Source organism: Schistocerca serialis, chromosome 9 (genome assembly GCF_023864345.2).
Source record: "Schistocerca serialis cubense isolate TAMUIC-IGC-003099 chromosome 9, iqSchSeri2.2, whole genome shotgun sequence".
Lineage (NCBI taxonomy): Eukaryota > Metazoa > Arthropoda > Insecta > Orthoptera > Acrididae > Schistocerca > Schistocerca serialis.
The window spans coordinates 37,061,812-37,133,900 of record NC_064646.1 but is presented as its reverse complement, the minus strand read 5'-3'; positions in this window follow the sequence as shown (position 1 = coordinate 37,133,900).

Below are 72,089 nucleotides of genomic sequence, written 5' to 3'. Positions count from 1 at the left end.
ACAAGGGGCGCCCAGGCCGCGTCTCTTGGTCACCTCCAGCACGTCTTACGGATCCAAATCATAAGCTGAGTGACTATACCGGCACCGAAACGGAATAGTACACTGCTGACCACTCAAAGTGAAAACGCTGAAGGAAGCATCGAGCAGATACTGCACCGAGACAACTCTCTGCTGCGCGACAGATTCAGACAGGCAGCTCGTCTGTTCTACGAAAAGGCGGAACACTCCCGAACAGGCTCACTCAGGACTCGGGCCACCAAATGCATCGCAGGTCGACCACGCTACGCTGGAGATGGGCAAACTCACTCATCCTTGGGAACTAGTTCACTGCTGATCGTCTGGAACCGCAAGACCGCTACGGTCGCAGGTTCGAATCCTGCCTCGGGCATGGATGTTTGTGATGTCCTTAGCTTGGTTAGGTTTAACTAGTTCTTAGGGGACTAATGACCTCAGCAGTTGAGTCCTATAGTGCTCAGAGCCATTTGAACTGCTGATCGTTCTTTTTTGGGAACCGTTCATTTTTACTCGTTCACCGTTCATTTGTGCTTGGTATACGGTTCTTATGAAAGCTTGGTATACGGTTCTTATGAAAAACTAAAAACTAATAGTGTAGGTGACTGAAGGATGGAGGGCACCAAGAGGGGGCACTTGCCTCCCCCCTGGAGTACAGAGATTTTATTCATTACAGAATTCTTACACACTTTTAGAAGTAATTTCTGTGATTCTGCAGAACCTCTCGTTTAGCCAACTGTAGCCTTGTGTGGCTGGTTACAGGGAAATAATATAGAATGGCGCACGGAAAACCGGCCCCGAGTACAGATTGCTTGCGAATTACGGACGATGTGTTGCCCGCTACGAGCAGGCACAACAAACAGACAAACATGTAATAATTAGGCAGTGAAGAAATAACAAGCTAATGCAAGCAACAATTGCAAAACAATCGAAGACGATGTGTAGAGAGCTGGAGAAGAGAACATGAAAACCTCACGCGACACGCACTGGCTATATCTCATGTAGTCTTGTAAACCTTGGTGGTTGTTTCCCAACTTAATAGACCACAAGTGGCTTGTATAAAATTCTTCGTTTCGACTTCCACTCCATACCTACGCTACGTTGTAAACAATAATCGTTTACACCCTATATATACTTCACGTTGTCTCTGAGTTCGTAGGCGAAGTAGAGACTTTATGGAAGCATAAAATAAAAATGTGGTTTTCCCATACCTGCGTCACACGCCTAGTAAAAATGAGGTTTTTATGTTGCGTTATTAAAGTTAATGCAGCAATAATAATAATAATAATAATTAAGTTCGAAGTAACAAAGTTTTTGGCTTGAAAGCTCCTTCTGAACAAATGTTATTGAGATAATAAGTAAATACGATTTTATGTCAATCTATGTCTTTTCAAATGGAGGGGCACCGCTTTTCCTACTGAGCCAAAATGACCCAGAACCCACTTTTTTTTCCCAAAGAAACCAAACTAGCAGGTAATGCAAATTGGAAACAACCAAACTTAAAAATAATTAGAGCCTTCCTAGTTGTGATGTTTTGTATATGAAACATACACGAAAATCGTTTTATATGAATTTTATTACACTACAAATTAAGCAAATTATTGAAAGTTAGTTACTAAATCAAGTCGATGAAACCAAAAAATAGATGAATAACAAAAAAAAAAAAAACTTGCCTGTTATAAGTATGTCTTCTGCTGTTCATCGATATAATAAAGTGAGCTGATATGCCCTTTTGTTACCTGAAAAGACGTATCTATTACGTACAACGTAATTTTTATGTAATTTACGTAATTATAAAATACTTTTTGATTACCGGTCGTGGACGCTGAATAGCCAGACCCAAGTGGAAGAACAGTTTGGAACACATGTAAAATGGGCGAGCGCAGTGAACGAAACGAACAACTGGATACTGAACTAACTAGGAGCAGTCGGCAGTGGAACTGCGGCAGGTGGCCATGCGAAGAACGACGAGTGCGGCCGAGGGAGACCGAGACTGAGACGAGCACGCGACTGAGGCTGGAACGAGAACTGCCCAAGTGTCAGCCGCGACCGAAGCGAACTATGAACCGATCGTTCCTCGTTCCCGGGAACTATAAGTTGACCGCCGCGACCGGAGTGGAGTATGAACCGATCGTTCCCCGTTCCCGGGAACTATAAGTAGACCGCCGCGACCGAAGTGAACTATGAACCGATCGTTCCTTGGTATTAGTTCCTCGGTCCTTTCGTTCATCTTGGTGAACCGTTCCTTTGCACCCGTTCGTTCGCGAACCACCCATCTCAAGACCACGCGTGGCCCGACCTGTTGCGGGAGTAGACACCTCCTAACAAGAAGTGCCGCAGGAGTAGCGCACCAGACGGTTAGCTTGCGGCCAGGATAGGCTTGTCATTTTCAGCGACCACCCGAGTGGACGTACTGGAATCGTTCTTTCGTGCGGCTGTTTTGCGGAAGCAGCTTCAGTATGCCTCGCAGACGATAGCGAGCGCCTTCCGAGCGCATTTCGCTCTTCGACCGAGGAAGCATAGTTGCCTATAGGGATTGCCGGCTATCCTTCAGAGAAACCAGCGCTCAGCAGAGTCCGCGCGTACCATTCGACGTCGTCTGCAGCAGAGTGGACTGTCCGCAAGTCGTCCGTTGCTGCCTTTGCCACTGGGTCAAAAGCTACGCGTTTGCGCCGGCAGTGGTGCATTGGACGATGGACACCGACAACCGAATGGAAGGACACCGGTTTTACCGGCGAATCCCGATTCTGCCTGCACCAACACGACGATCAGATTTACGTCTGTAGACGCCATGATGACATACTGTTGTACTGTTGCCTTATGCATCAACATACTGGTCCCTGCACCCTGTATTGCGGTTTGAGGAGGTATTAGTCTCCACTCCGCTCCACCCCGTAGTACGCATTTCGGATACACTAACCAGGTAGCGTTTCATGTCTGAATTGTTGGAGCCTGTTGTCCTCCCACACCTTCGGAGCTTTCCGACGGCCACATTGGAAACGAGCGTCTGGGATCATTGGCCGGAGGGCCCGTGACGGGGCAGGTCCGGCCGCCTTGGTGCAGGCCTTACTACATTCGACGCCACAACGGGCGACCTGCACGCCGAATGGGGATGAAATGATGATGAAGACAGCACAACACCCTGAGCGGAGAAAATCCCCGACCCAGCCGGGAATCGAACCCGGGCCCGTCGGACGGCAATCAGTCACGCTGACCACTCAGCTATCGGGGGGGACGACGGCCACATTGCAACAGTGTAACGCGCGACCACACGTGGCATGCAGTGTTCGCCGCTCCTTCGTCGCCCTTCGTAAAGGATTGCTGCCTTGGCCTTCCTGTTCTCCCGATCTCTCGCGTATCGGAAACGTCTGGTGGTCGATGGTTGCGCAGCGACTGGCCTAGAATACACCACGCGATGGTACACCAGATCAACTTTGGCAATATGTGGAAGAAGCATGAGGTGCTGTACCCGAACAACACATCCATAAAATAGCCCCTTTCATGCAATGCCGAGACGTGTAGAGCGGTTATAGCCAGTAATAGCGGCGACGCTCGTACTGATTTCGTCATTGGCTGTGATATCTACAGTTCGTGTTGTATTTCGCGTGACCAGGAGTGTATTGGTTGACATTGTCAACGTTGACGAAAAGTGATCTGTCGTAATGTTTATACTACGGACGCTACGCCCAGTATCGACGGAAAGCATCGGTTTGATTCCCGTTGCAAATAAAATGATTTTTAAAGCGTAATTTTACCCGTCCTGATTAATCTAGTGCGATGTTGGTTTCATCGAAATGTGTTAACAGGGACAGTAAAAGGTGATAAAACCTGAATAACAACCAGCACACTCCGGCGGCTCGAATGCAGCGCTACTGAGCCGCTGCTGGATTGCACATCATTCGTTCTTCGTGTTTCACTGTCGCTATTAATACATATCGAGAACAGAAATATCGCACTACATTAATCTGGTTCCGCTCTATCGAATGGGCACGCAATGCAAAAGTGAAATTGCAATATCTGCCGAAACACTAGAGAATATGCGCATGACGGCGCCCGAAACGGAAGATGACAGAGAAAAGGCCAAAATATGGAATTCGGTCTTCCGAAAGTGGTTAATAGCGAAAGTGCGTTGTACGATTCCTGCTTCCAATTGTCTTACGAATCCCGAAGCGGTATTTATTGAGACAAGTTATACTGGAATAAAAAAATGAACAAAAATCGGTGAACAAAAAAATGGCTCTGAGCACTATGGGACTTAACATCTGTGGTCATCAGTCCCCTAGAACTTAGAACTACTTAAACCTAACTAACCTAAGGACATCACACACATCCATGCCCGAGGCAGGATTCGAACCTGCGACCGTAGCAGTCGCGCGGTTCCGGACTGAGCGCCTAGAACCGCTAGACCACCGCCGGCAATCGGTGAACATTGAAGGGCAGAATAAAGAAACCATTTGCAACACACGTGCGCAAGTACTGATAGTTCCGTACAACGCTTTCGCATAGAATACCGTAAACAATTGTCATCATTTCGGTACGAACCCAGGACCCGTGGTACGACTATCTAACGCTCTATGAACTTCCCCACGGAAGCTATAAATATTAGCAACTCACAGTTACGCTTTTATTGTGCTCCGTAAAACTGGCGTTACTTTTAATTTACGCTTACTCCTGTTCTGCAGGACGACAGCACACCATACGAAGTAAATTAGTGCCTTCGTTGATACTCTATTGACATATAACTTTCGGTACAGACATGAGAGGTCTGGGTGTCAGTGGCTTGGACTGGCCAAGTCCTCGGTAGGTTGCCGGCGTACGTGGCACCAGAGATCACGCAGTTCCACGCCAGTCCTCTATGGAAGATCAGATCGGGCAAATTTCGTGGCAAAGACGTCCCAACTTGAGTGACATCACGCTCCTCAAACCACTGTAACACAATTCTGGCCTCGTCACAAGGACATTTGTCCAATTGGAGATATCTTCGCCGACGGCACAGATATCCAGCATCTAGGAATGCAGGTGGTCCGCAGTAACGTTTACGTATTCCAAACGTGTCAACGTGCCTTCGATTGCTATCACGGGTCCCGTGAAGATCAAGCGACACCTTTCCACCGGTCCACGGCACAGTCTCGATGATCCTGTGTACACTACAATCGTAATTAACGGTGCCGTTCAATCGACAGGGGAAGCCTTAGGGATCGTCTCCTGTGGAGCCCAACGATCAACAGTGTGCGGTGAACGATGCGCTCCGAAACACTCGCGCTGCACCGGCGTTGTCAGATCTGCCATAGGTCGCCGTCTCTCCTCGTTTACAGAGCGAGCGAGCCTTCGACCACAACGCTCTGTGACGAGGAGTGGACATCAACACCTACCACCGTCTCCGACTGGTGATTTCACCGTCCACCAACCATTTTCCACAGGTGATGAAAACGGTGACACGCGACCCGTCTGTGTCTGTTCCGCTTATATACCTTCACAATCTCGTAACCTGACCACGACACCACCAGGCGTTGCCGAACCTCGCGGTGGGCCGGGATCCTAACTCTTTGGCCCATCTGTTGTATGGCCCATCAGTTTATCTAGACATCACAGCATATATTCCATATATTGTGTGTGTCCTTTGAGCGTTCATAGGTCCCCAGAAACTGCCAAAAATTATGGAAATGCAATCAGTATTGAAACATCACGAAAGTTATTAACAATGGAAGCGATCTTATTCTGTGCTCTTCACGAAGTTTTTCTTTGTGTCTCTTGCATGTTTTTTTGTCTTTGCACCGAACGTTCCCACGCGCCTACGCGTGTTGCCTTCGCCTCTGCATGTTACGGAAACGTTAAGGGCACTACGCTTAATGTGTACGTGCATTGTTATGCTTAATTAAGCGCACATTTTCACTGCTTACGGAGTTTTAATTAATGTCAAGTACGCCATGTCTCATCATTTCAGCTAGCGAGGAAGTTCTAGAGGTGCGATTCCCTTTTAAAATACTGCGTCGCAAACGGACCGCGGTTTGTTCTGCTGGCTAACTTCAGGTGTCCTCAGTCGGAAGGTTGGCTTGTACACCGGCCTGCTTTATTAGGCGCGGCCATCCTGCATGCGATACACCATTGCCTTCGTCCGACCTCTGGATTGACTTAACCCTGCCACTGATACGGCCAGCTACAGTTTATCGTGGCCTCCAAACCAGTCTGCAACAATATACAGTTAATCGTCAAAGGTGATACGCCTTAGTTGACGGGAGAAATTCTGGGACAGACGGAGGAGTGGATCCCCGACCGTAGGGTTTGTAGTCTGATACATACCACACTTCTTCTGAGTTCTCGCACAAAAAATTCTCTTGTCCTAAGCAATGTCGATTCAACCGTTAATTCCGAGGTTTCATTCAATTCCAAGAGTCGGAGCATGTAACAAGAAAGTAGTAGTCTCTACATTCAGCAATATGTGAAGGACAACGCGGACAAATTTGGAAACGAATTTAAATTACAGGGAAAGAAATAGAATCTTTACAGTTCGGCGATGGCGCTTTTTTTCTGTCAGGGACGGCAAAGTATTTGGCGCAGCAGTAGAACGGAATGGATGCTGTTTTGAAAAGAATTATAAGATGAACATCAACAAAAATAAAACGAGGGTAATAGAATAAAGTCGACTGAAATCAGGCAATGCTAACGGAATTAGAACGGGAGAACAAGTAGGTGAGTTTTGTTAATTGAGAAACAAAATAAGCGATGGTCGTCCAAGTAAAAAATGCAGACTGGTAATAGAAAAAAGTATTTAGGAAAAATGGGAACATTTTAACTTGTTATATAAATACAAATTTTGAAAGTCTACTCTGAAGGAGTATCAGAAGTGTAGCCTTTTATAGAAGTGAAATGTGGACAGTTCACAGAAGTAGATAACAAATGCATTCCAAATGTACTTCTACAGAAGAACGCTGGCTGAAAATTAGATGGATAATCGTGTAACTGATGAGGACCTACTAGTCAGAATCATCAGCACACATAAATGTACAGTAGAAATAACGAGACACAGGAATCTTGAGTGTCTCCTGTTGCATTTTTAGGAGATTATAATGCCACAGGCCGCCGGTTCTGGAGGCTTTTCCGTTCAGTCTGACATTACGTTCACAGAGCTAACGGATTATTGAGACGACATTAGCATATAAACTCTGTTTCGAGTGCTGTTACGAAATAATTATGGGGCCACAGGTGCATTATAGCCTGTTGAACGCTCCAGTGAACGCTCTACACTATTCCAGAACGCAACGCCGTAATGGTTTCCGTAATCGGCAGTAATTGCGCTTGTGTTGGCAGCTCATTCCGTTCCACGGACCTCCTATTATTGCCGATGCCGCCAGATCAATTGTTACACATATTGACTCGTCTAGTCATGAGTAGCAGCAAAATCAGCAATTAACATGGTCGCCTGCTCATATTTGTCGGCAAATGAAGCGCAGTGAAAAGACTTATTCATTGTCCTGACCAAGTGATACGTTTGTGCTCGAACTCATACATAAATTAGTATCTCAGCCGTTATGCTTAATGAAGTGATAGGACAAGACGTCTCGCTGTACGCATTTACGGAGTAACGAAGAGATAAAAAGTTTGTCATGTTTTCACAGTCGCAATTTCCTTAAAGCTGGCACGTTACCAACATTTCAGAAGTACTTTTTCTTCATTTTAACTCCGTATTTCTTTCCCGAAAATTATTCGTAAAACGCCACATTCCACAAGTCACCGTCAGAGGGTATACATACGGCTTGCGATTATGATTTACCCTTCCCAACTCATTCGCAGTTGAAACGCGTGAAGAAATACAGGGCTATTACAAATGATTGAAGCGATTTCATCAATTCACTGTAGCTCCATTCATTGACATATGGTCACGACACACTACAGATACGTAGAAAAACTCATAAAGTTTTGTTCGACTGAAGCCGCACTTCAGGTTTCTGCCGACAGAGCGCTCGAGAGCGCAGTGAGACAAAATGGCGACAGGAGCCGAGAAAGCGTATGTCGTGCTTGAAATGCACTCACATCAGTCAGTCATAACAGTGCAACGACACTTCAGGACGAAGTTCAACAAAGATCCACCAACTACTAACTCCATTCGGCGATGGTAAGTGCAGTTTAAAGCTTCTGGATGCCTCTGTAAGGGGAAATCAACGGGTCGGCCTGCAGTGAGCGAAGAAACGGTTGAACGCGTGCGGGCAAGTTTCACGCGTAGCCCGCGGAAGTCGACGAATAAAGCAAGCAGGGAGCTAAACGTACCACAGCCGACGGTCTGGAAAATCTTACGGAAAAGGCTAAAGCAGAAGCATTTCTTAAACAGGAGACTGGAAAACCGATGGATCGGTCGTGGTGGAGATCATGATCAACAATTCATGTCATGGCCTCCATGCTCTCCCGACTTAACCCCATGCGATTTCTTTCTGTGGGGTTATGTGAAAGATTCAGTGTTTAAACCTCCTCTACCAAGAAACGTGCCAGAACTGCGAGCTCGCATCAACGATGCTTTCGAACTCATTGATGGGGACATGCTGCGCCGAGTGTGGGAGGAACTTGATTATCGGCTTGATGTCTGCCGAATCACTGAAGGGGCACATATCGAACATTTGTGAATGCCTAAAACAACTTTCTGAGTTTCTGTATGTGTGTGCAAAGCATTGTGAAAATATCTCAAATAATAAAGTTATTGTAGAGCTGTGAAATCGCTTCAATCATTTGTAGTAACCCTGTATTTTGTGTAACTTTTGCATGAGCCCCAATTTAATTTTAGCGTCGTGGTCATTATGGGAGATTATTCGACGAAGTATGCGCTGTAGACTCATGTTGGAAATTCGACGCCGGAATGTTGTAAGTAGCGCAGCGTCGCATTTCCGTGCCACTCTCGAGTTACCGCGCTGCTCTTGGTCGGATCTTCTCCCTCTCCTCTCTTAACTCACCACGGTAAGTGACCCAAAACGACGAACAGTATTCCAGAACTGGTCGAAAGGAAATTTTTCAAGCTACTTCGTACTTGTGTGAATCACTATTCCTCAGGATTCTTGCAATAACTCTGAGGCTGGTGTCTGCTAAATTTATGTGGCCGTTCCACGCCGCACACCAGTTCCTAGAGACTTGAAGGTTCGGACTCATTTCGGTGACTGGTAGACGATCACGTGATCAAACGATACTGGACCATTTTGTCTACTTACGCAATTCAAAAAAATGGTTCAAATGGCTCTGAGCACTATGGGACTTAACTTCTGAGGTCATCAGTCCCCTAGAACTTAGAACTACTTAAACCTAACTAACGTAAGGACATCACAAACATCCATGATCGAGGCAGGATTCGAACCTGCGACCGTAGCGGTCGCGCGGTTCCAGACTGCAGCGCCTAGAACCGCTCGCCCACTCCGGCCTGGCACTTACGCAATTTACGTTACATTTATTTATTATGAGAATCATCTGCCAGACTTTGCACCAGTTCACAATCTGCAAGTATTTCCGAATTTCGTAACAGTTTCCTAACGGTGTCACCTCCCTGTCCAAAAATACGGCGTCTGCGAGCGTCCTCTTAGGGGTGCAGACGTCATCCTCCCGGTCGTTTGTACATGTTCCGAACACCAGCTACCCTGTCACACTGTTCTATCTCACGGGCAAAGTCTCGGAAACATAACATTCAAATGCACTATTTGATCAAAAGTATCCGGACACCTCACAAAACATACGTATTTCATATTAGGTGCATTATGCTGCCACCTACTGCAAGGTACTCCCTATCGGCGACCTCAGTAGTCATTAGACATCGTGAGAGAGCAGAATGGAGCGCTCCGCGGAACTCACGGACTTCGAACGTGGTCAGTAATTGGGTGTCACTTGTGCCATACTTTTGTACGCGAGATTTTCACACTGCTAAACATTCCTAGGTCCACTGTTTCCGATGTCATAGTCAAGTGGAAACGTGAAGGGACACTTACAGCACAAAAGCGTACAGGCCGATCTCGTCTGTTGACTGACAGAAAGCGCCGACAGTTGAAGAGTGTCGTAATGTGTAATAGGCAGACATCTATCCAGACCATCACACAGAAATTCCAAACTGCGTCAGAGTCCGCTGCAAGTACTACGACAGTTAGTGCGGGAGGTCAGAAAACTTGGATTTCATGGTGGAGCGTTTGTTCATAAGCTACAAAACACGCTGGTAAATGCCAAACGACCCCTCGCTTGGTGTAACGAGCGTAAAACACTGGACGACTGAACAGTGTAAAAACGTTGTGTGGAGTGACGGATCACGGTACACAATGTGGCGATCCGGTGGCAGGGGTGGGTATGGCGAATGCCCGGTGAACGTCATCTGCCAGCGCGTGTACAGCCAACAGTAAAATTCGGAGGCGGTGGTGTTATGGAGTGATCGTGTTTTTCATGGAGACGGCTTGCACCCCTTGGTGTTTTGCGTGGCACTATTACAGCTCAGATCTACACTGATGTTTTTAAGCACCTTCTCGCTTCCCGTTGTTGAAGACCAATTCGGTGATGACGATTGCATCTTTCAACACGATCGAGCCACCTTTTCATAATGCACGCCTGTGGCGGAGTGGTTACACGACAATAACATCCCTATAGTGGACTGGCCTGTCCAGAGTCCTGACCTGAATCCTACAGAACACCTTTGGGATGTTTTGGAATGCCGATTTCGTGCCAGGCCTCACCGACCGACATCGATACCTCTCCTCAGTGCAGCTCTCCGTGAAGAATGGGCTGCCATTCCCCAAGAAACCTTCCAGCTCCTGATTGAAAGTATGCCTGTCGGCAGAGTGGAAGCTGTCATCAAGGCTAAGGGTGGGCCAACACCATACTGAATTCCAACATTACCGATGGAGGGCGCCACCAACTTTACATTTTCAGCCAGGTGTCGGGATACTTTTGATCACACAGTGTAAGTAAATGGAAGAACACAGTGTGTACACAAGATCCCCTGCACCCTGAGGTGGACTGTAGGACTCCAGGATTTCGGTCAATCCGTCTTCCAGAGATGACCGTTTCCCATGTAGCGAAGTGGAAACGTCAGGAAAGCAATGAGCAGGGTCCCATTAAATTGGAATAACAGGAAACTCAAACTTTAGGAATCAATTGTCACACAGCCTTTTCAGTTTCTGCCATTCCTACACAGGTGTCAGACACAGAAGGATCCGTGTAGAGACGATAGGCCGATGTTTGCAATGTAATTCTGCTGCCTACGAGGTACATGCGCGGCGCCGCTTAGTGTGGTGCAAACAACGTTAACACGGCTTTGTTAAGGTGTTACCAGTGACGTGGCACAGCACAGAAGACCATGCGGCACTGTGCAACGTGGGTGGGTGGGCGGAGTTTACTGTGCAGCCCGCTGGGGCTGTTGTTCATCGTTTAGGCTCCAGCCGTTATTTTCTATTGACAACGAAACGAAGACAGGTGTTTGGGAAAATATAACGGTAGCATGCTTTCCACGGCTGTGTTACCACGCAGAAACTACTGGATCGTGATTTGAAGATTCTCAGGCCCTTTGCTCAACTGAACTCTTTTTGAACCTTGAGACTGGGTTACTACTTACAACACAAATCATAAATGCCCTGTGTTGGCCGGGGTGGCCGAGCGGTTGTAGGCGCTTCAGTCCGGAACCGCGCTGCTGCTACGGTCGCAGGTTCGAATCCTGCCTCGGGCATGGATGTGTCTGATGTTCTTAGGTTAGTTAGGTTTAAGTAGTTCTAAGTTCTGGGGGACTGATGGCCTCGGAAGTTAAGTCCCATAGTGCTCAGAGCCATTTGAACCATTTGTAAACGAGTGATCCGTCTCTGTACAAACACGAAATGGGCTCTAATTTTTCATTCCGCATATACATTTACACAGGGTTACTATTCCTGTCTTTACTCTGTTTCCTTGTGCTTCAGAAAGTTCTATACATTATACAGAGTATTAGAGTCTCTAGCAAAAACGTGCAGCTATATAAAAATTAAATAAATAAATACACGAAATATTTATGAGTTAAAGTAAAATCAATAAAGTATAATGTAAAGTTTCACAGACAGAAATGTGACACTTCTTAAAATATGCCCGGCTGTTATACCGTGTTGCGATGCGAGCCAACGCGTGTATGGACCTTCGAAAAAGATACAACTCCTCCTTTGAAGATGTTCCTCGCAGATGGGGCAGTGCGGCTTTCATTGCGAAAATCACCTCAAAATGGCATTGTAGTATTTTAATTGAGGGTGAAAAACGATTCTGAAGGCCAAGGAAAACATGGAAAGACTTACATCATCAATAAAAATCTTGAGGTTAGGACTTACTTTTTGCGTCCCTGTTTGCTTTCAGAATAATATCTTCAAAAGTGAAGATTTTAGGTTAGGCTTTGCTGAGACAGATATTGATATCAAAACCGAAAATTGACTTTCGCCCCTCCACACAACATCCCAATGACGCTGAGAGGATCAGATCGCGGAGTTTCTGTAGTTTCTTATTTACGTACTCTAATTAATCATTAACTTGCACAGGATAGAGTAGCATGGAGAGCTGCATCAAACCAGTCTCAGGACTGAAGACCACCACAACAACAACAACAATTAATCATTAATTCAAATAAAAATGTATTAGAAGGCGATTCGTCGCTGAGCAAACACAGTTTCATCCACAGAATTTTATTAATGAAGTTTCTGCATTATCAGATGATGGTGAAATTTCACTGAAACATCTATGTTAGTTCAAGGCAGAATCTTTTGCCAAAACAAAATTTACGTGTATAAGAACTTGAAGAGATAACGACCTTGTAAGGGATACACAACCCATTACTCGGAGTTACTCTGCAGTGTAGAGTAAGGAGTGCGAATGAGTGGGCGCCCAGTCCGCAGGTAAATCGGTACAATTATACCACGTAGTGAGAAAAATGTACCGCCTTTTATTAGAAGTAAACGTCAGAGCACAGATGCCACGTCAACGGCTCCAGTCAAAGAATTATAGTCACCATGTTACTCGGGCTCCCAAAACCGGATTTCGTAAACTAACTTCCCAGAACCACTTCTGTTTGGTCACGTAAACGCTCGCAAAATCGATTCTGGAAATCGGAGCCTTGCTGCGTGTTTTCCATCTTTGCAATCGATTTTCGCTCCCATGTAAATCCACAGCCGTTTTTGAAACGTGCTTGTGTTGTCAGATTATGTCTCATCTTTAAAAATTTTTGGCTAATATTGACATTGACTTTTTTACACTGAAGATGAACTAGAAATTTTGGACCGAGTACGAAGATAGCTACCTCTAATAATTCATTGAAGAGAAATAGCGACTGCGCTGAGTAAATCAGATGACGTCATATTTCACTGGGCTAGGAAATCCGCTTCAGGCCTTATCGTGGAAAACGATAGCGAAAAATGGATTCCTAAATTCCGTTTTCGTCCTCTGGAAGTTGTGTCGGATGTAAACGTGTTGGACTACGTGTGTGGATCAGGAGAACACCGTGTGACGATATTTCGACGTACTTGGTCTGTGTTGAGATTGGACGTGAGCAGCTGGAAGACGAAGGTGCGACTCTGTTCCATTGTGTTTAAAAATGATACATTGCTTTACGTAGTGCAGTTATGGGCTACCTCGACTATTACAGAACCATTAATTCTGTTGTAAACATCTTCCACACCAAAAAACCCATCATCCTTAACCATCAGGCCACGGTGACAAAAATCTAAAGTTAGGCTGCTAAATTATTCCAAAATGTTTAGCAAACAAATTAAACACGAACATTATAACATCAAGTTACCTTCCACTAGGAATGTGGGCTGCACTCAACGACCGTGATATGACTTTCAAAATGATGGAGCACAAAAGTCACTCCTGCTTTCTTTTCAGGCTTTAGTAAAGCAATTCTAGATTTGGGCCAGTAACTAGCCACAATCAATGCATTATTTCAGAGTTTTAGTACACGTCCTAGTACGTGAGTAGTCTTGTATGAACTGTGGCGCGAGCTCGAACAACACAGGCCTGAGGTACTAGGACATGTACTAAAACTCTGAAATACTGCATTGACTGTGGCTAGTTACTGGCCCAAATCTAGAATTGCTTTAATGAAGCCTGAAAAGAGAGGACGAGTGACTGGTGTGCTCCATCATTTTGAACGAACATTACAAGCTATGCAGCCCAACTCGTGTCGAAAGAAAGCGAAATCGGCGAACACGGTGAGACAGTGCACCACTTGGAACAGGGAACAGCACGATAGACTTATGACGTAACGGAAAGATCGAATGCTGCCGCATCGACCGGCGCGCCGTGCCGGACCCGTACCGTGACGCGTCACTTTTGTGCGTTCCCGGCAGTAATTACGGCAGGCAGCTGGCGGCGGCTGCCGGCGCAGTTTTCCGTGCCGGGGAAAGGAACAGCTGCCGCCGCGCCCACCCCCACCCCTCCTCCCCCGCCTCCTTTTATGTTTCAACAAAGTGCGAGGCGCGAGAGGAGCGCACGCAGCGGCGACTATCGATCCCTGGCTGGCGGCGCAGGCAGCGGCTGGGAAGGGGCGGGGAGTGGTGGGGGTAGAGGGGAGGGGTGGGTTCGTCCCTGGCCCCGGCCCCGGCTAAAACTCTGCGGACAGCTGTTGGTTAGCGGCCGCCGCGGCTGCGGCGTGAATTATTAATGGCGAGGCACAGGCGCGGGGGCAGTCCGCATGTGTGTGTGTGTGTGACCTCCCGGGTTACGAAGCGCCTAGCCCAACACGACAGGTCACCTACGGGCGCCAACTGGTAATTGTACAGATAGGGCGATGTAATGGGGTCCAGGCAATCAGAATGTCGTCAAGAAAATCACAGAAGGCTGTCCGCCAGGGAAAACAATCAACACGACACGGTATACACGCGGGAGTACCCAAGGGAAGCATCCTAGGGCCCCTACATAAACGATCTCCCAACCACACATAACACAACGATGGCAATCTACCCGGATGACACAGCCATCCTCGCGCAAGACTGGAAACCATCAAACATTACGTCACGCTTACAGACTGCGCTCAGAGTGGCTGAGCCTTGGTTGGAGAAATGGCGTGTTAAGAGTAAACGTCGACAAGTGCGAAGCCGTTCTGTTCACTAGAAGACCGAAGCAACTGCGCAAACACCGACACTGCAGACCAATAACTCTACATGCACGCCCAATACGTTTCCGTGAGAAAGTCAAATACCTCGGTGTCTGGCTGGGCCGGAAATTACTCTGGGGGGACCACATACAACACATGACCAACCGAGCAAGCGCGAGGCTCAAACAGCTCTACCCCATGCTCAACAGGCGTAGCACACTGAACAGAAGGGTGTCAAGGTCCGTGTACGCGACACTTATTCGACCCCTGATGACGTACTCAGCCCCTGTCTGGGGATACGCTGCGCCCACACGCCTGCGCCGTCTGCAGCTCATACAAAACAAAGTACTCAAAATCATAAGCAATGCTCCACGATACACACGCATCGCGGACCTTCACCGGGAATAGCGACTTGAGACTCTCACGGAGGTAATCCACAACCTCACCACAAGACTATACAGAAACCCCAGACATTCGCAGAACCCGTTTATTCTGAATCTGGGGAACTACGACCACAACCGTAGATGGAAACATAAAAGACCAAAAGACATACTTGTAAGGACCTAATATCTATGGCCAAGTACACGCAAACACAACGGTACAGGTGAGCCCCTGTTAATCAGACGCCATTACTGGATATCCAGCTGGAACACACTTGCCGAATAACTGGCACCACAGGGAAACCGTACCGTACACTGCATGCAGACAAGCTCCACACATCCCCCACACAGTGAGATGATCTATGGCCGATCTCCCACTACTATATAACGATCTTGATTGTTCCAGGTATGCAGCGGCTGCAGCAAACTGGGATACACCGCCATTGCCTGCCACGGTAATGATCCATAATACCCACACTAACAAATCCAATCTTGCATGAACTATCGCAGCTAGTAAACCACTACTGCTCTTACTACTCATCCCACTGTCGCAGAGGTTTTTTCCCACGGCATGAGCCTTGGCACTTTTTCCCCCTCTGCTCTTCAAATTGCTACCCTCACTCGCGTTTCGTCCACTATCTATCACCTGATGGACCGTGTTAATGCTTAGTCTCACCCAGACGCACGGATAACATCACAGCCCAGCATCCTGTGATCCACTTACTAGATAACTAACATGTTGACGGAGGTGACAGTAGAACGTTTGGTCTGGTCACCATGTTGGTGCGGGCGTGGAGGGGCCCCGTCTTTATCATAAGAATAAATCTGATGTAAACATTACACGATGTGCATTTTCAACTTTTTGCGACTTAATGAATAGTCCATTAAACTTCGGGCATGAGCCGCGCAAATGAAATTCCTTTCACTGATATTTCGGCCGCGTATCGTGTGGCCGTCCTATCAGAAATATCAGTGGAAGAAATTTCGTTTGTGCAGCTGCATGCCCGAAATTTAATGGATTATTACACGATGTATTCTCCCGCGTTTGCTTGAATCTCACTGGATTTGGTTTCACGTGGAGCGGAAGCCAAGCTGTGTCCAGTACAGTCAAGAACACTCATAAGGATACGTTTTATGCTGTGTTTACACGCACGTAGACTGCGGGACAATAGCCTTACCGGCGAATTTAGCTAGGACACCACTGGCCGGCCAGCTGGTCTACCTCACCAATATAGCTTCGAATGTCATTCAATTTTTAAATAGAATGAAATAATATTCGCCGAACTCCATCGCTACAGCACGCCTCTTAGGTGACCAGACGGAAAACATAAAATGCTTTCGTTCTCACCTGACATACAAGTCTAATTACAAACAAGAGTGATGAAAATTCCTAACTTAAACACAGGGTAATTTTTCTGAGCGACCTATGTGCGATGCAAAAGCATACTGTAGGGATTTCGCCTATCGTTGAATACTGAAGTCACTGAACGTAATAATTACAGTCAGTCGCCTGGTAATCTGGTAGCGTCCTCCTTATCCGAATCCGAGAAATTCATTTCTGTTCTAGGACTGTCATCTGCTACGTTGATAACGAGTCGATCAACAACAGAATCGACGAAGCCAACCAGGCGCCTCATTTTCTCCTCTCCTTTTATGACGAGCCGTTCTATATCCCGCCAGCGTTCGTCAGTGACATGTGAAAAGGCTGCGAAGCTTCGTGCGTTAGTTCCAGTATGTCTGGCAGCTTAAGTCTTGTTATTTCTCGCGACAAAGCTCGTAATTTGGCTCCAAATCAGTTCTGTTGGGATCAAAAAAATGGTTCAAATGACTCTGAGCACTATGGAACTTAACATCTGAGGTCATCAGTCCCGTAGAACTTCTTAAACCTATCTAAAGACGTCACACACATCCATGCTCGAGCCAGAATTCGAATCTGCGACCGTAGCGGTCGCGCGGTTCCAGACTGAAGCGCCTAGAACCGCTCAGCCGCTCCGGCCGGCTCTGTTGGGTTCATACTGTAATGGTAACAGTGGCCACTGTAAACATTTAGCATTTGTATGGTGTGCTCAATGCTGTGAAAATGAGTGTTCTACGACACTTGTCACTCTGGTTCGTGTGAAACAATGGACATAGTCCAAATAGATTAATTGCTTTTCCACTTTTATCCTAAAAAATGAAACTGCTATTCTTTCTTAAGTTAAGCATCCTTTATTAACAATCTTTCATAAAATATCGATGGTTAAGAATTTATATTTGAAATGAAAGCAGGGATTTCGCGTCTAGTATGTAATTAGAAACAAGAAGACGTGCATTACTCATAAAAAATGATGATGAATTTTACAATTACGAGATGTAGGTATTTCAAATGAACAAAAAAAAAGGGGGGGGTTACCGACGCGAGACTTTAAACACCGACGCCGGGCGGTGTGGCGGTGCGGTTCTAGGCGCTTCAGTCTGGAACCGTGCGACCGCTACTGTCGCTGGTTCGCATCCTGCCTCGGGCATGGATGTGTGTGATGTCCTTAGGTTAGTTAGGTTTAAGTAGTTCTAAGTTCTAGGGGACTGATGACCTCAGATGTTAAGTCCCATAGTGCTCAGAGCCATTTAAACTCCAATATAAGAACTGCAACAGAAAAATTGTTCAAATCGCTCTGAGCACTATGCGACTGAACTTCTGAGGTCATCAGTCGCCTAGAACTTAGAACTACTTAAACCTAACTAACCTAAGGACATCACACACATCCATGTTCGAGGCAGGATTCGAACCTGCGACCGTAGCGCCCAGAACCGCACGGCCACTCCGGCCGGCAACTGCAACAGATTGTCAGTCCTACGCTACCGATTTCGCTATACATCCGCGTGTATTTGTGTCTCAACTGTATCACATACAGACCATCGAAAAATTTCAAAGCCGAATTTTTCTGTAAATTTATGAAAAACATTGAGAACAACCTATTTCTCGGCACTTTCTAACCATGTTCCACACGTGTGTTCCGCTACGGAGCAGGAAGCTTCAGCCATTTTCATACTGCGTATTAACAGCGCGACAATCAGGCTGTGACTACACACGATTTTTGAAATAAAAACTACACAACTAAAGCGTGATTAAGAAACACGTTTATGGCTGTTAATACATTAGAATATCTTAAACTTTCATTTAACGAAATTTAGTAATACGATATCTAATATATAGGTAGGATCTATTTCCCAGAGCGTTTAACAAATGGCTCTGAGCACTATGGGACTTAACTTCTATGGTCATCAGTCCCCAGCGTTTAACACCACCAGTGCACGTGTCCTACGGCTTCTGACCAATCATCGCGTTTGTGTTTGTTTACATCAGGTTTATTCTTATGATGACCAGAGCATAGCGTCTGGGCTTACAGGCTACATCCGACAACATACAGGAACACCGTAAGGAAGGGGCAGAGAGCGCTCTGGTCAGGTTATCTCGGACCTTCGGAACTACGTCGAAAAAAATGGCTCTGAGCAATGGGACGTAACTTCTAAGGTCATCAGTCCCCTAGAACTTAGAACTAGTTAAACCTAACTAACCTAAGGACATCACACATCCATGCCCGAAGCAGGATTCGAACCTGCGACCGTACCGGTCTCGCGGTTCCAGACTGCAGCGCCTAGAACCGCTCGGCCACTCCGACCGGCTGCTACGTCGACGGAAGCGCTTTCCCGACTGACCTCACAATCAGACTACGGGCAGCCACGTACTGGTTAAAGGCAGGGAGACACGAGAACGTGACAGAGGTTACAGGACAGAATCTCAATGACAGACGACAACTCATCAAATGGAGGGTGAACTCGTGGCAGAGGGAATGGGACAAGGACGGCAAGGGCCGTAGGGTCTACCAGTTTTTCCCGGACGTCAGGTAACATCTGAATATGAACCGTATGAACCCCCGTCGAGACACAGTTTCTTTTCTGGCGGGCAACGGCCCATACCCCCCGCATCTACAACATCGCGTGGGATTCAGTCAATGCGACACCCGTACACGTGGGGAACACGGACCCCCCGAACATACAGTACTTCGGTGTCCATTAAACACTACTACAGTTACACGTGCACAACTGCAGCTACACACGCTGACAGACATAAATGCGGCAGTCAGGGCTGAAGACACGTGGGACGAAACAAACCGTGAGGCAAATGAAATATCCCGGACACTCCACAAAGCTTACAACCAAACAAGGCCATACTTCTGACTGCGACAACAGACACGAAACACTGGAGAGACGGAACCGTGAGAAACTAACAGCTCCGACACGGGAGATGACACGGACGCGATGCAAAAACAGACTCAGACATCAGCAACAATACGTCCCACAATCAACACAACGACGAAATCAACACCACAATAAAGACAATCACAGACATCCCGGACTGCACTCTGCTTTTCACACCGACGTGAGGATGGAACATGTTCAGTACCTGTAATGGCATAATGCAACGTAGCGGGCAGGGAATGGATGGCTCCAAGAACATTCTGAGCCCTCCAACCCTGCTGGTTAGATGGGGAGAACCATACCGTTTCCTAACCCAACATCCAAAATTCTATTAAATCCTTCAACCCAATAACCACCACCGTGTATCCAAGTCCTCATAAGAATAGTTTACAAGTAATCTAAATGCATGTTTCTTTTTTTTCTTTTTCTTATTTTATATTATTAGCATTAGTCTCTAAAAGCAAATTGAAAATGCATCCAACGTGCACGTTAATAATCTGAAAAATCAGTGTGAGACCAAGGTGATAATACCCGATGGCAAATAACAGCAGAGGGAGATACTGGTCCGCGTCCACGTGGCAGGGACGAGCGATATCGAGGGCGGCCGCTTAAAGAGACCAGCAAACCTTGTTGGGTATATTATAAAACTATTTTTTTGTGGTAAAAAACGACAAGCCCTATAACCACAGGCAGGTGGTCACCCGCATGATTTAATGAAAAAAAGCAAGATTCCCTCTAGAAAACAGACGCGGACGTCTGCGGGAGGAGTAAAGACCGGAAGAACTTACCTGAGAACACGTTTACCAACAATCTACCATCGCAACACATTCTCACCGTCTGCATCTACACCTTAAGCCTTAACGTATGTGGCGAAGAGTAACTCCATCGGCGCTATCTTTTCTCTCCTTGCCTGCTCCGTTGAAAAGAAACACAGCTTGCGCTTTTCTCGCACTGCGGACTACTGATGGAGGGAACAGCAAGAGTGTACGTTCCTACATTTCTGCAAAGCGTTTGATACGGTGTCCCTCTGCAGACTGTTAACTAAAGATCGAGCATATGGAGTAGATTCTCACATACGTGAGTGGCCTGAAGACTTCTCAAGTATTATAGAGACCCGTACGTTTTCCTGGACGACAAGTATTCATCAGAGACAAGGGTGTAGTCCAGAGTGTCCCAGGGAAGTGCGATAGAACCGGTCTTATTCTCTGTTCACATAAATGATCCGACGGACAGCAGCCTGCAGCCCAAGTTGCCGTCGCTGAGTGACTGTAGCAGGACTCAGAATAACTTGGACACAATTTTTATTTGGCATGATGTATGACAGCTGTAGCTAAATTTAGAAAAATTGAAGTTAATGGAGACGAGTACGAAAAAAAGCAATCCTGTACCGTTCGAATACAGCATTAGTACTGTGCTGCATCGATAAGATATCTACACGCAATGCTGCAAAAAAGTATGAAATGGAAGGGCCACGGCACGTAAGGTCAACAGCAGGGAGGATGAAAGACCGAAACCGAAACCGCAGCCCATCTGTACGGAGACCGCGTACAGAACACTTGTGCGATCCATTCTTGACAACTGATCGAGTGTTTTGGATCTCCACCACGTCCGGTAAAAGGAAAACATCAAATCACTTCAAATGGGCGCTGTTAGCTTTGTTACCGATAGGTCCGATCAACAAGCGAGTATTATTGGCAATGCTCCCTGAACTCAAATGGCAAACCCTGGAGGCAAGACGAAGTTCTTTTCGCGGAACAATGTTGAGAGAAGTTAGGGAACCACCATTTACGGCTGACTGCAGAACTATTCTGCTGCCGCCGACGTACATCTCGGGTAAGGGCCGCGAGAACAAGATAGGAGAAAGCATGGGCCGTACGGAGGCGCAGATAGTCGTTTCTCCCGCGCGCTGTTTACGAGCGGGAACAGGAAAGGGATTGACTCGTACTGATACAACGTACCCTCCGCCAGGCATCTTACGGTGGCCTGCGGATGGAAATGTCAAATACAGGCAGTCCGCGGACTTTTATACATAAATGTAGAATATGTGTCTGGTACTGAGATAGTTTAGCAGCAGCATGCGATACCCGCTGGAAAAAAAGGGAAATTATACGAGAAAAACTCCAGCACTCAACTCAGGTCATACAGAGGGGAACCATGCGACGTCTAAATGATGACAATTTTCGAATACGGATCGCGACGTTTAAATCAGGAAAGTTTTCGTGTATAGATCCACTCCCTTTACCTACTGGGCCATCTCTCCCTGTTTTTCGACGTTTGTTTGGCTTTAATGTACACGAAAAAAGAAAATTTCATTTTTCACAAAGTCACAGCCAGCATGTTATTTTGCATCGTTCAAGCTTTGTTTGAGACTAATTCTGAAGATTTGCTGCGTAGACCGGATAACTAATGAGGAGGTACTGAGCTGAAACAAACTAGAAAAGAGCTTTACGCACAACTTGAGTAACAGAAGGGGTGTGTTATGGGACACATACTGAGACATCAAGGAATAGTTAATTTGGTAACGGACAGAAGAGAGAGAATGTGTGAGTGTGTGTGTGTGTGTGTGTGTGTGTGGGAGAGGGGGGGGGGAGGGTTATTTATCCTCCTCTTCAAAATCTTAACTGCTTTATTGGGCACAACGGGTACATCGATAGGATTCTACGGAGGAGGTCACGTCTTGTAGTTCAGAGATTCAGGCAGCAAAGATATATGTGATAACGCTAGTCGTAAAAGACTGTGTGCGTCCTGCATTTAGCGTGGAATACGAAGTACTGAACTAATGGCCAACAACGTTCTATCAGCCCAGAGGGTCGGATCGAACGTTCACTATTTCCTGTGGCGTTTTCCATCTAATTGCATCAACGTTGTCCTCATTTGTCAAAATATTCACTGACGGCTTCAAAGTAACAGAGGGCACCGGGTTTGCTAACTTCTGCGCGGATCCGCTATCTTGCGCTATGTTTCAGCTTCCGACGGAACCCGGCACCTTCGCTGCCGAAGTCTTGCAATTAAGGAAGCCCTTTGATATGCGGCAAATCGGTTCGAAGACAGCTTTATTGTCACGAATACGAAGAGTACACTGGAAAACCTGGAAAAGCAGCAATGGAACTCAAACACTAAGCGCTATGCACTCGGTGCAACAAATTTAATCTATCAGTGTGAAAATCAGCAAAAACTTTGTCCGTTATCCAGTTATACGTCAGACACAAAGGATTCATCGCGAGGAGTTCTGATATAAGGACTGTGTTGAATGTGTGACTGTGTAAAGCGTACCATGTACTTTACCTCTAAATGTGATTTATACCGCCTAAGCTGTGTGTATGATAGCTGACGCCACCTCTGTTGTTACTCACTTTTCTGGTTAAATGGTTGATGCCAAAGGCCAACAAAATAAAAATCGCACTTATTCTGTATTCCATTACAAAAAAACTCGTTCTTTCTGACGTTGACAACTCGTCTATTCGCAGTAGAGTTGAAAGCCGGAATTAACGGCTGATTCTGAATGGACGGTACAGTACATTCACTCGCTGTTTAATGTTAGAGTACTTCAATTAAAGGTCGGCGAACAGGGTTAAATAAGTTGTTGGAAGGTATAAGCTACCGGTGTTATTGTTCCTTGCCGGAAAAAGTTCACACAGTATCCGACTGAAGCTGTCATTGACGGGCTTGTAAGCCCGTATAAGACGCTGCCTACCGGCCTACGGGAGCCCTAGCGGGCACCCTTTGTGGACCACTAAGCGACGGAAGCGGCCGAATGAATGAACAATTGGAGCCTCAATGGCGGCGTTGCACTTGCGTGCGCCGCTTCTCCACTCAACAGCTTCCAGCTCCAGCAGCGAGGCACTCGCTACGTGCAGCCTGAACGGGCGTGTCGTACAGGCATTTCTGTTCACAGTATATCCAAAGCACCAAGAGTACAGCGTCAGATGCTCCATTAGGACGTTCGAGAGCGATTCTGATGTATACAGAAGTCGCGACGTACATCGTTTATACACAGGCGAAAAGGCTGGTGACTGTACTGTAAACGAATCCCGAACAATCAAACGAATGCCGAGCAGTCATAGGAAGCAATCACACCCATAAATATCTCTTTGTACGGCGTAATTTAAACGGGCACGAGCACGTAAAACTAATGATAGGCAAGGCACAGGCCAGACTGAGATTCACTGGTAGAACCGTCAGGATCTGTGGCATTCATACGGAATAGGTAGCACAGAAAACCCACGTTCGACCGACACTTGCGTTCTGCTTGCCAGTCGGTGACCTGATAAGCGAAGTAGAGAAAATACAAAGAAGAGCAGGACGTTTCGTTACAGTTCCATTTTGTGACAGAGATGATCAGCCAATTGCAGTGGTAGGCGCTAACAGAGTAGCGTCATGCACCACGTTGTGGCTTACTTTTAAAATTCCGAGAGCTTACGTTCCTAGAAGAGTCAACTAACATTTTGTTTCCTCCTACGCATATGTGGCGAAAAGGTCACGATGATAAAATCAGAGAGACGCTGACTTAACAAGCATTCTTGCCACGGGCCATTCGCGGCTGGTACAGGAAAGCGGGCGGGGGCAGTGATACACGAAGCACCTGCCGCCACACACCGCGACGTGGCTTGCGGAGTACAGCTGTAGAGGAGGGCGTGTTGTGGGACTTCTCTGTAGGGCAGTCACTTACAACCTTACCAAGCACGTAATTCCTCAAAAAAATAAAATATCAGTCTATATCTCAACAGAATTTGGCACCTTACTAAACTTTACACTGAAAAAACCTACTACTTTTAAACTGACTAAAGATAAGTAATATTTAGCTAACGTCAGAAAAATAAAATTAATTGGTTTTTGTATACGATTTATTACAGCGAAAACTAATGAGTCGATGACAAGGTTGATACTCCTTGTTTCTACAAAAAAAATTTTAATTGCACGGTGTAATTGGTTTTATGGGCATTAAGGCACGAGCTATGTCATGTTTCTGTGCGCAACTTTTCATCTTCACTTACGGGAGAGAGCCTCAGGGGCTATGATGACGTTGTTAGTTGACTCTTCAAAGAAAATCTTGTTCAGAAAGACGAAGCTGCTTCAGGTGAGAACAATGTTTTCTAAATCTCGTCGGAATTGACGCTTACCGCGAACGTTGGCCCTTGGCGCATGGGCTACGAAACCTTTAGCTGTGTTCAAACTGAATGGCTACACTGAAAAGAAAATCCGTGGAGCTTTGGAGTTCGGACATTCTCCAGAACAAGCAGAAGACCTACCTACATGATTACTCTGCAATTTACAATTTTGCGCGTGGCACAGGCGTAAGTAGATCGGTTACTTTTCTACAATATGCCGGTGCTTTTATCTCCAACGATAAAAAGGATTTTAAAGAGGTATAATATCAGAAGTGAGCTCGATCCGCCAGCCAAACTTAGACCTCCCCTTGGCTCGGTTAAAGATACGGTGTAGGGCTGAGGAAATCTGGTGTTCACGGAATCCCTTGTCATTTGAGAAAACATGCACGATTAGCACCCTTCACGACAAATGTTACTACGACTGGTTGATTGATATTACGTGTAGGTTATAGTGCGTCCTGGTCAGCAGAAATTAGGGAACTCGATGAAGATCTGCTGGGAGAAATCTTTTTCGAGCGCTAGTGCACAATTGTGGCGGAGTGGATATTACCTCCGCTGTCGGGCAATACGAAACAACCGAAAAAAAGGGAAGAGAGAGGTCAACTGTAATAAATAGGTCACTCTGGTCTCTTGTGGCAATCGGTAAAGGGCAAGGCACCAATTGAAGTCGCCAGAGATCTCATTCGCGAAGGCGGGTGTGAAGTCGGCGCTCCGGTCACATTTACGTCCTTCTGCCGCAGGAAACACATCATCAGCTACAAGCATCTGTGGCTAGTTGCCTGGTGGAAGCCTTTCTGTTACGTATCAAAAGAGCCATTATTCTATTGACGTCCGGAAGATTCTCACAGGTTTTGCGTACAGAACAACAACAGGATGATTCCATTCCATTCGTACAAGTTGATGACAGACCTGCTGCAATAACCGTATTTACTGTTAACGTCTCAGTTGTGTCCGAGACTGTTTCCAAAAGTGCTCGTTTTCATTTAGATTGCAAACTTGCATTGCTTGTTGAATTGGTTGGTCCAGAAAATTCCGGCTAATGTAATTTACATCTTGTGACTGTTAAGATCACAGTTTCAGTTTATCAAGTTGGGTTTTTCCACCTTGTTATATCGCCAAGTTATATAATCCCTCCGATGAAAATGGGTGTGTGAGTAGAGAGTTAACTATTTGCTGTAATTTTCGTAACTCACAAAATAAAAATATAATCCAGATTTCGCTTAGTTTTAATTGTCAAAGTGTTTAAAAGTTAACTATTTGCTGTTTTTTCGTAACTCATAAAATAAAAATATACTCCAGATTTCGCTTAGTTTGAATTGTCAAAGTGTTTAAAATACTGCATTGTTAAAAAAAATCAAATTTCTACAAAGATCACCTCTAAGAAGTGTAATGAACGACAAGAAGTCAAGAAACTATATATTCCAAAATTTTGGTTTGATATATATGATATAAAAATGCGGTCTTTGAGACCCCTCCATAGTAATTGTGTTCCTGTGAATGACCATAGTAGTTAAGGGTAAAAAAAAAAAAAATTGAATTTGTGAAAAAAGTAAATATCGTTTACGAACTTTTATTCGATGTTGGATCCGCAGACCTTAAAAAAAACTGTTAGTGTGTTTTTAAATGCGGTGCATAGTGATCTCTTCGCAAACTAACAACACTGGGCGAATCTGCTACTATCACGGTCGGAACGACGCGCAATATTTCGCCGTCAGCTTAAGTGTTCGAGACGTTCCCTAAGCGACCAGTTTGTTAGAAGATACCGCACTGCCACTGTTTGTTCAACCTTCTCATTTTGAAAGCGTTTTCCAGAAAATCTTACGGCGACTGTGAATATTGTAGCTGCTAAAGGAGACGTCGTCTTCATCGCGGGTTGTAGCAGTTTTCTCCGACTTTGCCTGTCGTTCTCTGAGAACCGGAGAAGCAGAAACCTCCGACCGCCAACTCATCCTGTACCTAACCCGTTCTCTTCTTACAGCAGCCATTAAGAAAAACATGTTCATCTATAGTCAAATGTATTTCACAGATTGTTTGTATTAGACTGGTAAAACTTTTATAATTTATGTTTCTAGGCAAAAAAAAAAAAAATCAAAAGAGAGGTTTTCTTATGCAGTACCTGTCTTATCTTTGCCAAAGACAAAGGCGAAAGAGCAAGTTAATTAATTAATAGTTTTTTGGTTTTTGCGTAGCAGTTTCATTTCAAATGAAAACAACAATTAAACGGGTGAACTATATCTTACAACAAAGGAATTGGAGAGTCAAGGCTTCCAAAACGGAACGCAACTACAAAAACATAAAAAAACAACATATGTTTCAACAGAGCCCAGAGAAACTGTGTGATTGTGAAACTGTTGCGTTTATTTGTTGCAGTTTATGTGCCAAACTATTATGTTTGCATCGGTTCTTTGGGAGTATTCACATTCATACGAACCCTAAATCGGGCAAGGAGGCATGTCTCCATGTCTCACTCACTTACCAGGCGTGGGTGCGTCGATAAGATATTCCTATCATATGGCACACGTACTGTCACTAAAGCCATGTGTGACACACCAGACGTGTTTTCCGGTGGAGAATTCGGTTGACTTGTCGCCTTGTCATCAAACGTTTGCGGTTCCCATCCGAAAGCCACTTGGCTGCTCATAGATTAGTTGCGCAGTATCAACTGTCAAATAACACGCCGCTGTTGCAAACGGACGTTACACCACGGCACTGACACAAATTTGAGTAAACCGAACAGCGAAAATAAAAAAAAAATTAAATAAATAAAAATCAAAATTTGGCACGAGGGAGGTTTTGAACACTGCTTGCTCGAGTCGCAGTCCACATCTGCCCCCTGCATCCACATCTACATGCATACTCTGCAAATCACATTTAAGTGCCTGGCAGAGGGTTCATCGAACCACCTTCACAATTGTTTATTATTCGAATATCGTACAGCGCCTGGAAAGAACGAACACCTGTCTCTTTCCGTGTGAGCTCTGATTTCCCTATTTTATCATGGTAATCGTTTCTCCCAACGCAGGTCAGCGTCAACAACATATTTTCGCATTCGGAGGAGAAAGTTGGTGATTGGAATTTCGTGAGGAGATTCCACCGCAACGAAAAACGCCTTTGTTTTAATGATGTCCATCCCAAATCCTGTACCATTTCAGTGACACTCTCTCCCCTATTTCGCGATAATACAAAACGTGGCTCCCTTGTTTGAACTTTTTCCAACACCGTAACCACTTACCTACGACGCCATTTCTTGTCCCTGTTGCTCTATATTGCACTTCGTTTTCTCAGACTGTTCACTGTTTATATTTTGATTATTTTTTCACAGTCCAGCACACCTTCGTCCAGCTTGATCCTGTGTTCATTTTTTGACGGTTTCTCCACTGGGTCCTCTTACCACTAAACATGAGAGGGGTTCGGTGGGGAGTTGGCCGTGCAAGTAGGTCACACAGCAGAGCTTAGTAGTGGTTGGGGCCGCATAGCGTGACGTCAGCGGGCTGGGCGCCTTATCAGTGAACGTTGCGTGGGAGTTGGCTGGCGGCGCGCGCGCCGAAGGGCCCGCCCACGTCCCACTCGAGAACGTTACTCCACACACTCGCTACCTGTAACCCCCTCGCCTTTTGTTCCGCCAGGTGCAGGGCACCAGGCTCCTAGAGTGAAAGGTACTAAGCGCAAAAAAATGAAATTTACTTTAGTGACAAAATCGTACTTGCGCACTTGAGCAATGAACACAGTAATTAAGAAAAACAGCATACATTAGCCACAGCACATAATAACACATTCCGGTTTTCGGTTTAATTCAGCAAGACCTGACCAATCAGGGTTTTTAAGTTTCACCCGGCCCAAGCCGCCATTAAAACAATGACACAAGCTAACATGTGATCCAAATTCACGTAAGTCTGCAGGCCTTCGTCACTAAATAATTACAAGACCATTAGACCTTAAAATTCCGCACGGTTCTCAGCAAGTCCTCACTTGTGCGCAGCTCTCGTGCTCTCGCGGTAGCGTTCTCGCTTCCAGAGTCCGGGGTCCCGGGTTCGATTCCCGACGGGGTCAGTGATTTTCACCTGCCTCGGGATGACTGGGTGTTGTGTCGTCTTCATCATCATGACTCACCCACACTACGGTCGGAGGAAGGCAACGGCAAACCACTTCCACTAGGACGTTGCCTAGTACGGCGGTGCGGGTCTCCCGCATCGTCACCTACGCTCTGTTGCGTTAAAATGAACGTTTATGATTCTAACTTAAATACTAAACTGTTGGTCGACTGTAGCCGCTTAAAATACTTGACTTCCCTACTTGAACCGGCAGTAGTGTCTTAAATTGCCAATTACATACAACGTAAAATAAGATAAATTTAGCGTTGGTCTGATGACTGCGCAAACAATACTTGAAGTTTAACTCGGCGCTTAGCCGCCTTTGAATCGGCACCAGGTGTTTACATTTTTAAACTACACAAACAGATTAAATTTAGCTCCAATGAATTTACAAATTCGAATCGGCACTAGCCCTTTTAACTTAGGGAATAAACCTTTTTTTTTAATCCAGCTCTTGGCCACACAACACCCAAAAAATTTTTTAAACAACTTATCTGCTCTAGTTTCCACTAAACTAAGCAGGTTAACAATTTTCCTGATCAAAGATAGATGCTCGGGAGTTTCAGTTTAAAGCACTAATGAAGCTAATCGCCTGACAGGACATACTCAAAAATAGATGTTGATCGACGCAGCACATGAAAACGGTACTTGCATCAACCGGCGCCTTCAGCTAACGATACACCGCGTTAGAAGCAAGTCCAACTGTTCACATGAAATCGTATGGGCACTAGCTGTTTGATACGTAATCACACGTGAGGTTACAACTCGTCAAGCAATAAGCCCGCCAATCCTGCCACGTAACAGGTGGAAGGCTTTAAAGGTGTTCAATGATAACAATTACATAGAGGTGCGATTGGAGGCTACTTTACTGCCACCAATTACTCAAAAAACGCATAGGGCAACACTGCTGGAACATGTTAAAGATGGCCGCAAGAATAATGACAGAGAATATTTTATATAGGTTGCTCTAGCCGCTCACGTATCAACCAATAGCTCATACGCAAAATACCCGTTGTTAAAACAGTTCACCGGCATACGTCGGTCGCAAACGTTTAACTTGAAAAACAACAGAAATAACAACGACCGGGCTACCACTACACCCAAACAAATGAATTTCAAAGAAAGGCCTTTAGCCACTCTGCGTTTTAAATGTTTTTAAGCATACAGTAAGTTTAAGAACATAGGAAATGGCTCCACGGCACAAAGCATTGTTACCCCAGATGTACAACGACTCTTAATTTTAGTCACAATGCTTTGAATTTGCCCAAGACAGAGATCAGGACCATACCCCAAAGGCCGCCGCATTTCTAGCCAAACTCGCGCAAGATTCCGCACAACCGGAGCCTTTCAAGCACACTAGAACACGAGTCTTATAAAAAAAGCTGACAAATTCTCCAGGAACGATACTTGACGATGTTACCACGAATCTAGGAGTACACGAAAAAGTAATTTCGGAGACCGTTTTTTTACATGTTAAGGTCTGAAGCGGATTTGCTAGCCCAGTTAAATATGGGCCTAGAAAAAAGTTGCTACAATTTATGACTTACTTAGCACAATCGCCACTTCTCTTTAGTTAGACAATGTGTAAACAGCTTTGGTACAATATTTGTACTTGTCCTTCGCTGTACAAAAAGCCACTCCGTCCATATTAGCCGAAAGTTTTTAAAAACAAGCCGAATCCTGAGAGCCCAGGCACGTTTCAAAACCAGCTGCGTCTACATGGAAACGAAAGTCGATTACGGGATTGGAAAGCCGGCAACTAGAAGCAGATTTCTAGAATAGATTTTGAAGTGTTTACATCACAACCCACAAGCGGTATTGGGAAATCGGTTTTGGGAGCCCCATGTAAACGGGGTGAAATCGCTTAAAACCGTGACCTCGCGCGACCTCTATAGCCCCAACCACGAGCGATGGCCATCCGCGCATGTCGAGAAACGGACGGGGACTGCATTGTTGACGGTTCCAAGCGACAATTGCAGTACGCGCATGCGCATGCATTCCGCTCAAAGAAAGCGTGTATCCTACAAATTCTCTCTCTCACTTGCTTATGCAGAATTTATCACTGACCATCAAAATCAGCGCAGACAAATCGCAACAAATGGAATCGAAATTCCGTAGACAATTCGCTACGATCACGTTTAATGCTCTCATTAGCCACATAGCACTACTGAACGCGCATTGGCTGTCGGAGAATACGTGACGTAGGTGCGCGGGAGACTCCTAAACTCTGCAACTCTCCCCAAGACCTCAGCGGCACGCCTCACAATCGACTTACCATTTGCCCCCCCCCCCCCCCCCCCTCCACCCAACTTCTCCCTCGAAAACTGTTACCCGCGTCAGTTTTCGTTACTAATTGTGAATCGCGCTGATTACAAATCCTGCACTCGGTCACCCCTCCCCCCCCCACCCCCAGTCGCCATTACTAATTGTGGCACGTCGTGTATAGCTTGGCTCCGCAACCGGCGGATGTGTCTCTTGTGCCTTAAACCGGCTCTGGACCCACCACACTACCGCCGACGGGTGCTCGACTCACAGCTAAGGCACTCTGCTGAAATACAGGATGATTCAAAAAGAATACCACAAATTTAAAAATGTGTATTTAATGAAAGAAACATAATATAACCTTCTGTTATACATCATTACAAAGAGTATTTAAAAAGGTTTTTTTTCACTCAAAAACAAGTTCAGAGATGTTCATTGCAAATGAAAACAACAATTAAACGGGTGTGAACTATATCTTACAACAAAGGAATTCGAGAGTCAAGGCTTCCAAAACGGAACGCAACTACAAAAACATAAAAAAAACAACACGTTTCAACAGAGCCCAGAGAAACTGTGTGATAGTGAAACTGTTGCGTTTATTTGTTGCAGTTTATGTGACAAACTCCAGACACTCGAGCAATATCAACCCGATACTCCAACTCGTTCCACACTCTCTGTAGCATATCAGGCGTAACAGTTTGGATAGCTGCTGTTATTTCTCGTTTCAAATCATCAATGGTGGCTGGGAGAGGTGGCCGAAACACCATATCCTTAACATACCCCCATAAGAAAAAATCGCAGGGGGTAAGATCAGGGCTTCTTGGAGGCCAGTGATGAAGTGCTTGGCGGCCATTCTCTGTAAACTGTTTATACCAACGTTTAATACACCACCTATCAGGAGGTTTAACACCATACTTCGTTCGAAATGCACGCTGAACAACTGTCGTCGATTCACTTCTGCCGTACTCAATAACACAAAAAACTTTCTGTTGAGCAGTCGCCATCTTAGCATCAACTGACGCTGACGCCTAGTCAACAGCGCCTCAAGCGAACAAATGTACAACTAAATGAAACTTTATAGCTCCCTTAATTCGCCGACAGATAGTGCTTAGCTCTGCCTTTTGTCGTTGCAGAGTTTTAAATTCCTAAAGTTGTGGTATTCTTTTTGAATTACCCTGTATGTGCCCACAGAGAGCTTCAACGAGGTTTCGGAGTAAAGTCGAAGAAGTCGCTTCATGAAACATGTAAAACAGCAAATACACGTAAAAAGTCACCTTTGGACTATATGTGATTCCCACTTGACGTTGGCGGCTAACCGTGTGGAGGTTTTAGGCTGTTTCGGCTGTGTACCTGAATTTTGTTTTCTATTGTGCGAAGTGTGTGGACACTGGTCCAGGCCAGGGCTTTCCAACCGTTTTCGTTTAACAGGCCCACACTGGAAGAAGACGGGTGTTTTTGGGCCGTTCATAATATACTTAACACTAACAACAACCGCTGGCCAAAAGGGCAGTCGGAGGTATTTAGTTAACACATTTACGTAACTTAGAATTTCTTAACTTGTGATTCTTTATTGTAAAAAAGAAACATGGAATTAATTTTACATTTTATACATGCTACTTAATTAATAATTTTGTAAATACGTAATTACCAATCATAGAATTAATGTGACTTTGAATGAGGGAAACTAATGCGTCAATATATCATACTGCCGAAGTACCGTCGACGGAACAGCGACCAATCCAATATTGAAAAAGTAAATGTTTTAGTCTATAGTCGCAGTTTATTCATTTTGCCGGTTTCGGCGCAGTGTGCTATCCTTGTGCATCGCCCGTCACGCAGACGACGCGCTCGCTTCGCAAATAGGTGTGTCAAATAATGACACACCAACTTTGGGACAGGTGCTGCATGAAGATGGCACTGTGAACAGAAACCGGGAAAATAAAGAATCTGCGACTATAGACTAAAAGATATATTTTTTTCTTTCAACAACAAAAATAGTCAGTCGTCAGCTGCTGCTTACTATCAAGCAGTTAAAAAGCAACGTAAAAAATGTGAAGATACGGTGACCAAAAAAACATTGCAGCATAACGAGGATATTAAAAAACCACGAAACATATGACGATTGACACCAACGGGTCTGCGTTGTACCAAAGTCAAACATGGACCATGCATGAACCTTAGAGAAACGAAGAGAATACAAACTTTTGAAATGAGGCGCTACAGAAGAATGCTAAAGATTGGATGGCTAGATCGAATAACTCATGAAGAGGTAAAAAACAAAACTTCTTTAGAAAAAGCATTTATGACATACAACCAGACTAAAAGCACGGATCGTTTGGTAAGACAAGTTCTTGGGCAAGAAGGAATGGTTAATATGGTAATACAGAGAGGTGTGTGCGTGCGTGTGTGTGTTGCAGTAGTTACGTAGACACGAAGAGATCTGTACTAAGGGGAGAGCAGCAGCAAACCAGTCTTGGGCTCGCACGTTAACACCTTCAAACACAGACAACTTGGCGGCGGATCAGCCACTAGAGAACGCGACGGTCGCTTGATCGAATCGACCTGGACGCGACTTCAGCTGTGGGTCTAGGGAGTCGTGTCAGTTATGGAGCGCATACTGGAGAGGAACTGTTGCTATTTTATAAGGAAGAGAGGGAAAACTCGACAAAATTTTCCTCCACAATGTCTGCGACGTCTTTTTACAAGTTCCCTGCTATGCTGAGGGTTAGTAAGTAAACACTAATAAATCGGAAATATTTAATACTGGTGAAAGAGTAGCTCGCGATTTGATATACTTGGTGGGCTTGGGTTGGTTGTAAAAACTAGGGGTGGGTCTGGATATGTAGGTATGTCTGAGATGAATTGGAAATCACGGGTTTTGTAGTGAACTATTACTCCTAGTTTACTTCTTCAACAAAGACAGCATTTCAAATTTAACGTCTGTGGCACATATTTCAAATCGTTCAATAGTAACAGTAGAAAATGCTTTCGTTTGCTGCCGGCACCTGAGTAATTTCTTCCGCTGTGTCACCTTTGGTATCCTATGACAGTTGTAGCGGAATCCATCTGAACACAGGCTTCTTCCAATCCTGACAGTTTAGTGGCAACTGGAGATGATAAGGAAATTCGTGTGATTCTGCGTGAGAACTATTTTTGACGCCTTTTTTCTTGTTGATTTCTTTTGTGTAAGTCACGCTCTCACGTGGCTTTAATAAAACAGAAGTATCTGATTACAGGCGCTGTGGGCTACTATGGGCTGTACATTTACGCAGTTGCGTTATTCCTTGAGATGTGTTATTTCCAGTATATCAAAAACCGTGCGAGACACCACTCACAAAATATGGGATAACGCACGAAGCATATGCATACCACCTGCTTCTGAGGAAGCCTGGTTTAATATACGAGAAAAGTTTAAAAAGCATGCTGATTTTCAGAACTATCTTGGTGCAATTGACGAGAAGCGTGTTCAGACTTTTCATACATGAATACAGCAGCTCTTTAAATTACAAGTACAAACTTTTTTTTTCATATAAGGCGTTTAGAAGCAAGTATAAGAGATAGAAAAAATATTTGTACGTATGTGCACCATATCGTAGAGGAAGACCCGATCTGTTAGTTGGCAAAGGTATATAGGTGTATAGGGTGATCGGAAATGCTTCCAAGCGGCTATTTGAAGAACTATTTAACAAGAAGTGTCTTATCTTTGGATGCAGCGAGTTGTAAATGCACATAATCTCTCAGGTTAGAAACGTTTTTTTGTAAGCTGTTGCGATCAGGTGATTCGGTGCTTCAGAATTTGGCAGATTAGACGCCGTTTTCGCATTCAGTACATTGAAATAGGGCCGAAGAAGGTGAACATCTTAAGAAGAAAAGAAATAATAAACAGTCAGACAGCGAAAATGCTAACAGAGATGGTTTGCGGAAGCGTGTACAGCAACTTCCTCATTGGTTTTAGTGATAATGCAGGTGGACAGAACAAGATGAAAAACATCGCTAAGTTTTAGATGTACATCGTAATGCGCACCTCACTAAAGATCAATTGCCACAAGTTCCTCATTTCAGGTCACTCCTGTATGGGAAGTTCTATAAACTACCATCAAAGTTGACCTGAATTTTAATTCCATTTTCGTAAGACCATCGAACATAGGATGCTCAAGGTCAGCGGTAATACAGTTGAATGTACGATCACTACTTACCATAATAACATAGAAACATCAGAATCTGCAGCGCCACTTCCATTTTTGCCTCAAATTTGCCACCCATTCTGTATAAATATTAAGCGCAAATCAAAAACATCTATTTCCACAACCATACAGGACATCGCACTAGCAAGTAACGGGCCAAGCACACTATCTGCCAATGACATGGTGCCTTCTGATGCTGCTGTCTGGGATCAGAAAAGACATTTCCTGTCATAAAAATAAGTGCGAGTATTTGTATGTGTAGGTGCTAACAGTTTGCTATGTGTATCATTGTTTATCTATCTGCCTTATCCTCTCCATTATTGTATAATCAATAAAAGTTGTGTGTATTGATTAATTTAATAAATGAAGCTGGGACAACATATTATTTTACATTGTTGTGCTTCATTCCTCAGCTGATATTACTGAGAGTCAAAAGGCTGTAAGTGACTACCTTGGAGGCAGAGGGTGCAAGTTCTTCATTTTGAATTTCATTTGATAGTGTATCTATAGCTGCTTCGTTAATAACTAGTGCATATGACGGTTACTGTAGACAATGGAGCAAATGAAAAGAGAATTTTAAAGTTGATACAAAATTTGATCCTAATTTCCTCAGAATAGTGATTTTGCCATTTAGACCCATTTGCTTTTAACCGTCTCAATCGTGTTACTAGCAGTTTGTGACGCTCACTATGACTTCACATTAATAGACGTAGGTTCATGCAGAAAAAGTCGAGACATGCCATTTTATAAAAATAGGACCCTTAAAGGAAACTGAACGGTAACAATTTAAATCTGCTGAAGCTTCTACCTTTTACTCGAGTCTCTTCCATTCAGCTTAGTTGGAGACGAAGCATTTGCTCTTGAAGACAACATACAACGGCCGTACTGTGGGGCAAAATTGACAGAAGAAAGAAAAGTTTGTTATCGGCGACGCGACGCTAAGAAGACTGTACTTCTGGGATCCTTTCCAAGAAATGGCGAACATTTTACTTAAATGTGAAACAGTACTTCCGTGCAGTAATACCTCGAGTAAAAGAGATGGATACAAGTCGGACGAAACTACAGAAATAATCGCTTTAGAAGACGTACAAGAAACCACTTTGGCTGCTAATATACGGGCAAACTCGTAGATACATTGTAAGCACTGAAGGAGGTGATCTTGGCAAATATACGAAATATGGAACGTCTTCTAATGGGTAGTAAAAGAAATAATATGTACCAGATTGGTTTTTTTCCATAAAGTTTTATTTTCGAAGTCAAATTTTTAACACGTCTACTCCCAAACATTAAGTTTTTCGATTTCTTATCGCTATATTCCTTATTTCCTGAGTTGCAACTTACAGGACGTCGCTGATGTAAAGCTCCCGCCGACAGTCATTTTCGCAGCACAAAAGAAAATAGTTTAAAACGACACAGGAAACGCACGTGACTGAAAAATCGCGGAGCGCATCAACAATAGTCAAGCGCAGCGCGACACGATCTGGCGATGCGGCAACTGTTTACCCCCTCCCTTCCCTCTACAGCATCGTTGCTGTTTATAGATCGGTAAGTGTGAAAATGAGAGGAGGGGTCAAATGCGGCTGACGGCAAGCCGCTCATCAGTTGAAGCCTCATGTACAACTGTTAACGGTTTACTTACGTTCGCTTAATGCCTCCCGTCCGCATTATGACAATACAAACATTGTCCATACTTTCGAGAGTTTATAAACAGCTGCTATTGGCTGGGAACACAAAGGGCGAACAATATTCCAACATTCCGAATTTACAAAACGGTTCCTTGCTTACCACCAATACGAAAATGTATACAGTGAATAACCTTAATAATCGGACACTAAGAGATTTTTACTTTGCTGCAACATAACTGTATTCTAAATAAAAGAAAAAATAATATATCCACGTATTATATGAAGATAGATATACCGGGTGTTCAAAAAGTCAGTATAAATTTGAAAACTTAATAAACCACGGAATAATGTAGATAGAGAGGTAAAAATGACACACATGCTTGGAATGACGTGGGGTTTTATTAGAACAACAACAACAACAACAACAACAACAACAAAACAGTATTGCTAGACGCGTGAAAGATTTCTTTCGCGCGTCGTTTGGTGATGATCGTGTGCTCAGCCGCCACTTTCATCATGCTTGGCGTCCCAGGTCCCCAGACCTCAGTCCCTGCGATTATTGGCTTTGGGGTTACCTGAAGTCGCATGTGTATCGTGATCGACCGACATCTCTAGGGATGCTGAAAGACAACATCCGACTCCAACGCCTCACCATAACTCCGGACATGCTTTACACTGCTGTTCACAACATTATTTCTCGACTACAGCTATTGTTGAGGAATGATGGTGGACATATTGAGCATTTCCTGTAAAGAACATCATTTTTGCTTTGTCTTACTTTGTTATGCTAATTATTGATATTCTGATCAGATGAAGCGCCATCTGTCGGACATTTTTTCAATGTTCGTAGCTTTTTGGTTCTAATAAAACCCCATGTCATTCCAAGCATGTGTGTCAATTTGTACCTCTCTATCTACATTATTCCGTGATTTATTCAGTTTTCAAATTTATACTGACTTTTTGATCACCCTGTATGTCCAGTAAACAATAGTATGAATGATGTTTACACTACGTATACCACTTGTTAAATAATACCACTGAAATAAAGCACTCTTCGATGGTCACGTTACTTTAATATCCGGACAGATGGCAGTGCCGCACTTGTTTTCACCGTTTACATAAGGCAAGCGCGTGATTCAAAAGCGCGGTCGACTGTCCAGACGGTACGATGCCACGGCAAAGCTAATACTAGTTTTGAGATACGACAGTTTGTGAGTTTTCACGACGCGAAATGTAAATCATATAGAAAAATTGCTGCCACGCTCAACATAAGTAAGAGTACTGTGGCAGAGATCGTCAGAGTGTGCTGTGTCAAAACGCACGGGTTAAGTTCGCCCTTACTAGCGCTGAGCGTCCTACCCGATAACTTAATAAAAAACACCCGGTGGTTACTGCAAATATACGTGTACGATGTATTAAGAAAAAAAATGTTGTAGATGATCCGAGGGCGTCGACGAAAAAACAGATGGTGAGCACGCGCGACTTCAGCGATGCTGCCTGAGCGACCCGCAGCAGCCGGCCGCTGTCGTAGAGAACCGACAGCAGCAACGAATAATTAATTTACTGTCAAAAGTTGCCGTGGCGCTGCGCGTTTGTTCGTTTTAAATGGTTCCTATGGTATGACAGAAAGAGTTAGTTAGTTCCCATTAGACCTCTCACCGATATATCGGTGTGCGTGTAGGTCTGATAGTAGAGCGACATACTGCGTGGTGTAGTGAGGCACTGCAGCGGTTGGGAGAGGGAAAGGAGTTTTTATTGGTAATACCAGTACAGGTCGCGAAGGCAGCGTGGCTATTTAGTCTGTTATGCCCCTGCTCATATACGTGGCTGTGACGGTTGTTTCCTCCCAACGCTAAGCCAATTGATTGTCGTCTTGTGGGCAGTTTCGCTCGTAAAGTTTGTTGTGGTCAATCCAGCGTGAGTCTAGTTAGAGAGAGACGTAGATTTGTAGGTGCTGAATGTATGGCAATCGGTGGAACCGATATCCTGTCCGTGTTTTACGATTAGTGGTCGCGGCTCGCCCAGAGGCAATTGGGTTGTTAGCCGTTTTGTTGAAGTGGTTTGGTAGTGGTTGGTGTGTGTGTCGAGAAGGGAAAGCCTCGAACACATGTTCGTAGTTGTTTAAGTACCACCATCTTACAGCGGACCGAGAATTGGCTCGAATAAATACGAACTGTTTCACTATATTGCGATAGAGCGCACCAGTAGTTTAGTGGAGAAGTGACGAGAAAATAAAGCACCCATTTTACAAGCAGCACGCAGCTAAAGAAAAACTTGATAGCTAAAGTGACGAGTGGCCGAATTCAAGTAGGGAACTTGGCGGATCGTGTATTGTCAACGCCTGAAGAGAGTCAGAATTGTCTTAAACTGTCACTTAAGGTCAGATTTAAAGTGGCGATGGCACTTAGGATTTTTGTTTAATTTTTTTATTATTCAATTTCCGTGTTGAGCGGGTGTAGTATTTGATGGCCCTCGCACACTTACATGAATAAAAGTGTACTGAAATACCTAGAGACAATAAATTCAAGTTTTATTGAGTTAACAAAAACATGTGTGCTCAATTAGTATCTGGTGTGTGGATATATATTTTACGAGAAAAGCAAAGTGGCTACGATGGAAGAGTGGCCAGGAAGCCGTATGTGAATGAACAGAATCAAAAGAAGAGATTGTACTTTGCCAGTGAGTTTATTACGAAGGATGAAATATGATGGAACGACGTCATTTTTGCCGACGAAAGTAAATTTAACGTTTTTGGGTCTGGTAGACGAATCATGCATGGTGTGGCGGAAGAAGAACGAAGAATTTACAGCCACAACTATTAAACCGACTGTAAAGCATCGAGGTGGCAGCGTTCTTGCCTGGGGCCGTATATCGATATTTGGACCGCGCGAATTGGTCTTCATCGACAGTATTATGGTCAAATATGACTAGTACTGAACCATGGGGATATCAAACATGTTCAAGTTTTACCAGGGCAATGACCAGAAACATAAGGCTCGCATTGTGCAGGAATGTTTGTTGTACAATTGCCCCAAAGTCTTACAACCACCACCTCAATCACCAGATCTCAACCCCATTGAGAATGTGTGTGGAGAACTGGGCGACGTATTAGAAAAACACCAGTATCGTCCAAGGAAACTCTGACGCCTCCATTAAAAGAAGATTGGGGCAGTCTACATGCGGACTATTTAAAAAAGATCATTTGCAGTATACCGCAGCGTTTGAAATAAGTGATAAAACAGAATAGCAACCCGACAAGATATCGAAACATTTAATGCTCCACAAAATCTAGTCTTGAAATGATTAGTTCTGTAAAGAGTCCGAATATTAAAGTACCGCGAATATAGCACGGAGTTGTATTTAAATAGTATTATAAAAGAACTTATGTATGTTATCTTAATAAAGTTTATGCTATTATTCACAAGACACATCACGAAATATAATAATACTTGGTTACATGGTTTGTTTGTTTTGTTACGAATATACACTCCTGGAAATGGAAAAAAGAACACATTGACACCGGTGTGTCAGACCCACCATACTTGCTCCGGACACTGCGAGAGGGCTGTACAAGCAATGATCACACGCACGGCACAGCGGACACACCAGGAACCGCGGTGTTGGCCGTCGAATGGCGCTAGCTGCACAGCATTTGTGCACCGCCGCCGTCAGTGTCAGCCAGTTTGCCGTGGCATACGGAGCTCCATCGCAGTCTTTAACACTGGTAGCATGCCGCGACAGCGTGGACGTGAACCGTATGTGCAGTTGACGGACTTTGAGCGAGGGCGTATAGTGGGCATGCGGGAGGCCGGGTGGACATACCGCCGAATTGCTCAACACGTGGGGCATGAGGTCTCCACAGTACATCGATGTTGTCGCCAGTGGTCGGCGGAAGGTGCACGTGCCCGTCGACCTGGGACCGGACCGCAGCGACGCACGGATGCACGCCAATACCGTAGGATCCTACGCAGTGCTGTAGGGGACCGCACCGCCACTTCCCAGCAAATTAGGGACACTGTTGCTCCTGGGGTATCGGCGAGGACCATTCGCAACCGTCTCCATGAAGCTGGGCTACGGTCCCGCACACCGTTAGGCCGTCTTCCGCTCACGCCCCAACATCGTGCAGCCCGCCTCCAGTGGTGTCGCGACAGGCGTGAATGGAGGGACGAATGGAGACGTGTCGTCTTCAGCGATGAGAGTCGCTTCTGCCTTGGTGCCAATGATGGTCGTATGCGTGTTTGGCGCCGTGCAGGTGAGCGCCACAATCAGGACTGCATACGACCGAGGCACACAGGGCCAACACCCGGCATCATGGTGTGGGGAGCGATCTCCTACACTGGCCGTACACCACTGGTGATCGTCGAGGGGACACTGAATAGTGCACGGTACATCCAAACCGTCATCGAACCCATCGTTCTACCATTCCTAGACCGGCAAGGGAACTTGCTGTTCCAACAGGACAATGCACGTCCGCATGTATCCCGTGCCACCCAACGTGCTCTAGAAGGTGTAAGTCAACTACCCTGGCCAGCAAGATCTCCGGATCTGTCCCTCATTGAGCATGTTTGGGACTGGATGAAGCGTCGTCTCACGCGGTCTGCACGTCCAGCACGAACGCTGGTCCAACTGAGGCGCCAGGTGGAAATGGCATGGCACACCGTTCCACAGGACTACATCCAGCATCTCTACGATCGTCTCCATGGTAGAATAGCAGCCTGCATTGCTGCGAAAGGTGGATATACACTGTACTAGTGCCGACATTGTGCGTGCTCTGTTGCCTGTGTCTATGTGCCTGTGGTTCTGTCAGTGTGATCATGTGATGTATCTGACCCCAGGAATGTGTCAATAAAGTTTCCCCTTCCTGGGACAATGAATTCACGGTGTTCTTATTTCAATTTCCAGGAGTGTAGTTATGATTCTACAAGATTAACATATCGTGGTCTCCAAATATTGAGGTGATTGTATAACAACCCTTCGACCATAGTAATACCTCGGGGCACATAGTCAGTTAGCTTCTGTATTATGTAATGCTGGCACACTCGCTCTGGGTTGCGGTTTTGGTCACCGTTTAAACGCGACATTTAAGTTCCACAAAACTTTCTTTCAGTTAACTTTTCGTGTGATATGAGTGCTGCATTAAAGTCTGACGTTATTACGACGTGAGGCGCCCCACGCCTTTAATCGCCCATTGTCCACAGCACTTTCTCGGTCTTTTCTGATGATGTTGCTGTTTTGAGACGTCTGTCACGTGGATTGTCTTCCATAAGAGTGCACCTTCTTTGCTCTGTAGAAGGCCGCTGCAACCTCGGCTTATTTAAGTACTGTTAGGGACACTCATGGGCATTTTAGGGATACTGACAACGACCGCAGTAGCCTACGTATTTTTATCACGGTATAACTGGCTTTCTTTAAGCCATCCGCCTCTCATGACCATCTTCAACCTTAAGGATAATACAAGCTCTGGTTTGTCCCTTATACACGTACTTCATTGGATCCATCTGCCCGACCGATCTTCTGTAGCCCTTGTTTCGGCTTACATTTTACCAGTGCATTCCTGTGAACTGTTCCTTTCATTCGCTGATGTACTTTTATTATTCTTTCATCCACATTAGATACAGTAACTATATTCTGTTATTTTCATTTCTCATCCTCTCAAGTGGTCAAGCCACTGTTGTTGCTCTCAGAAATCACATCTCTGCAGGTATCTAACATTCACATCCAAACAACAATGTCTTTACCTGACATTACTAGTGCCATGTATATATAATCCTATTTTTAAAACGCCGTTTGTGCAATAGAGTTACAGAATTCAATTGATACAATATCACGTCCGTGGTAAAAGACTTGGTTAACTTGTTCTATGATTGCGTTATTAAACACTTCTTTGGCCCTTACTGGCTTTCATCCTCTAAATGCCGTTACTTTTATCTTCTTCACATCCACAGCAAGAAACACAGTGGCATGAAAACAAACTATGGTTTTTTATTGCGTTAGGGTTACAAGAGATGATATACGATGTTGAAAAAACCAGTGCGGCCGGAAGGGTCTGACAGGAAATATCGTATAAGACACCTTGGGTCTTATGCTATACAACTGTCATACATATGCACTTAATTAACACCTGGATTTGAAATTGTCTGATGCAATTGTTAAAACAAAGGGACACTATAGGTGACGTACATCTCACAAATGTCAAGGAGCTCCATTCTGAGTGTCGGCATTTTGATCTGTTTTTTAGACAAATGCTTTGCACAATCTTTTCTTGCAAATGTATGTGGCATTTGCGCCACTGTCCGTAGTTTTGGCGTTTCTGCAGCTCCCGTCTCAAAGGTCTCCTCACCTGAATCACCATCATCTGAGAAATCAGTTTGTGTGTATAGATGATGTTTTGTCACATCCACTCTACATCTACATCTACATCCATACTCCGCAAGTCACCTGACGGTGTGTGGCGGAGGGTACCCTGAGTACCTCTATCGGTTCTCCCTTCTATTCCAGTCTCGTATTGTTCGTGGAAAGAAGGATTGTCGGTATGCTTCTGTGTGGGCTCTAATCTCTCTGCTTTTATCCTCACGGTCTCTTCGCGAGAAATACGTAGTAGGGAGCAATATACTGCTTGACTCTTCGGTGAAGGTATGTTCTCGAAACTTTAACAAAAGCCCGTACCGAGCTACTGAGCGTCTCTCCTGCAGAGTCTTCCACTGGAGTTTATCTATCATCTCCGTAACGCTTTCGCGATTACTAAATGATCCTGTAACGAAGCGCGCTGCTCTCCGTTGGATCTTCTCTATCTCTTCTATCAAACCTGTACGGTTCGGATCCCACACTACTGAGCAGTATTCAAGCAGTGGGCGAACAAGCGTACTGTAACCTACTTCCTTTGTTTTCGGATTGCATTTCCTTAGGATTCTTCCAATGAATCTCAGTCTGGCATCTGCTTTACCGACGATCAACTTTATATGATCATTCCATTTTAAATCACTCATAATGGGTACTCCCAGATAATTTATGGAATTAACTGCTTCCAGTTGCTGACCTGCTACTTTGTAGCTAAATGATAAGGGATCTATCTTTCTACACTCCTGGAAATTGAAATAAGAACACCGTGAATTCATTGTCCCAGGAAGGGGAAACTTTATTGACACATTCCTGGGGTCAGATACATCACATGATCACACTGACAGAACCACAGGCACATAGACACAGGCAACAGAGCATGCACAATGTCGGCACTAGTACAGTGTATATCCACCTTTCGCAGCAATGCAGACTGCTATTCTCCCATGGAGACGATCGTAGAGATGCTGGATGTAGTCCTGTGGAACGGCTTGCCATGCCATTTCCACCTGGCGCCTCAGTTGGACCAGCGTTCGTGCTGGACGTGCAGACCGCGTGAGACGACGCTTCATCCAGTCCCAAACATGCTCAATGGGGGACAGATCCGGAGATCTTGCTGGCCAGTGTAGTTGACTTACACCTTCTAGAGCACGTTGGGTGGCACGGGATACATGCGGACGTGCATTGTCCTGTTGGAACAGCAAGTTCCCTTGCCGGTCTAGGAATGGTAGAACGATGGGTTCGATGACGGTTTGGATGTACCGTGCACTATTCAGTGTCCCCTCGACGATCACCAGTGGTGTACGGCCAGTGTAGGAGATCGCTCCCCACACCATGATGCCGGGTGTTGGCCCTGTGTGCCTCGGTCGTATGCAGTCCTGATTGTGGCGCTCACCTGCACGGCGCCAAACACGCATACGACCATCATTGGCACCAAGGCAGAAGCGACTCTCATCGCTGAAGACGACACGTCTCCATTCGTCCCTCCATTCATGCCTGTCGCGACACCACTGGAGGCGGGCTGCACAATGTTGGGGCGTGAGCGGAAGACGGCCTAACGGTGTGCGGGACCGTAGCCCAGCTTCATGGAGACGGTTGCGAATGGTCCTCGCTGATACCCCAGGAGCAACAGTGTCCCTAATTTGCTGGGAAGTGGCGGTGCGGTCCCTTACGGCACTGCGTAGGATCCTACGGTCTTGGCGTGCATCCGTGCGTCGCTGCGGTCCGGTCCCAGGTCGACGGGCACGTGCACCTTCCGCCGACCACTGGCGACAACATCGATGTACTGTGGAGACCTCACGCCCCACGTGTTGAGCAATTAGGCGGTACGTCCACCCGGCCTCCCGCATGCCCACTATACGCCCTCGCTCAAAGTCCGTCAACTGCACATACGGTTCACGTCCACGCTGTCGCGGCATGCTACCAGTGTTAAGGACTGCGATAGAGCTCCGTATGCCACGGCAAACTGGCTGACACTGACGGCGGCGGTGCACAAATGCTGCGCAGCTAGCGCCATTCGACGGCCAACACCGCGGTTCCTGGTGTGTCCGCTGTGCCGTGCGTGTGATCATTGCTTGTACAGCCCTCTCGCAGTGTCCGGAGCAAGTATGGTGGGTCTGACACACCGGTGTCAATGTGTTCTTTTTTCCATTTCCAGGAGTGTATGTATTCGCAGCACATTACACTTGTCTACATTGAGATTCAATTGCCATTCCCTGCACCATGCTTCAATTCGCTGCAGATCCTCCTGCATTTCAGTACAATTTTCCATTGTTACAATCTCTCGATACACCACAGCATCATCTGCAAAAAGCCTCAGCGAACTTCCGATGTCATCCACAAGGTCATTTACGTATATTGTGAATAGCAACGGTCCTATGACACTCCCCTGCGGCACACCTGAAATCACTCTTGCTTCGGAAGACTTCTCTCCATTGAGAATGACATGCTGCGTTCTGTTATCTAGGAACTCTTCAATCCAATCACACAATTGGTCTGATAGTCCATATGCTCTTACTTTGTTCATTAAACGACTGTGGGGAACTGTATCGAACGCCTTGCGGAAGTCAAGAAACACGGCATCTACCTGTGAACCGGCCTCTATAATTTTTTTTTTTTTTTTTATAGGATTGCCATACCCTTTCGGGTAGTGGCGGCTGCTGAGGACTCGGGTCCTTCTCAGCCTGGGGTTGTTTGATGCTGTTGGGGCGCTGTTTATTAGTTTCAGTGGGGAAACCTGCCTACTTGGATTTTCTATATGATTTGGCTCATGCCATTTTGTAGTCAGTATTCTTATGTCTAAGTGCTGGAATTCAACATCCCGGCATTCGCCTTACAACTGGGGGAAACCACCAAAACCCCAGTCGGGATGGTACTGGGTTATCGTCTGTTGAAATGTGTTTGTTATGCTAGGTTTTTATACTAAATGATGTTCTAATGGAAGATTGGTTCATCTCTGTTTAGAGTTTTGTTCTAGAGTTATTTATATGATCTAACCTACTGGTGATTCTATTCCTAACTTATTCTAACTTATTCTGAGCTATGGGTTCGACGGTTTGTGGAGGGTCGTTGCACTTCACTTCACTGGGGTGGTTGGAGAGAGTTGGAGGGAGATAATGGGCCACTTCACTTCACTGTATTTGCTACACTCTTCTTTTTCTAATTTTATCTATGAGATGTTTGTTGTTCGGGAATGTTCGTTGATTTGCATGGGCAATGAAGTCTGGGGGGTAAGGGTATCTAAATCGGGTGATCCTGTATTCGTGAATTGGGTTGCATAACACGTCTTTCATTATCCCATCTGTTCTCACTCTGTTCCGACCGTAATTGGCTACCTCAGGAGTGATTTTCTCTAATATAGAGCGGGTGTTGGTGCCCGCATAGACTAGGTCGTTGGCGGTTGTGTAGTGCAGCTTTCCCGCTCGTCTCAAGTTGTGGCGGTCAAATGCGGCAACTCTTTCATACTGCACTCTGGAGGCCGTCCACAGACAGGCACCGTACTCTAGGATGGGTCGGACAAATGTTCTGTAGGTGTGTAGCACTGCATCTGGGCTGGCGCCCCCGAATTTTGAGCTGATTAGCTTCACAAGGTTCATTCTTTGTTTACATTTGCTGATGATGTTTTCGGTGTGGTGCTTCCATGATAGAGTCGAGAGTCATCCCTAGATATTTTGCACTCTGTACAGGGCTGACTCTCTTTTGCCATAGGGTTATGTGGAGGTCGTCCTGTTTTAGTCTGGCACTTTGCGTTTGGTTGCGGTGTCTGAAAAGTAGCAGCTGGCTCTTTGTTGGATTGGGTTTGATGCGCCATTTGGCCATCCACTGTTCTAGTTGGGGTGTGTAGGAAGCTATTACATTCTTCGCTTCCTCTACCGAGTGCGCCGTGCACCAGTAGGCGGTGTCGTCCGCGTAGAGGGCGAAGTGTTCGTTCCACTTGTTGGGGCGAGGGATGTCGGCGGTGTATAAGCTGTAGAGCGTGGGTGGGAGGACAGCACCTTGCGCTACTCCAGCAGCAGGAGAGAATTTTTTGGAGAGCTGGTTACCGACCGATACTGTTGCAGCTCTATTGGAAATTATGTCGAGAATGAGTCGTACATAATGAGGAGGAAAATTTTGCTTGGCCATTTTGTACGCCAGCCCGCAGTGCCACACCTTATCGAAAGCTCGCTCGATACCTAGGAACAGTGCCAATACGCAGTCACCTCTGTTTAGGGCTTCTGTTGTTGTGCTGACTAGTCTGATGATAGGGTCCATGGTTGAATGTTCCTGTCTAAAGCCGGCTTGTTCTGGAGGGAGGATCTTTAATTTGTTTATGAATTTGTGGGTTCTTTTGTTTAGAATGGATTCAAATGTTTTGCCAATTACTGGTAGAAGCGAGATTGGGCGATATGAAGTAGGTTTATTAATCGGCTTTCCAGGTTTGTGTATCATGATAACGTTTGCGTTTTTCCATTGCTTTGGCACTATCCCTAGACAGAGCGCAGCGTTGTAGAGACGGCTTAGAGTTGGAAGGAGCATGTGGCGAGGCGTGGCCGAGAGCATTTTTCTGGAAATTTTGTCCCTGCCTGGCGCAGTATTTTGTTTGCCGGATAAGAGGGCTAGTGTAATTTCCTCTTCGGAAATTGGCGCCAAGAGTTTTGCCTGTTCCTCTGTGAGGGCTGTCTGGGTGTTGAGTAAGTCCTCCAGACCTTCTTCTATTTCTTCTGCGAATGTGTCGTCAAATAGAGGGTCAGAGGGGTGGCTGTGGATTTCTTCTAGGACCTCACTAAACACTTGCGCTTTATGGTGGTCGTCAGCTGTGATGCCTTGTGGGGTAACGAGAGCAGCACTGGGGGAGTTGTTACTCGGGGCTCCTGTTATCTGTTTGAACGTCTTCCAAAACTTGGCCGGTTCCCTGGGGTTAAGCTTGTTGGCCCTCTGAGTCTCGTGGACGAATAGCGTGAGCTGGGTTTCACTCGACCGTCTTTTTCGAAACCTATGCTGATTCCTACGGAGTAGATTTCTAGTCTCTGAACTGGTATAGTCCGTAAGTCTTCTTTAACGAGTCCATTGTTTAAATGCGATCATTTGATCGTCGGTGAAAATGTCTGTAGACCATGGGGCCTTCAGATACGAGTCTCAAACGGTGTTTAGCATAGTCCTCACTTTCCTGAAGCGATCAGATTGTCTATAATATCGGCGCGCAGAACTATCGACAACAACGTTAAGGTTGACTCGTAGAAGAAAGAAACTGTTTCTGGAAATATTGTGTACTACTTCGGGAATTCTTGTTCCTTGAGACCGAAACATTTTCAAACGCCGGCCTGGGTGGCCGAGCGGTTCTAGGCGCTACAGTCTGGAACCGCGCGACCGCTACGGTCGCAGGTTCGAATCCTGCCTCGGGCATGGATGTGTGTGATTACTAAGGTTAGTTAGGATTAAATAGTTCTAAGTTCTAGGCGACTGATGACCTCAGAAGTTAAGTCGCATAGTGCCCAGAGCCATTTGAACCATTTGAAAACGTGGATAACCAATTACTGTTGAGTAAATCCAACATCCAAAGACGTTTTCACTTTATCTAAATTGGTATCAAATGATTTTCATGAACCTCTTAAATTAGCAAATCAGTTACTTTCACAAAAAATGTCATTTATACGGTCTTAAAAATACTGAAATGGCTTCCAAAGATTATAACTGGATATTGGCTGTTGTACAGTAATTTGGGTTCGTAAAAATCTGTTTATGAGAAAAGAAAAAATCTGTAATTTCTACAATCCATTATCTAAACAATGAAGTTCCTAATTATTTAAAAAATCTTAAGAGAATTCTAAACTTCTATATCCATGTGCCTGTAAGAATCCTGTCATTTTTCCTCCCTATTGGTTTAAAATCGTGCTGCAACTGGTATAGAGATTCTTCATGTCTAAAGTTTTCCAAGAAGAGTTACGGTTTTCCTTAATCAGTCTGACATTCAATTAAAATTCGTCTTCGCTGTTTTCACACTATAAATCAGAGCGTTTTGGGTCTATCTGATTTATTAGGGCCGAAGTTTCAGCGTCTGTGAGTATTATAAGTAAACGCAAAACATCAGTCTCTGTTGTGACTATCGTTTGTGTTCCCATGTTAAAAGATCAAAGTATCAAATTGATACTCTCATTTATTGACCCATAATTCAGCGTAAATTTGCATTTCAGTTATCAAGCACAATAACCATGACTAGCGTACTTAAATGAAGTGTAATACATGGGAAACGACATTAAAAATATTCCATTTACGTTCGTTTACCCTGGCAGCGCGGCAACAGCTCGCATACTCCATTTTACACTACCCCGAAGTTTACTGGCAAACCAAGGTTATTTATAAGGGCTGGCAAACGTTCGCAACAATTCCAGGTCGCGTTCTGCGTTTGTGGGATTGTTGGCACAAATGTGCACATTGCGCTGTACAAAAAATGTTGAAAGTGAGGTATCATAATACCTGGCAAACGGAGAGGTTATGGCGTGCAAATATTTAAATTATATTGACTTGCTACTTTCACAAACAGGTAACGTTCTCCTTATTTCCAGCTAAAATAACTTGTTTGTCTACTGTGAGCATTGTATGTATAGCAGAGTTATTTCTTTTCAGGTGTTTTGATAACAATTTTTGACAATTATTTATCAAGTATAGATCAAAGTGAATATGTCACAAAGGGCACCTTTCTCGACGTCCTTGGGTCATTTCGCTCCAATTAAAACTTGAAAGTATGTTGTATCATACATATACTGTGTTAGTTTTACTAAAAGCTGCGGTTAACTTGTCGAGTAAGGATTGAAGGAAGTCGCCGGCCGAAGTGGCCGTGCGGTTAAAGGCGCTGCAGTCTGGAACCGCAAGACCGCTACGGTCGCAGGTTCGAATCCTGCCTCGGGCATGGATGTTTGTGATGTCCTTAGGTTAGTTAGGTTTAACTAGTTCTAAGTTCTAGGGGACTAATGACCTCAGCAGTTGAGTCCCATAGTGCTCAGAGCCATTTGAACCATTTGAAGGAAGTCTGTTCCGTTTACCTTGTCAAATGCTTTTTACGTAGTCAACGAAAGCAATGTAAATAGGTGTACTAAATTGTAGATGTCTTTCTATTTCGTTAATTACGGAGTAAATCCAAGCTGTTGAAAATTAAGCAGTAAATTCGCCAATATGGTGATGAATTTCCGTTATGGGCACAGCGTCCACGTCTAAAAATTACTTTACGGCATTGTATTCCATCTTGTAGATTTGAATGAATCGCGCTCGCCAAGTTCCGGTTTCTTCTTGCAAAACTGGCGTTGTGTCGAAATACTTGACCTCGTTAGGAAGGGAAAACCAACTGATTTATTTCTGTATATTACTTAACGTGTTACAAGTTGGTTCGGAAACTGTGCTGCATCATCACACTTTAAATTTAGTTCACCTGTATGAGGCAGTTTGTTCTTTTGTGATGCTTGAAGCGATATTCTCGCTGCAATGAATATGTAACCTATTCTGAGTTCATCAAATTGCAGAACGTCACATAACTGAATTGAGTTTATTGAATAGTGGTACCCTAGTGCCCCGCGCATGGATTATGCAGCATGGCGATGTCTTCATCGCTACAGTCAATGTTGATCATTTTGCCCATTGAAAATACCATTACGTCATATTATTTCGACAAGCCTGATGGTGAGGTTTCGGTACCGCTGCTTCAGAACGCCATGTCTTAACCACAAAACACCTCGGTCGGATTCGAAAAGGGGCGGGGCGGCTGAAGATTTGTCATTAGGACATTCCTCCAAGTGATTTACTGGAAAATCGCACACCTAAATCAGGACGGTCGGATGAGAACTTATGTCTCTCTCGTCCCGATTATTCTTGTATGTTAACCACGTCTATAGCGCACGAAAGGTACGTCTGATTTCAGATTTAGACAGTATACGACTATATGGTGACCAGGCAAATGTGGTTCGATTCAAGAGGTGTTTATATCTCGGCACAGAGGTGAGGGAGGTATCCTAGACACATGCGCGCTGCACTGTACACCGTATCAGCTGCGTGGGCGTATTGCTGGCGGCTGGCGGCCACGTGGCGTTATCATGTAGGTGCAAGTCGACGCCATCACGATTACAGTCAATGTTGGTTCATTTTGTCAAGACAGGTATGCGAATCGGCTGAGACTCCTTTGAAAAGATCACGTCATATTATTTAGAGCAGCCAAATATAATTATAATGTGAATACGCATCTCTGGCAGTGTGTTACGTTATCGAGTTCTTCCACGGTAAATGTCGATATGTCTATATAACCAGCTAGCTTGTTATAAATAATCTGTTTATGAAAAGAAATCAAAATCTATAATTGCAACATTTGTATTTTTTAAAAAAACCTCTTGAAAATACTGACTGGAACAAACTCTAAAATTCCGAAGTTATGAGGGATAAACTACAGGCAGCGGAAGGTTATCTTCAGTTGTAGAAACAAGATTTCATTTGTACGAATCGAAGCGAGATGAAAGAGAAGCAGTAGTTGTGAAGGAAGTAAGGCAGGGTTGTAGCGTAGCCCCGATATTATTCAATCTGGACACTGAGTGAGCTCTAAACGACGACAAGGAGAAATTTGGAAAGGGAATTTAAGCTGAAGGAGAAGAACTGAAAACTTCAATGTTTACCAGAGACGTTTAATTTGTTACAGATAGCAAAGTACTTGGAAGATCAGTGAAACGCAGTGGATAGTCTTGAAAAGACTGTACCTGTAGAAACGTAAAACTATCACAATGGATTGCAGCTGAATTGAAACGGATTATGCCGGAGGAATGAGATTAACAAATGAAAAACGGATCGTAGAAGACGATCTTTGCTATTTGGGAAGCAAAATAATCAACAATGACACAAGTAATGAGAGTGTAAAAGACAGACACGAAACACCAACTAAAACTTCTCTGAAAAAGAATATCAGTCGCAAATTTAAATTTTAGGAAGTTTTTATGTGATGTATGGAAGTGAAACGTGGTCTATAAACAGTAAAGAAAAGAAAATAGTGGTGACTTTTAGCAGGGTGTTGATACAGAAGAGGAGCACTGAAATGAAATGGGTAGAACAGAAATTTGTCACATTTTCACTACAAGAAGGTGTAAAATCCTACGACAGGAAGGAACAATTACATTGATATGTGGGGGTGGGGGGGTGGGGGGGGGGGCGGTAAAGGAGACCAGGAATTAAATTAACTGCAGTAAACAACTTCAAGTGGAAGATGGTTGCAGCAGTTATGCAGAGATGAAGGGACCTGCAGTGTGAAGCTGGATCAAACCAGTCTCTGCCACAACAAGGCCCTCTTCATTAGCTTTTTCTTGATCGTTTAAGATGCGTCGTATCAATCTATGCTTTCTTCAGATCATACTATGCCATAAATCTTGTTTGCCCCCAGTTGGCTCAGTTATTCGAGATCTACCCATATAATCTTTAGTATTCTTCTGTGAGACTACATTTTGAAACGCGAGATTCATCTCATCTGTACTGTTCACGGTCCACGTTTCACGTCCACGTAAGGCTGCAGTCCAGACTTCTCTTTTTCAGGAAACCTTTGACTGATGCTTCTAGTCTGCCTTTTACACACCGTTTACTTCTGGCCTCGTTAGTTACTTTGCTGCCCAAATAGCTCAACTCGTCCTCTACTTTTCGTGCTGCAAATGGTAATCTCATTCTCCAAAAACCACCCACATTCATACCACTGATCCCCATTACCCATGTTTTATTTTAATGGGCGACCACATTATAACCTCTTTTGAATACAGTATTTGTTCCATTTAAATAATCTTCCAACACCTCTGACACTATTACTCGGGTTGGAACTTTTTACAACTCGTACAAAATTGGTGCATGTTTCAAGGTTTTACTGACCTTCAAAGTAGTCACCAGCACTGTGTATAACCCATTGCCAGCGATGTGGATGTCGTAGGATACTCTTAGCAGTGCCAGTAGTGTTGACAGTTCGAGCGGCGCGGTCTATTGCCCGACGAATTTGTAGCAGTTCTGAAGCGAATGCTGTAAAGTGTTTCCGTCAGTTTGGAAATCGAGTTGAGCTCACGGGGGCTTAAGTCAGGGGAGAGCAGTAGGTGGTATAGCACTTGGCAGCCCCATCAATCAAACAAATCAGTAACAGCTTGCACTGTACGTGCTTGAGCATTGTCCTGCAAAATGATGGTCAGGTCCTGCAGAAAGTGCCATCACTTCTGTCTCTATGCTGTTCACTTTTGGAACACAACCTACGACGAGCTTAGAGACAGAAGTGATGATAAATTTCTGCATGACCTGACCATCATTTTGCAGGATAATGCTCAAGCACGTACAGTGCAAGCTGTTACTGATTTGTTTGACTGATGGGGCTGCCAAGTGCTATACCACCTACTGCTCTCCCTTGACATAAGCCCTCGTGAGTTCAACTCGATTTCTAAACTGAAGGAAACACTTCACGGCATTCGCTTCAGACCTGCTACAAATTCGTCGGGCAATAGACCGCGCCGCTCGAACTGCCAACACAACTGACACTGCTAAGAGTATCCTACGAGTTCCACATCGTTGGCAACGGATTATAATACAATGCTGATGACTACTTTGAAGGTCAGTAAAACGTTGAAACACTTATCTATTTCGTACGAGCTGTAAATAAATAGTTGCCACTATTAAAGTTTCAACCCTCGTATAAATGCCATCGAAAAACTTTGAAATTTTAATTTCTTCTCCATGCACTTAGTTCCTTTCTCAAATTTTTCCTTCGTTCCTTTTAATGCTTGCCCTATGTACTCGTGTGATTTTTTATAACGCTGCGGTTGGGCTAAAACTACCATCTTGCCTGACTACATTCTCAGTAAGTGGCTCCCTCTGGTACGGTTCGGTTCTTACCACTTCGGTCTAGTTTCTGTATAAGCTGTATATAATCTTTCTCTATCTGTATATTTATCCTCGATAACTTTAGAATGCTTAAGATTTGACGTTGTCTCGTAATAATAGGGGTCCTGCGTCACGGGGAGAATCGCCCTGGCGCACAGGCGTCGTGCCACGGAACTCCGCAGGGCCGATGCAGTCATAAGTAGGACACCCGGTCCTCTGTTCCGGTAGAGCACACTGTTTCCGTTCGTCTCTTTTAATCAATGGCGTGTAGAGTTTGAAAGAAAATCGGAGAATACGATTTCAATAACAAAGTAAGCTGTCAAGAACTTTTTATTCTCTACCTCTAAGGCCATGGGGAGATGCTGGAGTTGTGACCTATTGTAGACTCTGGGTGTTTTCAGTCAGATATCAGGCGAGATGGTTTCCAATTATTGCGAATGCACGGGAGAGGATTTACATTTCCAGCAGCTTTTTTACAAGCGAAAAACTCTGTCAGAACCGGGGTCATGAAAATTAGTTTTAAATTAACTCTGGGAGAATTTGTCGCAGGCAAAACGTGGGTGGCTAGATTACTTGCTCATGGTTTCTCAGAGTGAAGTAAACTATTGTAGAGAAGTCGAACTTGGCCTCATATTCTTCCTCCAGTAGCTGCTGAGCGCTGGAGAGCCACTGCACAGCTTGAAAGAAATGCCACCTTGACGCTTTTAAAATCGGTGCGTGAGGTTAGGAGCAGTACTTTCGGTTTAGTATTTGGTGAAAAGCACAAGGCATTGTAAAGAATTCGTCATGATTCTTATCGTTCTAGCCTTCAGCTACTAATGATAGTTAATCGCGTGCAAGTCCCTTCATCTTTGCGCAGCTTCCATTCCATAACCTCCATCAATTTAGCTACAGTTTTTGCCTCTCACATTTTTATCCATTACCATAAATGCATGTGCTTTATCAGGCTTCTTTTAGTCACGTTGCACAGTAAAACACTTTTCTCCCCGATTAGATTCCGTAATTGTTAATTAGCTGTCCGATATGTGCACATTTTTTATTCTCTTCTTGTGGGCGTCGTTTGTCGTGCAAATTCATCCGCAAGACAAACGCATCATTTCGGCCCTTGTAAACTGTGATTTCATTTTCACCATCGTAACATACGCTGCTGCCCGTCACGTCTTTTACGTCCACAATAAAACCGGAACCATTGTTTCACAGTTGTAGTAGGTTTCCACGGGCAGTACCACCAGCTCTTTCAGCAGGGCAGGTGTGCGGCATTTTTGCACATTCACTGAGGTTGGGTGCTGCACTGATGCGTTAAGAATCAAAGGTAACGCTCAAAAATCTGTGTGTGACTTTGCAGCCGTGTACTGACGGGTTGTATCGCACTGAACTGGCACTACTACCTGCAGGTGGAGACATAATATCTGCGTAACGTCGAAAATGTGATATTTTGGCAAGAAAAACGAAACAGTCGGTTTACACTCGCTGCCATTCACAATCATTTTATAGAGGGCGAGATAGAACTTCGAACCAGGTGGCAGAAAGGCAGAAGCAACGAACCTGGAGTAGCGCCTTGCAGTACAGAAGAGCCGCATTGCCACAGACGGCCACTGCGTGAGAGCGGCACCGACTACAGCGCGGCGGCTCGGCCGGCACCCTCTGCGTGTACCGTGGGCAGGCGTGTGCGTGCGTGCTCCGCCAAGCGCATGGCGGAGGGTACTTGCCACTCAAGTACGTATTAGGGTTTCCTCCCACTCCATTTACATATACAGAAAGACTGACGCCCATACGTCTCTCCGTGCACCGTACTTGATCTAATCCTGCCGTCGCGGCACGTACTGCGAATGTGGTATATTCCGTGATTAGTCACCTACAGCTGGTCCTTGAAACTTTGTGAGTAGGCTTTGACGGGAGAGTTAGCGTCTGTGTTCAGGTGTCTGACAGCTCAGTTTTTCAGTGTTCCGTCACACCTTCCCACGCGTCAAACAAACCTGTGACCATTCGTGCTGCCCATCTCTGCCTACGTTCAGCGTCTCCAGTTGCTTCTCGGTGGTGTGAATCCCACACAGTTGAACAATATTCTAAAGTGGGTCGCACGCTAGTTTTGAGAGCAATCCAGTATTCTACCGATGAACCCAAGTCTGCCGTCTGCAGTACCTACGATTGAGGCTGTGGGATTATTCCACTTCATTTACCGCATATGTTACACCTAGCTACTTGACTGACTCCAGATGTGAATCGTCGTTATTGTAAGCATACGAATGCTATAGTTCAGCATGTTGTGAAATGAACAGTTTCATATTTCAGGATATCGCAAGCTGCTATACTTTCACAATTTTGAAATCTTATCCAGGTCTGTCAGTATACCTTTGTAGTGGTTTTCTTCACTGTAGTCCTTCGTTATAGATCAGTGCATCACCTGTTAACGATCTGGCAGGCAATACGCAGCCTTTTAATATTGAACAAGAACGGCGAAGGGCGCGCTCCAGCCGAGCTAACACACTGCGCACTCCCTATCCGAGACACGCGTGGATAAAAATGTGATCAATGCCGGTAGCCGAGACCGGGGGAGGCGGCAGCTGGCCGAGGCGACTTACTGTGCAGGCCGGCGAGGGGCTGCGGCGCCTGGGGGCGGGACCCGCCTCCGCCACTGTGCGGGTCTCGGCTGCTGCCGCCGCCTGCCACGCCGCCCAAGGCTGAGTCGACGCTGCCGCACACACCGCCGACGTCGCCTCCGACGCGCAACACCTCACAACACATCCCCCGGCGACGGCCGACTGCCCGCCGCTCCCGCTGCCGCTGGCGTAGTGCCGCGAGGGGAGCGAGCCGGTGACGTCACCCGTGTCTAGGTCAGTGATTGGCGCTCGCGCCCGCTTCTCGCCGCCGCCGCCGCGGGGTGCGCGTCGCGTCTGCCGCCGCTCCACTCGATACTACGCGCCCGACTCTCTTTCCGGCCCGAGCATCGCACACAGTCGCCGAGTTTTGCCCTATTGCTGAGCAGCGGTAATTAAAGCGACGACATACGGGCGGCAGAGCGAGGAAGATTACGCGGCCTGCGCGCGCGGGCGCGAGAACAACAGCGGCGCGACTGGCGTTTCAGCGCGACGAAGCCATCTGTCGGCAGCGCGCCGTTACTACGGGAGAGGGCCTCGGCAGACGCCACTGCGCAGGCGCGGGGGCGCCCATTAATCCGGTAAAGCTGAAACTCGACGGGCCAGTCTTTTTAACAGCTTCCGCCGAATACTTCGAAATCTGAATACCGATTGTATTGACAAATGAGAAATTATGCGAGGTCACAAGCTATTGTACGAATGATTTACGATGTGTCCTGCGTTCCCGTTACAGAAATCCATAATCTACATTGATTATACAATTCTTGTTACCGCGGAGCTCCGAACTAGGGAGAAGATTTTAACTCTTCATTGACATTGTGGTCGTGCCACAGGGGGCTGTCTCAACTTGGACGAAGAGGGGTAAAGTAGTCATTCACTGAGTGTTTTAAGGAATGGTCCCGGTAGTTGCGTTAAGCAAATCGGGAAAACTCGTATCTGAATGGCCGAAGGCAGTACTTGAACCCCGCCACTACATAGTACGCTACATTCGCCTCGATTGCAATAACCACTGCGTCGCACTGCTTACTCCATGTTAGACGAAGTGGACAAAAGTCAGATGATTTGCCAGTCATTGGCTACTTTCTCAATTTGGATGAAGCGAAGAAAAAGACACAGGCTATGGACGCGAACGCTATTCGTTACCTCCGTAACAACCCCATCTGAAACAAACTTCATCTGATCCCCTCACGTTTTCCATACAATTTATATAATTTCCGTAACACCTCTTTCTTCATTTCCTCCACTTAAAGAGCACGTTAGAAATTGTCTTCGTATTTTTCACTTCATTATCCTACCAGAATATGTTTGTGGCCTCCTATCCTCCTAAAATTTCTTCATGAATTCACTGTGTCTCTTTTTCCAATGTTCTGACCATTTCTTGCCAGTTTTCTTTTAAAACGTCTTCGTGGTGACATTCCAAATGGTAGACGTTTTATTCTGTGTTGTTTATATGCTGTAAATCTTGTCTAACTGCCTCTAACCAAATTATTTTGACCTAGTTTGAAATATTCCTGTTGTCTTTTGGCATCAATTGTTGTCCTTTCTACCGGGTGATCCGAAACTGTCTTGAACAGCTTTAAGGGTGTGGCAGGGTAGGTTGTGCAGAGAAATAACTGTTAAGAAAAAAATTCGCTACGTTGCGGCGTTTCCGAGTTAATTAGCGTTGAAGTGAGCCATCAGGCCGTTGCGCTCGCAGATTCTACCGTCCCGCCGTGTCAGCTGTTCTCATATCGTAGACTACAGCTCACGAGACTGCTCAGCCTTTGGCTCGGGTTCGATCCTTACCACCGCCCTATGTCCAGTTTTTGTATCGCAATCTTGCTCGGTTTTGGCGACACCATCTCTGGCGGGCACCTTGAATTTACGCGCGCAACTGCCTTATTGACCAACTTCAGCGCTAATTAACTCGGAAGCGGCACAGCCATCGAATTTTTTTCCAAGAGTTATTTCTCAGCACAACCTACCACTCAACACACTTACAAGCTTTTCAGTCTGTTTTCTCACCGTCCTATACAAATACGCCATAGAATTTCACGCGTCTATTGCACATTTTTTCACCGAACGTGTTTATTTTTCTTACTAGAGATCATATACTTTCGTCTTCACACAAATTCCATTGTACTGAGTGGAATGTTTTCGTACGAATGTCACGCTCTTTCCCTTCAATTTCTACAGCCTCAGAGAGACTTCCAATAGCCACAGTATTTGAGTAGTAGTTTTTGTAAACGTATTAAACTGTTGCGAAGTACATCGAAAAGAATGAACCGTTTCACGCCAACCAGCATGGTTCCTGAGGTGTTGAAAATTAATCATTCGCTCCTTTCCCCCCAAAACCGACCTGAAAAGCTTGCTGTGTGTCACCATAACTACATATACAATACTATGAAAAGGATAGTTGCTGTTCACCATATAGCGGGGACGCTGAGTCGCAGATACACAACAAAAAGTCTGGCACACTATAAACTTCCAGCAAGATGGCCTTGTCAGAAATAGTCAAAACACACACACACACACACACACACACACACACACACACACACGAGCGCTGTCTCTGGCAGCTGAAGTGAGTGTGGCATTAGCTGCCACAGACTGCTCATGTGTGTGAGAGTTGCGTTTGCGTGAGCGTGTGTGCCTGTATGTGTGTCTGTTGCCTATTTTTGACAAAGGCCTTTTTGGCCGAAACTATTTTGTGCCTATCTGCGACTCAGCATCTCCGCTGTATGGTAAGTATCAACTATTCTTTTCATAATATTGTTGCATTCCATACCGGAATATCCATTGTTTAAGTAATATACGAGAGGAGGTCGAATAGCCTAACAAATAAAGAATGAAAAAATTTCACAATACAAATTTATTTTTCAGTTTAATACCCGTGTACACTATTACACTTGCGGGCACGCTCATATAGCATCCGCAAACCGTGCAAATAACCAAGTCGGACACCAAACGTTCACAGCATCAATCACTCCATCATCATTGTCAAATGGTCGTCCTTCGGGGTCCTGCTTAAGATTTGGCAAAAGAAAAGAGTCTGATGCAGCCGAATCTGGAGAATGTGGCGGATGACGTAACGATTCGAACCCGCAATCACGTAGTTTCTAGTGTTGCGAGAGCTCTGTGCGCCGGTGCGCTGTCGTGACGTAAAAGAACTCGGCGCGCCAATTTTCCGTGCCTTTTTTTCTTTATCTCCTCTCTCGAACGGCGCACGTGGCTTTAATAGTATGATGCATTGATAGTTCCGCCCTTTTGCAAGCAGTCCACCATGATTACCCCAGAAGACCGATGGCATCACCCTACCGGCTGATTTTTGCACCCTGGATTTTTTTGGGGTAGGCGATGAAGGATTTTTCCATTGCTGTGACTCTTGTTTTGTCTCAGGATCAAAGTGGTGAACCCACGTTTCCTCCGTTGTCACATATATTGCAAGAAAGCCGTCTCTGGTGTGCATTCGAGTCTTTCGGGTCCCACCGAGATGAAACTTCCCGCATGCCCAAAATATTCACGACAGTGCCACGAGCACGCCCGTGGGAGATTCCAAATGCGGTTCCAACGTGCTGCAACGCTGTTCGACAGTTCTGCAAAATCGTATCGTGAATTGCGGTCACTGTTTCATCAGGCCTTCCGCTCCTCGGCGCATCCCCCACGCTCGTTCGTCCACGTTTGAAGTCGGACGCCCCGTTCTTCACTCCTGCACAAGACGTTCCTTCGTCATTCACTTCAAATGTAGTCAATCACAGTATATTCTCTCGATGTTCGCCATTTTGCTTACACTACGGTATATAACGGTTCCTAGCAGCAAAACTAACAAAGGTGGAGCCGCGAAATTTGACTTGCATATCCACAAAGAGTCACCCTTTCTGCGAGACATTACGGTAACTATCTCGGGCTAGATACTTCGACACCCCTCGTACAGTGACTTTTTCCTCGGGCACTTAAAACCAGTATTAGGGAGACGACTTCCATCTTTCTATTACGGTATCGCTTCTTCAATTCTCGTGCGGTATATGGAGATATCCTGCATTGAGCTCACCTGAAGCACAGACTGTGTTCAGGAGTCAAGGAGAAGGCGGCCTAAGCAATCAGAGGTACTGCAGTCGTGACAAGTTATCAGCAGCATTTCAAAGCAACTGAGGTATTATAACCTCTGTTTTTTCAACGAAGTAGTATGTACAGAAATTAACTTACCATATCACTCACCGTTATTACTGTGAGACGGTTGTGAAATATTTACACAGTTACGGACATGGTCAGTTCCTCCAGTGATTTCCGGCACAATCCTTCCAATGTCTTTGTACAAACATGTTGTTTATTGAATGTGTACATTAACTTTGAATTTTCAAATGTTCAAATGTGTGTGAATTCCTATGGGACCAAACTGCTGAGGTCATCGGTCCCTAGACTTACACACTACTTAAACTGACTTACGCTAAGAACAACACACACACACACACCCATGCCCGAGGGCAGACTCGAACCTCCGGCGGGAGGGGCCGCGCAATCCGTGACATGACTCCTCAAACCGTGCGGCCACTCTGCGCAGCTTGAATTTTCACTTACTTTCTTAATTCATGCATCTTTTAAAAAAATCCAAATCTGTCGATGGTTATTCCAATGATTACAAATAAGGATGTCTTAAAACAGGTTGTGAATAACCGAATAATAATTTGCAAGTACTTGGAGTCAAAACGAAGTAGGCAAGAGGACGATGTCTAGCATACCCACGCAGTACACGCAAGACACGCTTACAACAACTATCTACATCACTGACTTCCTCGTTAATTCAGTGAAGACTATCATTGCCTCTCTAAGAATGATTAAGACGCAAGTTTTATAAAACGGAATTCATTCTTTGACCGAAAGGTGGGAAAATTTATTGGGAATGTTAGAACCGTTGTAGTAACATAGATGTTCTCGATTTTCCATTCGATGATGATCGGAAGAAGGAAGAAAAGATTGCGTTACACTGTCTTGTAGACACCACTGTGATCTGTGTATTCCAACCGTCTGAATAACATCGTCTAGTTCACAATTTCATTGTATTTTTCGACGTATAAAATACAGTAAAATATTTACGTAGACTGTGTTATTTAGACAAAATATAACAAAATATAACAATGAATAAAACAGAAGTCATAATTGAAACTTCCTGGCAGATTAAAACTGTGTTCCCGACCGAGACTCGAACTCGGTCCCGAGTTCGAGTCTCGGTCGGGCACACAGTTTTAATCTGCCAGGAAGTTTCATATCAGCGCACACGCCGCTGCAGAGTGAAAATCTCATTCTGGAGAAGTCATAATTGTTATAAATGGTATGGACGTGATAACAGGTGCAGAGTATTTCTTATTTTTTTCGGGTACATATCAGAAGGTGAACTTGGGAGAAACACTTTGTGTAAGAGGGTTTGTTGGTGTCGACGATGTTTGCGTCGCTCCGGGGCAGTAGTTGAGGAAGACAATAGAATAAACCTTCCTTCCTCGGCCAGTGTGCGGACTTATTCACTAATTTATTTCCTTGGCCGGTTTCTATATCAAAGGTTACGTGGCTATTTATTTCGGATGGCCAAAAGCTGGATAATGTAATACACTAAGACGACCTGCATTCATTCGTGAAGCATGCACATACGCATTTGATTATAAGACTGAATACCTCAAAATTTGCTAAGCGAATAAATCATTAAATAAATGAGCTGTAGCAATGGCAGGGGAAGGATTGTTCATTGTGTCTCTGATACATTGTCGAGTTCATTAAAATGGCCGCTCACATACTTTTTCCCTCTGTTTGTGGGAACGCTTGGAGACAATTTGATTGTTGTTTGTTCCGAGGGTTAAATCTAGACAATTTATTACGATTTGTAAGGTGCCAGTGTGCTAGAAAGTCAGTTTTAAAGTGAGAGTAGAAAACAAACAGGAAACTCGATGCACTTCTCACTTGCGATTTAGATGTCAGCAACATAACTGTTGCAAATATAACAGGAATAGTAATATTTGTAACTTTATCAGCAACAAGAGCATGATTTTATGTCTGGATTTTGGTAGCCTACAATATTACGTGGTCATCTATTCCAGGACTAAGGATGTCCCACAGAAGCATAGATTTTGTCACTGTACAAGCGAAATAAGGAACAACAGAGAAACATGGCAACAGGTCAGCCATATGCGTACGATGCCCGATGAATGGAAATTTTTAAAGAAAACCTCACTCACTTGTGGACACCTGGAGATGACCCGTTGAAGAGGTTGGCTTCGATATTGAGGACGCCTGGAAAAAAAAAAAAAAATAAAACTAGTTGATCGGAGCTGTGTGGAAATGTAACGCACTTGGCTTCTTAATACAACTGAGGCTAAACCTTACATCTTCTGGTACACCCGGCAAATCAGAATTAATCAGGTAGCAGAAAATGTTGGTCTTTATTGCATAAATGTTATCAGATACTCCTTGTATTCGCGTCGTTGTTGGATTCAAAACGTTAACAAGTGATCCGTAAATGCTTACTACCGTGTACTCGCGTGCGTAATATCCAACTGAAAGGTGTCACTGACAGAGCTGTTGCGGAGGCAACAGCAAATCCAATCAGGAGGGGCACTAAAAATTTATTTATTTATTTATTTAACCTGGCAATATTAGGGCCATCAGGCCCTCTCTTACATCTAACCAGGCATTCTACTTATTTTACATTCATATGTTTTAGTAGACATGTTAAACTACATCTAGTACAAAAAATGAAATAAACAATTAGAAAGGTACACCTGGAAAAATACATACATATAGAGTTTATATTCGTAGATCATAAGTACTGTTATAACTAGACATTATTGAAGAGACAAATTTTAGATAGGAGTGCTGGCAGCAGGGAGTATGAGGGAGACTCATGGTGAAGGGAGGAGAAGAATAGAGAGACATGATGAAGCATAATTAAGGAAATATAAAGGAAAAGAAGATTGCGTGGCTAATAGAGATAGATGAAGAGGAAGGCATCTCAGGAGCAAGATAGGAGACGCTAGCTTTGCTATTTGACAGATGAGAGGATTGGCCTGGTACATTAATTTTGTGGAGAACTTTATGAGGATGATAGTAGGAAATGCTTCAACTTCTTCTTAAAAGCAGCAGTGGATTGAATTTTGCACAAGGTAAGGGGCAGTTTGTTCCAGAGGCGGACAGCGGCAACTGAGAAGGAGTTTGCAAAACTTTTTGTTTTGTGAGTGGGCACAGTTAGATTACCAAATAAGAGTGACCTCGTGTTTCGATTATGATGGCATGACAGGTTTTTAATCTCTGAAGCAAGGTACTGGGGTGCTTGCGCGACGAGGAGTCGGTGAAGTAGACATAGAGTGCGCTAGTCACGCAATTTGTCCGGCCACAGCCACCCTAACTCGGAGTATGAAGCACTAACATGATCATATCGGCGAATGTTGCAGGTGTAACGCACACAGGCATTCATGGTTAGTTCTAGCCGTCTTTTGTTTTCACTACTCCTGCCTTGTTGAATCACATCACAATAGTGGAGGTTCAGTAGAACGAGTGCTTGCACGAGCTGGCGTTTCAAGTCCTGTGGAAATATGTTCCGAAACTTTTTGAGAGCATAGAGACAAGCAGACGTCTTTCGGCACACTGCGACTATATTCTCCGCCCAGTTGAGATGCTCATCCAAAGTTACACACAAGTTCTTCCCTGTTTTCTGATATGGTATTGGAGTACCGTCGAGCAGAATAGGAGGTAGCCGTTCGCGGAAATCTGAACTTATTAATTTCTGATGGGCTATTAAGATTACTTGCGTCTTTTTTGCATTTAGTTTAAGCCCCAGGTTTTTCGCCCATGTCACTACTGAAGACAGACCATCATTCATCTGAGCGATTGCAGTGTTTACATCTTCAGGTCTGATGCTTAGGTAGAGCTGGAGGTCGTTGGCATAGAAATGATATTCACAGAAGGACAGAACCGACGAAATATCGTTGACATATAAAGAAAACAAAAGTGGTCCTAAGACTGATCCTTGTGGCACTCCCAAGGAAACATGTTTCCAGGAAGATTTTTCATTTACGCAGACAACACATTGCTGTCTGTCTTTTAAGTAGCTTTCAAACCATCTCATTGCACTATCAGAGAAATTAAGTTGTTGCATTTTTCTGAGCAATATGTCAAAGTTAACAGTGTCAAAAGCTTTGCTGAAGTCCAGTAGCGTCAATATTGTTGCCTTTCAATTGTCGATGGCATATTTCAGGTCATCAGTTACTTTAATTAGAGCAGTGTTTGTGCTATGATGTTTACGGAAACCGGATTGAAATTTCTCATATGGGCTGAATTCATGCAAGTCTTCAGTGATTTGGTCATGAACAATATATTCAAGTGCTTTGGAAACAGCAGGCAGTATGCTAATTGGTCGGTAATCACTAGGCAGTTGCGGGTTTTCGATCTTAGGGATGGGTCGAATTATGCTTATTTTCCATGCAGTGGGGTATATTCCGTTCACGACGGAAAAATCAAATATGTCAGTTAAGACAGGTACTAAGATATCGGCAACATTCTTAATCATGGTTATACCGATACTGTCGTTGCCTATTGCATCAGAAGAGATTCTCATTATTGCTTTTCTTGCCGTATTTGTTGTTACATGTTTTAGATGGAAGGTATCGTTGTTAGTTATCCTGTTTGGGGATTCTTGTGGACGGTAATTATCAGCCGTGCTGGTATTCAGAGGTGCAGAGAAGAATTCATTTAATTCGTTAGCTGACACGTGAAAAGTAGTTTCCGATTTTGCCTTTCCGACCCCCAAGCTACGGAGATTCTTCCATAGAGTCGTGGGCGTCAGATCGCTGCACACAAGGGAGCGAGCGTGCCTGATTTTAGCATTGCGAATGCATTGTTTCACTCTGTTCCGTAGCTTTCTATATTCTTCGAAACGCTCGGGTTTCGGATCTGCCTTGAAACGCCTGTGGGCGGCATCCCTATTAGTCATCATTTGACGTAATTCAGCTGTCAGCCATGGAGCAGGAGATTTTCTTACACGGATTGTGCGCACAGGTGCATGTTTATCATAGAGAGGGCAGTGAGTTTATCACCAAGTTCATTAATTTTGCCGTCGATTGTAGGTTCTCTGATTATTTGATGCCATGGGATTTCTAAGCAACCGGCTGTTAGAGCGTCAAGGTCAATACGTTTCATGTTCCTACAAGTTATGTAACGCGATTTGATCCTTGGGGGCTGCACAGAGTAGGCCAGGAATATTACATCATGTGCTGAGAGGCCAGGGGCGATGTTTGACCAACATCTCTTACTTTGTCAGTCTGTTTCGTTGCGATTACGTCTATAAGAGTATGACTGTGCGCCGTATGGTGTGTAGGTTGTAATGGAAGAATGTTCATGCTATTGCAACTAAACAGTCTTCTTAGGTTTATTGCGGAGGGAGTGTCTCTTAGCAGGTCTATGTTCAAGTCACCCATTACGATGACATGTTCGTATTGACACTGAAGTGAAAAGGTAGGCGCCCAGTATAATTCTGTATGTAGAGTTTCGTTGGGTGATATACGCCCTCCTCACAGAAACAGCCGAACAAACTGAACTTTGTGCTGAACTGAGAGCGTGTCAGGTGTGCTGTCCGTCTCGGTTCTATTCCTTTCTCAGGAAATGGAACGCCGTACCAACCGAGTTACTCGTTTCCGAGGCAACGCGAGCTTACCGCAAGCTGCGGCCCCCAAGGCCTTCACCACTGGCCAAAACAACTGCAGGAACAGGAGAGATATCGCTGACTCTGGAAAGATAACGTTTTACTTCGCTCTGAAATACTATTGTGGAGGACAGAGTTTCAGACAGAGAATAGCACACGTGAACCTGCCGGACAGTGTCGTGGTTAGAACTGTGGGTCTCCCTTTAACTCGAAAGGTCAGTCAGTTGAAAGGTGTGATGAAGGCGAGGGCACCCCAGCTGCAACAACACCATACCTAGTGCAGCGATGAGGTGTTCACGCCGATCTCGGACTGAGTATAGCTTCTTCTTATGGTAAGATTATTTTTTGCATCAGTTGATTCACCAGAAACTCGTGACGAAATCGTAATAAATGTGTATGAAACCGTTTACTTTATATCGAGTTGAGATACAGTCGTAGCAAAAATCCACATTGATCTAGGAAATGGTTTTTTATAATTCTACGAAGGTGGTGTGAAAAGTTCTCGGAATCACCACGAGAGGTCAGCGCTAGCGCAGCGAGCTGTTCACGTGATATTCGTTGGACTGTTGCCTGTAAACTCGTGCCACGTCTGACGTCAGTGTTCTGTGAAGAGAGCTGGGGCAGTGACGTAGCTCTGTTGTTGTTCATGCTTAGTGATTTGCGAGGATGGAAAAAATCGAGATTCGAGCAGTGATTTAGTACTTCGTAATGAACGGTATGAAAGCAAAGGACATTCATGCCGATTTCCACAATACAATGGGGGACTCTGCTCCTTCATATTCAGCTGTTACGAAGTCGACAAATGAATTTAAATTTGGTCGGGAGAGCTTAGATGATGCTCCGCGCAGTGGTCGGCCGAGATGTGTCACTTCTCCAGAAATCATTGCAGAAGTGCACAAAATGGTCATGGAGGATCGCCGATGGAAAGTGCGTAAAATTGCCCATGCTTGCCAGATGTCATCTGAAAGGGTGTATCTTTTAACTGAAGAATTAGAAATGAAAAAATTATCTGCAAGGTTGGTGCCGCGACTCTTGACGCGCGCCCGCACACATGTGCCGTCGCCATGGCGAAATTACACGAACTAAAGTATTTATTGTTGCCACACCCACTTTTTTCACCTGATATGGCTCCGCCAGACTGCCACCTCGTCCGAAAGCTGAAAATTTTTCTTGGTGGACGAAGATTCACTTGAAACGAAGAATTGATAGCCGGAGTTGACATCTATTTTGCAGGCCTGGAGGAAACTCATTGTCGAGATGGGATCAAGGCACTGGAACATAGTTGGACCAAGTGAATTAATCTACAAGGAGACTACATTGAAAAATAAAGAATTATCACTGATGGAAGTACTTTTTTTCTATTCCGTTTTGAGAACTTTTCAAACCACCCTGTATTGGGTTTGAGCATAAGTTCGTAGCGTTTTCCCTTAAGTTTAATAACCAGAACAGATACACGTAACAGACATCAGGCATCAATTATGTGTTCTCCTTCACTGTTTACAACAATCCGCCTACGCTGGGGTAACTTTTCGATTCCGCGACTGTGTGAATCGTAAAGGCGAAGAACTCGTCCAGCCGCGTCCGGAGTGCCTTTTCATCCGGAAAGGAAGTTTACTGAAGGCTGCTCGGTAGAGAGCGAAAAAGATGGAAATCTGAGGGCGCAGGATCACCTGAATAAGGAGGGTGGGGGTGACTTCCCAACACAACTCCTGTGTAGCGTTCGTTGTCAGTCTAGCAAAATACAGACGGTCGTTGTCGTGGAGTGGCATCACTTCGCGCAGTCTTTCAGGTCGTTGTTCTTGGACTGCCTCTGCAAGACGTCTCAGTTGCTGACAATAAATCTCAGCAGTGATGGTCACATCTCGGGGAAGGAATTCTTAGTACACGACACCGTCGTGTATCCACCTGGGCCATAACATTATCTTTTACTGGATGCGCTCAGGTCTTTGCACGAAGAGTTGCTGCTTTGTCTGGACTCAACCATTCCTTTCTTTTCCTTATGTTAGCATACCTGCTAATTTTTGTGGTTTGTGGCTTAGAGAATGCGGTACTCGTACACCCGATTTTTGAATCTTCCCCATTGCATTTAAACGTCGCACGACGATGGAATCATCACATTTCATCGCATTTGCCAGTTCCCGAGAACAGTGACGTAAATCATTGTGCATTAAAGCGTTTAAACGATGTTCGTTAAACGCCGAAGGTCGTCCTGAACGTTGAGAGTCACTAATGTCGAAACGATCCTTCTTAAAACGAGAAAACCGTTTTCTTGCTCCATACACGGCACTATCGTTTCTGGCTGCTTCCGCTGGTGCCACGCCTCTGTTGGACTCAAAGAGAAGAATGTGTTGGAAATACTCCGATTTCTCCACTTGGCACTCCATTTTCTAGAGTCCAGACTTCCACTCACTATTTCCAAATTAAAAAACGACAATATGTAATCTCAAATAGCAACAGTGGACAAATAAAAAAGTGACAATCGATGAATAAACCTACAGCAGCTGGATACCAACATGCAAAACAAAGACGCTACGAATTTTTGGACAAATTTAATAATCACGCACCATAATATTTTATACGGCAAGACAGCTCTGTCTCGTTATTTGGTAGGTCTTCAAGATGGTCATCATAAACGCAAGATAATTACCTGGTCAAAAGTACTGTCGTCCTTACCTGGAATAAATATAAAAAGCAAAACATGGTAGCTCATTTCCATCTTCATCACTCGTTGCTGCTGGTAACTGTGCCACTTCTCAAGAAAAGCAAATTTGTAGCTTCGAGCCGTCAGATAGCTGTTTCGGCTGAGGATATGGCCATCGACCAAAGCACAGTCCTGCTTATTTTAACAGTCTGTCATCTCGAAAGAAATAACCTGCGTGTACAAGTGTGAGTTCCATTCGCTCTTCACACTGTGGGCAGTATCCGTTTGCTACGTTATTTCTCCACCCCGTATATTCGAGAATTACCGGCTAGTCACACTATCTTTAATATTACTGTCATTAATATCTGGCATATCATTAATACACGACATGAACACCAGGTATCCTAAGACACTTTCCTCGGCCAAGCCTGAAGTTACTACTTCTATATCTGTCGATGACTCCGTGTCTAAGATAATGTGGTGTCACCGCCAGACACCACACTTGCTAGGTGGTAGCTTAAATCGGCCGCGGTCCATTTAGTACATGTCGGACCCGCGTGTCGCCACTGTGATCGCAGACCTAGCGCCACCACCAAGGCAGGTCTCGTGATACGAGAGAGCACTCGCCCCAGTTGTACGAGAACCTAGCTACCGACCAGATGTACGAAGCCTTTCTCTCTCATTAGCCGAGAGACAGAATAGCCATCAGCTAAGTTAATGGCTACGAACTAGCAAGGCGCCATTAGCCATACAGTGATTGTACTTAAAGTCTCCTGTGTATCGTCAAGATCGATGTACCACAATGATATTAAAGATAAGTATTAATCAAGCTACGTACTTTTATTCTTAACATTAATTACGTAGCCTGTTCCAGTACTTCACGCCCGTCTGCGTTAGTCTAGCGTGCATTTTCAGCCATCTCAACTTCACGGTGTCGGCCCAGCTACCGACACAACATTGGCGACGAGATAAAAGAGTTCTTTCTGATTGCTTACATTTAATTGTGTCATGGCTTCGCCACATTCTCCAGATGTACTGTCCGAATTTTATCGCTTGCAGAATCAGCAGACGCAGGCGTTACTGGATGCCCTTGGACAGCTCGTCCAGGGTCAACGTACCATTCAAACCGATGCGGCCGCCGCCGCTTCTTCGCTACCGCTGCCACTAAACGCTGTTGCACCTCCCTTTCGACCATACGTGGCAGCCGATGAGACCTGGCACGAGTGGTCTCGCCAGTTCAACTTTCATCTAGCAGCCTACAGAATTCAAGGTAAAGAGCGGCAGCCGTTTTTGCTTTCTTGTGTCGGTGTGTCCACATACCGTGTGATAGTGAAATTGTTTCCCCGACGCGACGTAGCAACTCTGTCCTACGAGGAAATTTTGTCTGCATTAGATGCCTATTTCAAAGAAACAGTTAATGTGGTTGCAAAACGGTATACGTTCTTTCGTACAAAACGTACGGCCGGTCAAACTAATAGGGAGTGGGTAGCAACATTGCAAGGACTTACTAGGGACTGTGCCTTTGAATGTGACTGTGGTCTTTCTTATTCCGATACAATGGTGCGTGATGCAATAGCACAGAACGTTTCTGATGTTCGCATACGGGAGCAAATTTTGAAACTAGTTAATCCCTCCCTTCAACAAGTGATAGACATATTGGATAGACAGGACACACTTGACTGTGCTCAGGAATCTTTTGAAACTTCGCCAGCCGTGTGTAACATTCACCGGCCCGCTGGACGCGCTGCGCGGCCCGGTAACCGGGCCTCGCGCACGTCCGCACAGCTGCCGCCGCGCGCTAAGCCACGTGTGCCGCGCCAGCCCACAAATGTAGTGAAATCGTGCCCGCGGTGTGCTACTAGACATTCGCGTGAACATTGCCCGTCACGCCAAGCTATTTGCTTTTTCTGCAATAAGAAAGGACATGTTCAAAGTGTTTGCCAGAAAAAGCCCAGATCAGACAATCACAATCATTCCAGGCCCTATGCTTCGCGCCGGAATCGAACCAAGGACACTCAGGCTCGTGGACCTTCGCCTATGGACATTCATGTCGTTAATTCCGCTTCGTCCAGTGACACTTTCTCTAACAGTGACTGTGTTCGTCCCACAAAAACTGTGCGTCGACGTCGCCGGAAATCACGTCAATTAGCAAGTGATTCTGTACCAGTGTCTATTCAAATTGCACAAAACAGTCGCTTTTGTCGTCAGCAGGACAATAAACTTTTTGTGGACTTAGACTTTGAAGGCAAAGTGATACCATTCCAGCTCGATACCGGAGCTGCAGTTTCATTGCTCAATCACGACACGTACAAACAACTGGGCAAACCTCCGTTGCGTTCCGCAAATGTTAAGCTAACTACATATTCCGGACAGAAAATTCCTGTGTTAGGACAGTGCAGCCTTCTTGCAACATACAAGGGACAAACAAAACTTGTGTCATTTTACGTTCTTCGTTCTTCTTCTGCAGTGAACTTGTTTGGTCTAGATTTATTTCAGTTGTTTAACATGTCTATTTTAAATCAGGTCCTATCAGTGAATCAGACTGTGCCTACAGACAGTGTTTCTAGTGTATGTGACGAATTTGCAGACATTTTTGCACCGGGCTTAGGTTGCGCTAAAAACTATGAAGCACATTTAGAACTGAAGGTAAACGCGCAACCGAAATTTTTCAGGGCGCGCAATGTTCCCCACGCATTGCGTGATGAGGTCGCCCGAACGTTACACGATCTCGAATCACAGGGTGTAATTGAACGTGTGCAAGCTTCTCTCTGGGCCTCACCCTTAGTAATTTTGCCAAAACCTTCCGGAAAATTGAGACTTTGCGTGGACTTCAAGGCCACAGTGAATCCACAGCTAGTGACTGCTACTTTTCCTTTGCCCCGCCCGGAAGATCTTTTTGCTAAACTGTGCCCGGGAAAATATTTTTCAAAGTTGGACCTAGCCGATGCGTACTTGCAAATACCGGTGGACGACGAATCCCAGCGCGTATTGGTGGTTAACACGCATCTTGGATTGTACCGCTTCAAAAGACTGCCATTCGGGTGTGCATC